This window comes from Desmodus rotundus, chromosome 6, assembly GCF_022682495.2.
Source record: "Desmodus rotundus isolate HL8 chromosome 6, HLdesRot8A.1, whole genome shotgun sequence".
Lineage (NCBI taxonomy): Eukaryota > Metazoa > Chordata > Mammalia > Chiroptera > Phyllostomidae > Desmodus > Desmodus rotundus.
Window position 1 is genome coordinate 82,277,783 of NC_071392.1, and position 72,089 is coordinate 82,349,871.

Sequence of the window (72,089 nt, forward strand, 5' to 3'; positions counted from 1 at the left end):
AGAAGTTTTATTGTCCTTATCATTAATCTTCAGAAAAATGTAGAGCAAAGAAATTCTAAAACCAAAAATAATCAAAGTTCTCAGAGACTAGAATTTCCACATCCCAAGCTGTTCCCATTCACTCTAATATCAGCTCTCCCTTTTATCAGCCACTAACAGACCACCCTGTGCATTTAGCAATTTCCCCCCTAGTCCTAGTCTTTGCATCTCTGCAAGCTGATGGGACAAAATGCGAGTCATCTTGCAATACACAGGTACAAGCGTGGTTTTCAACTTAATGATATGTGCAGTTTTTTTAATGACCTGGAATCTAGAGGTCAGATTCTAAATACAATTCAAAAAAATTGAACATTATCAAAATTAATTTTTTTGCTCCATAGAAGATACAGTTAAGGGAGTGAAAAAGCAAGCTACAGACAGAAAAAACATTGCAAATCAAATATCCAGTACAGAACATGTATAAAAAAATTTACCAAGAAATCTCAAAACTCAACACTAAGACAAACAACTGAATTAAAAAATAGGTAAACTACAAGAACAGGCTCTTCACCAGGAAAAGATATAGATGTCACTTAAATACATGAAAAAAATGTTTAGCGTCATTATTCACATGGGAAATGCAAAGAAAAATAACCATGGGATACCATGACAAGTCTGTAAGAATGACTAAAGTAAAAACATATAGACAATATGCCCTGGCTGGTGTGGCTCAGTGGATTGAGCATGGGCCTGTGAATCAAAGGGTCGCCGTTTGGATTCCTAGTCAGGGCACATGCCTGGGTTGTGGGCCAGGTCCCCAGTGAGGGGCACGTGAGAGGCAACCACACATTGATGTTTCTCCCTCTTTCTTTCTCCTTCCCTTCCTCTCTCTCAAAGAGTAAATGGATAAAATCTTAAAAAAACAGGCAGTGACTTCCAGTGGGTAGGGGTGGTGGAGAGTGTGATTACAAAGAAATGGCATGAAGGCATTCTGTGGGTAACAGAACATTTCAGTATCCCTAGTGTGATGATAGGCACACACATTTGTACACGTGCTAAAGTTCATAGAGCTAAAAAGTCAGTAATAAAGAAACATATTCTAGCCAACATCTTAGCAGACGAAGGTGGACAGGGTGGTTGTGGGATAGATTTACAAATGATGTTGAGGGCTGTTACTGCCGGTGTTCCACACTGCCCCAGCCTAGTGGAAATCACTGTGTCCACTGGCTGACTGTGTACAGGTAAGCAAGCATGAATTTCCTAGAGATAGGGCAAGTCAATTACAGACAAGCCTCAGGACATTTTCATCATCAGGGAGTGCTGTTATCTCTATACACAACACAGTGGTTCAGAGAAGGAATTTTTTACTGGTGTGTTGCAAGCATTTTTTTTTAATTTAGTCATTTTTTAATTATTCACATACAGTTGACATGCATTATTATATTAGTTTCAGGTGTATATCCCAGTGATTACACATTATATAGCTCAGTAAGTGATCATTCTGATGAATCTTGCATACATCTGACACCATATAGAGTTATTAAACTACTATCGACTATGTTCCCTATGCTGTACTTTACATCCCCGTGACTATTCTGTAACCACCAATTCGTACTTCTTAATCCCTTTATCATTCTCACACACCCTCCCAACCCCCCTACCTATCTGGCAACTGTCAAAATGTTCTCTGTGTCTACAAGTCTGTTTTTGTTTTGTTTGTTCATTTATTTTGTTTTTTAGTTTCAATCATTAATAGATTTGTATTTATTGCCATTTTATTGGTCATTATTTATCTTTCTCCTCCTCCCCTTCGTCCCCCTCCTCCTCCACCTCCTTCTCCTCCTCTTCCTCCTCCTCTCCTCCTCCTCCTTCTTCTTCTTTTTCAGGAAGGCCCTTTAACCTGTCATATAATACTGGTTTGGTGGTGATGAACTCCTTTAGCTTTTTTTTTTTTTTTTTTTTTTTACTGTGAAACCTTTTACATGTCCTTGGATGCTAAATGATAGCTTTTCTGGATAGAGTAATCTTGGTTGTAGGTCATTGCATTTCATCACTTTGAATATTTTTTGCCAGTCCCTTCTGGCCTGCAAGGTTTCTGTTGAGAAATCAGCTGAGAGTCTTATGGGGGCTCCCTTGTAGGAAACAAACTGCTTTTCTCTTGCTGCTGTTAAGATTCTCTTTCTGTCCTTAACATTTTGGGGTTTTGAGGCTGTTGTTATCGGTTGCTTTAATTACTCTTAATCTTTCTTGCATTTTTTAACCCTACCTTTCAGTCCCCTTATATTCCCTTCCCCTAGCAATCACCACACACATTTTGCATTTTAATTATGATGTGTCTTGGTGTGGGCCTCTTTGGGTTCATCTTGTTTGGGACTCTCTGTGCTTCCTGGATTTGTGTGTCTATTTCCTTCACCAGGTTGCTGTCATTATTTTTTTTTCAAATAGGTTTCCAATTTCTTGCTCTCTCTCTTCTTCTGGCACCATGATCTAAATATTTGCATGTTCGAAGTTGTCCCGGAGGCTGCTTATAATATCCTCATTTTTTTGGATTCTTTTCTTCTTGCTGTTTTGATTGGATGTTTTTTGCTTTATCTTCCAAATCTCTGACTGGATCCTCTGCTTCATCTATTACACTGTTTATGCCCTATAATAGATTCTCATTTCAGTTAGAGTATTCTTTATTTCTGACCGGTTCTTTTTATGTTTTCTATCTCTGTTTTTATGTTTCCTATCTCCTTGTTGATGTTCTCACTAGTTCATATACTCTTCCCCTAAGTTCATTGAGCATCCTTATAACCAGTATTTTCAACTTTGCATCTAGTCAATTTCTTGTCTCCATTTCGTTTAGGGTTTCTTTTGGGGTTTTTTTTTTGTTGTTGTTGTTCTTTCATTTGGGATATGTTTCTTTGCCTCTTAATTTGGCAGCCTTCCTGTGTTTGTTTCTATACATTAGCTAGAGCTGCTACATCTTTCAGACTTAGTAAGTGGTCTAATATAGTTGGTATTCTGTAGGTCTAGTGCCACAGCCTCCCCTATCACCCACGCTGGCTACTTGAGGTACACCCCCACTGTGGGTTGTGTACACCCTCCTCTTGTAGTTGAGTCTTGATTGCCGTTGGCACATCAATGGGAGGGATTTACCCCCAGGTTGATCATCTGCAAGGACTGGCCATGACTGCCAACTTTTGACCACCATGGAGGGTCAGCTGTGGAGGGCCTCGCCACGGAGCAGGACTTCCTTCAGTGTGGCTCTGGTGGCCACTGAGTCTGCCCCTTGAAACTGCTGCTTGTGGAGGTGGTTGGGTAGTAGTGTTTCAACGCGGTCTGAACCTGTCCACTAGATGTGCTGGATCTGGGGCCTCTTGTAAGGTGCATGCCAAGGTCACCCACTGCCTGTGTTCTTCCAGGGACCACCCAGCTTGAGCTATAATGCTATCTGCAGATGGCTGCTATTTGTACTGGGCTTGGAGGTGCCCAGGAGAGGCCAAAATGTGAATCAAGGACGGTTGCTACTAGTGCCAGGCCTGGGGCCACTTAGCAAGAGGTACAGAGCACACGAAGGCCAGAGGCTACTTGTCTGAGAGATTTTAGGAAAATCTGAATCATGAGCCAAGACAGGATGGAGTCTCAGATATGGCACCTGCCTGCCAGCTCTGTGGATGGAGGGCCCATCAAAGAAACAATAGCCTCTTCCAGCACTTCCATCTGAGAGAAAGCTACCCCCTCATCCTCGTTCTCACCCTGATGCTGGACAATTCAATTCCTTCCTGTATGCCTGTGGTGCCTTTCAAGCTGCTGCCCAGAACTGGAGCTCAGAGGGAGTGAGTCCGAGTAAGTCTATGTGCAGACCCTTGAAGAGGAACTGCATGGGACTCCAGCCAACCTCCATCTCCCTCAGCCTCAATCCCCACTGTTCTTTCATTTTTTAATCCTCACTCAAGGACAATTTTTCATTGCTTTTTAGAGAAAGAGGAAGGGAAAGAGAAATATTGATGGGGGAGAAAAGCTTCCATCGGTTGCCTCCCATACACACCTGGACTGGGGACCAAGCCTACAACCTAGGCATGTGCGCTGACAGGGAATCGCACCTGCAACCTTTTGTTTGGGGGCAACGCTTCAATCAACTGGTCAAGGCACACTGGTCAAGGCCCCACTGGTTTTTACAGCCAGAAGTTATGGGGACTTTTCTTCCTGGCACTGGAACCCTGGGCAGCAGAGTCTGGTGTGGGGCTGGAGCCCCTCGCTCCCTGGGGGGAGACCTGTGCAGCTGATATATCCTTCCGAATTTTTGCCCACCATACCTGTGGGTGTGGGACAAGCCCATTCCATGTCTCTGCCCCTCCTACCTATCTCAATGTGGCTTCTTCTTTAATTCCCTGGTTGTAGGACTTCCATTCAGCCAGATTTCAGGCAGTTCTGAGTGATGGTTGTTCTGTAGTGTAGATGTAATTTTGATGTGGTTGGGGGAGGAGGTGAGTACCATGTTTACATAGGCTGCCATCTTGACCAGAACTCTGAAAGAATTTTTTAAAAACCATTAATGCCTGACTTTTAGTCAGGGACACTGACTTAGGTTGTGAAGTTAAAAAAAAAAAAAAATGACAACAGCCAACATAGCAATAACTGTCTGGTGTGAATGAATCAAAATTATTCCTATTTTTTTGTCAGATCAGCCAAAAATATATTTTTGGTGTGCCACAGAATTTTAGTAATTAGTTTATGTGTTCCATGAGATAAAAAGGTTGAAAATTGCTGCTTTAGAGGAAGACTATAGGAAACAATTGTTAATTGTTTCCCTAATTACTACTTCTTTTCATTTTCTTATAACGATATCCGGAATCTTCCCAGGAGGGATTAACTCGGACTCCATATGTAGAAATGGCTTCTAATTCTCTGAAGTCAGTCAAATCAGTCTTTTATTTCTTTTGACCACTATGAGTGATTTAAGCAATAACCATTCAACCAAGAAAGTCAATTCAGGCAAAAAAAGAAAAAGAAAAAGACTCCCTTCCTGGATATTGTTGAGCTACAGAGGAAACTCTCCTTTTTGTTGGGCTTGAACCTAGAACAGAGCCACCTCAGGGACTGATTACTATCTTTTGATGAGAAGGAGGGAGTTATCTGAGAGAGCCAGGAGACAAGAACTGGAGAGTGAGGAACTGATTCCTGGCCATATTGTTTTTCCTCTAGTCCAGTGTTTCCCCAGTTTAATTAGGTGATAAAAACCCCAGGCTTCACCCTGGCTCATGTGGCTCAGTGGATTGAGTGCCGGCCTAAGAACAACAGGGTTGCCTGTTTGATTCCCAGTCAGGCAGGGCACATGCCTGGGTTGCAGGCCAGGTCCCCAGAAGGGGGTGTGCAAGCAGCGGTCACACACTGATGTTTCTTTCTCTTCCTCTCTCCCTTCCCCTCTGTCTAAAAATAAATAAATAAATAAAATATTTTTAAAAAAGCAAAACAACAACGCCCCCCCCCCAAGGCTTCTTCCCTGTCCTCTGCATCAGAATCTCCAGGGAAGTTCTGGATAACTACCCCAGTCTCACCTCAAGCTGACCCTAATGTTGACATTTTCAGTCTCACCTCAAGCTGACCCTAATGTTGACGTTTTCAGGAATATGAACCAATAAATTTCCTTTATAGTTTAAGAGTACTTGGGGTAGACTTGTTACTTGGCAACAAGAGCATCGCAACTGACAGAACCCAGCTGATTTGTTTCCTTTTGTTTTTCCCACCTTTTCTCTGAAGAAGAGTAAGCATAAACTCTCAATGATTTATTTATACATCTCTGATAAAGTTCAAAGGACAATCTCAGTTAGGATTTCCAGGACAACATGGAAGAAAACAGGTTGAGAAATAGATCTGTCAATCTGTCTTCCCTCCCACTGCTCCTCCCTCTGACCCCTGTTTCTTTGATTAAACAGGCCCTAGGACACTTGTTCCAAAAGGGTTTAGAATCACTCCTAGAAATCTGAAGTCCTAGGCTGTCTGCCAGATGTACCTCAGTGCGGCCGATCACCGCATACCTCTAAGTGATGGAAACAGCATTCCTATCATCGGGCTTGGTACCTACTCCAATCCTAAGCTGGTAAGTGTATCTGTCTTTCTATTAGCTTTTTCTTATAAGAAACTTTCCTAAAGCATAATCTGCAATTCATTTTGAGTGGATCTCATTGATTTCCTTTTTTGTAACAATGAAAGCAACCTCCAAGGGCTAATGTTTGGCTGAATGAGCATTGAGGCGAATATTAAACTAAATCAGTTTGTGATTTAAAATGATTTTGGATTAGAGGAGGGGACCTTTCTGCTTCCTTTACTAAAATTCAGCTGGATGCTTATTATTTGATTGATCTCCAGCACATGAAATTACAGAGTTTATGGCCTGTGATTTTTTTAAGCTCATAGTTGAGGATTTTTAGTTCAGTCTAACAAGCATAGTGAAAACCTACCATCCATGAAGCACTAAGATCCAGAAGCTTCAAATATGAAGAGAATAGTCTCTGCTACCTAGGGATTAAAAATTGAATAGAAGAGACACACCTTCTAATAACTAACTACTGAAAAAATGAAGATGAGAGTAAATGCCGTCCTGGATATACAAACAGCATCTCTTGGAAAACACCAATTTGTATTTCATAATCCCTTCATTTTTTCTCACCCAGCAGCCCACCCCCTTCCCAGCTGTCGACCCTCCGTTTGTTCTCTGTGTCTAGGAGCCTCCTTCTGTTTCGTTTGCGTGTTTATTTTGTTCTTTAGAGTTTATATATAAGTGAAATCGTATGGTATTGGCCTTTCTCTGTCTGACTTAGTTCACTTAGCATAAATACCCTCTAGAGAAGCAATTTTCAACCTTTTTCATCTCATGGGACATATAAACTAATTACTAAAATTCTGCACACACCCAAAAATATATTTTTTGCCAATCTAAGAAAAAAATAGGTATAATTTCGATTCATTCACATTGGACAGCTATCGTTGTGTTGGCTCTGGTCATTATTTTTATTTGACAGTCTAAGGGAAAAGAAGTCAGTGCCCCTGACAAAATAGGTGTTGCATGTTTTAAAAATTCTTGTGACACACCAGTTGAAAACTGCTGCTCTAGGTCCATGCTGCAGCAAATGGTAAGATTTTATTCTTTTTGATGGCGCAGTGATAGTCCGTTGTGGAAATGTACCACAGCTTTTTTACCCACTCCTATTGAGGAGCACTTGGGTTGCTTCCATATCTTGGCTGTTGTAAATAATGCTACAATGAACAGAGGGGTGCATATATCCTTTTGAACTAGTGTTTTGGGTTTCTGCATATATATTCCCAAATGTGGAATCGCTGGGTCAGGGAATAGTTACATTTGACCACGGAGAGTGAAGTGGGTTTCCATTAAAACATGATAAAGTTTCTACTTAACTCTTTCTGCTGTTCTTATCGTAATTCAACACTTGATGCTGATTACCAAAATAAACAGTGGTATGTGTAGAGATGCTACTAAAATTTGAATGATCATGAATGAATGAACTCTGTACAGCTATGGACGAGTTTGTCAGGCGGAGACGCAGAGCTGAGGCCGGGCATTTTAGGCAGAAGGGGAAGTATAGAGGCATGAGATATATGATATGCCCGGGAAAGGCCAAGTCCACAGTGGCTGACACATGGAATTAGTGGTGGAGGTAATGGCAGCTGGATCTGGAAATGCAAGTTGAGACTGGATTCTAGAAAAGGAGGAATTATTTAAAGTTTAGGAACAGAGGGATGGCATCAGCAGATCAGTGTTTTTGAAAGATAATTCTGGGGCAGAATGGAGAATGGAGGAGAGAGGAAAGAAACTGAACTACAGATACCGAGAACATATAACACTTGTACCGCAATCCCACATTCCATGTCAATCGCCATTGTTTTGGTAACGCCAAGGAAAGTCACTGTTGGAACAATTCTAAGAGTCCGGTCACCGGCCCCTCCCTTTTCTTACTTTGCCCATCAACTCTGTATGCCCTCACTCATAATCTCGGCTGCAAGCACATAAATGCGGAGACTCCTAAATCTGTATTTCCTATTCTGTTGTTATATCTCCCTGTACAACTGTGCACTGGCTACAACAGAACCACCTGGGACATTTTTGAAAAATACAGATCCTCAGGCCTCACCTCAGGTCTACAGAATCTGATCTCTAGGGGTAGAGCCTAAGAATCTGCATTTAACATGTTCCTTGGATAATTCTGCTGTACAATCAAATAGGCACTCTCCATCCTCCACAGGCCCCTCTAAGTCAACATGGCAAAATATACTCATCATCTCTCCATCCCCCCAAAATACTCCTCCTCCTAGCAAATAGCACCACTGCCAGCTATGCAAGCTAGAAATCTAAATGTATTTCCTCATTCTGCCCTCTTCCTCACTCCTCTGCATTACATGCTAATGGTTGCTAATCACTGTTGAATTTATTTCATAAACATCTCCTCATTTCACAGCCTGCTCTTTATCCATTGTCGCTGCCTCAGTTTAGGCTCTTAATTTATCTTTGGGCTATCCTTCCAATTTTGTTCCCTTCCAGTGAATTATCCAAAGTGGGGCTCTCAGGAGCTTCCTCAGGCCCCAATCTGATCACGGCACCCTGCTGTTTTATCATTTCAATGGCTCCCTACCAGTTACAGTGTAGAGTCCACACCCCTTAGCTTGCACGTTGGGCCTTTATGGCTCAGTCAAGACCCACCTGTTGGCAGTACCTACCACCAGTCTTCCAACCTCTCCCTATGTGGAAAACATAACAACCAAAGTTCTCCGAACATCATCCCCATCTCCATGCCTTTGAACATGCTGCCTTCTGCCTGAAACCCCCTTTCTCCTCATTTGTTCACTTGACTAACTTCTACTAAACCTTCAAGACACAGCTCAAGGATCTCTCTCCCTAGAAGACCATGTCCCAGCCACAACTTGCCCCTCCTGCGTGTTCACATAGCTTCTTGTGCTCGACTCTATTGTAGCACTTATCATGCTGTATTGTAATCATTGTTTCTCTGCAATCTTCCCCACAAGACTGTGAAACTCATTAGGAAAGAGACTTTGTCTTGTTTAGCTCTCTATTCCCAGCATAGTGTCTAGTAGGTAATAGGTGTTCAGCTAATGCTTGTCCACTTAGCGAATGAGTTTCTGAAAGTGGATGTGTGCATCTGTGAGCATCAGAGGGCACAGAGATGCAAATGGATACAATAATAATAGCTAAATTGGGGGGGACTCTTAACCATGTGCCAGGAACCCTTCACATTACATGCATTTTCTAATTTAATTCTCACAATATTTGGAAAGAAATGCCATTGAACAAAATTTTATAGATGAAAAAGCAGAGGTTAAATAAATTGCCCCAAACTTATAATGTTAAGGAACAGAGCAGGGATTTTAACCAATGTAGTTTGGGTTGAGATCTTATGCTGGAATCCCTGTGCTATACTGCCTGTTATGAATATATCTTATATTAATGGAGCTGCATATTTCTCACTGTTACTTTCTGTGTGCATTTCTGTATGAGGATGTATGTAGGAACATAGGCCCTGGAATATGTATCCTAGGGTATAAAATGCTTTGGGTTGGAGACATTCCAAAGCAGTCATGTGCCATTTCCCAAAAAGAGCTGTAACTGACTTCACAAGATACGCCATACACCAATCAAAGAATTCGACGTGAGAGGAACTCTGCTGGGAGTGATCATGTGTGCCCAAACCACGTTTGTGATCAGAAACATTATCAGTTGTAAAATAATGTATGGAATTAACGGTATTTCTCACAAAATCAGAAACTCTAATGTGAAGAAAAATACACAATTTGCATCCAGTAGTTCTGGGGTAGAGGAAGAGGCAGAGCTGGGATACAGGGGACTGATGGAGTAGAGAGAATGGAGCATCTCAGATAGAGCAGACTCGTGGCTTTCTGCTCCCAGCCAAACAACTGAAAACTGCTTTATCATCTACCCAGGGCTGATGAGGCAGAGGCTTAGGACCACCTGTCCCCAAGTTGGTCACCCTGAAATAAAAGTACTGATTAGATTCAACCTCAGAATCAGTCTTATTCCTGGAGGTGGAGGCTGATGCCCAGATTTAGTCTTCTCCACTTCACATGCCCGAGAGTCTCTTCAAAACCTTTCACCCCACAAGAGATACAAGGTGAATGCCAAGTTCAGGTAACTCTTTAACCAGAACTCATTCGTGTTTTGTGTGCATAGTGAATCCAGCCAATATTTTTCCTGGAACCCTTTTCAGTTGTGATACAGGAGTTAGCAGTAGGGCACTGGGTGAAGATTTTAGGCTTGTCTTCAGTGGGGGATGGGGTTGGAGCGGAGATGGGAGGCTAAAATAAGGAAGACTAACACCGTCTCCTCCAACTTCTGCCTGGTCAAGGTTCCACGGGAACATATGGAGATAGGAACTCTGGAGAAGCAGCTCAAAAAAGTTTTATGGAGCCATGTGAGGCTGACCAACCCAGGTTTTCCTGACTTGCAAAGCCTATTTTTTCCTCTCTCAATATGCCCAACTTTCTCAGAAAGGTGCTTCATGCCTGTGAATTCAGGGAATGTGAGATGAACCAACATTAGTAGCACTAAGCACTCTGTGTATTACCTCACCTGATGACCACTAATGAAAACGTCAAGTGCGCCAATGATCTACGTAGCCTTTCTCTATGAAAGCTTCCCAGAGTGCTGTCATGCAGGATGAAACAGTCTAGAGTAGCCTCCCAACACATCTCCCTTACTTCTCGCTCTCTCCCTGTAGCTCCATCTGGGTAAGTCCCATCGGTGAGAGTCTTAAGTCTTGTTCCTTTTTGCTTGTTTGCTTTTGCTTTGATAGAAATTAATTCACTTTGTACGAATATCAGCTCATAGAGTTAGCAGCTAATATTAATCAAAAACTTCAGGTGAAACTCAAGAACATTACTGGGTGTGCAAATGACACAATCCAGGATCAGTGGCAACCATTTAGCAAAATGGCCAATAATTCAGTTCAAAAAATACTGCGTGCCTACTACACGTGAGGCACTTTTGTACATGATACAGGAATCAAAACAATGGGCTAGAAACAAGGCATTTAAGACCTGTAAGTGGATGACTGTGGCAGCAAAAACAAACACACTTACAGCCACAGAACAAGGCAAAGCTGAAGCTCTCTGAGAGAGAGAACACTTGTTAGAAGATGAAAGCAACAATGAAAACAATCTAGTCATCAAGTGTGGAGAGGAAGTGGCCTAGGAAGGTGGATTGGGGTCATAATTGATCCAGTATTTCTTCCTGGATGACCCTGGTTGAGATTTCTGTAATTGTAAATAGTTTTTACAACCTGGAGAGTGAGCCAACGGCTTTGCATATGGGGCAAAGGTGAGGTGAAGTCCAAGCCCATAATGAACACCAAAGGAGCCCGTTTCGTCCAGTGCATTCTGCTCCTGGGCTGGAGGAGGCAGAGGGCACAAGGCTCAGAACCCCTTCTCGGAACTATGCCATCCTTTAAGATTTTATTTATTTATTTTTAGAGAAAGGGGAAGGGAGGGAGAAAGAGAGGGATAGAAACATTGATGGATTGCCTCTCACACACCCCCAAATGGGAACCTGGCCTGCAACCCAGGCATGTGCCTTGACTAGAAATCGAACTAGTGACCTTTTGGTTCGCAGGCTGGCACTCAATCCACTGAGCCACACCAACCAGGGCAGAACAATGCCATCCTTTAAAAATTCCTCCTTTCTCCTCAGTGTCTATTTAATCTCTCTCTTCCTCTCAATCCAGGGGACATTGTTTCACTTGGAGAAGGCAAAGTCTTGTTTTTATGTCAAGTGTTTTTTTTTTTGTACTGGGGACAGGGTGCTAAAGAAAAAATTATTCAGTGACACCTGTTAAAGAATGGCAAGGAAGACTTTATTCAAGGAGAGGGACTGCTTCGATGGACATAGGGACTATTGTGACGGAATTTTGCAGTAGCAGAGATGGGGCTCAACTCTGAACACAGCAAAGGCAAGTGGGATCTACAGCCAAGGAGCAGAATGGGGGTCAGTGGATAGAAAATTACTAAGAGCAAACATCAGGGGTAAGGGAGGATTCCAACCTAACAGGAAACCAACCTAACAGGATTCTTGCTGAAGACAGAACTGGATAACCAGACATCGCCGGGGCTGGTGGAGGATGAGGAAGCAACCTGGTTGGATATCGAAGGTCATCAGACATGGAGGATGGGGCAGTGGGTGTTGCTAAACTGACTTAGCAGGATTCTGCTCAAAGTGGCTAATGCAGAGATGAGCAAGGAAGTCCGTGTTGGAAAAGGGTTCCACAGGGGCATGAGTAGGGTCGGATCAGTGAAAGAATTTCTGTTGCAGAAGAGGGTAGTCTCACAATCTCTTCCTAAAGGGACCAGAGACTAAGCATAACACTCCCTTGGTCTATCCATACTGTCACAAGTTGTAAGATTTCATTCTTTTTTTATTGCTCAGTAATACTCCATTGTATATATGTCACACATCCTCTTTATCCAGTTGTCTTTGGATGGATACATGTTGATTCTATGTTGTGACTATTGTAAACAATGCTGCAATGAACATAGGAATACATTTATCTTTTTGAATTAATGCTTTGGGTTTCTTCAGCCCAATACTCAGAAATGAAATTGCTGGGTCATAGGTAATTCTATTTTCAATATTTCTAGGAGCCTCCGTACTTTCCCCTCCATACTTAGGAGGGTGCACAACTTGCATTCCCACCAACACTCACAAGGGTTCCCTTTTCTCCATGTCTTTACCAACACTTGTTGTTTGTTGTTTGATTGATGATAGCCATTCTGGCCGGTGCAGGGTTATATCTTACGGTGGTTTTAATTGCATTTCCCTAATGACTAGTGACGTTGAGCATCCTTTCATGTGCCTATTAGCCACCTGTATGTTGAGACATACTCTTACATATTTAAAATGCCACCAGAGAGCATGATGACAGAGGGTATAGACCCCTGTGTATCTCCCCTTAAATCTATGCCTAATCAGACATCTATAATGCAACAAAGGATCCTCTGTTCAACACACTAGCAAGCTTGAGAGATCCACACACTGGTACATCTGAAGGAGGTTGTATCAGAACATGTAGGGGAGGCAGATGAGGGAGAACACAGGGTTGGTGCCTGAAGATGTAGTTCCATAGCCGCCATGGCTGGCCTATGGCTCCAGTTCCTGGGGTTGTGGTGCAGGAGTCAGGGTGCAGGCCCACACTATGGCCCAGTAGAAGGCCAGAGAGAGAGAGAAACAGCATTGGCACCTGAGGACCTGCTCCCTCCTCCCTACTGCAGTGCAGCCTGAAAGCAGAAGCAAAGACCGGTCTCTGGCCTCCCAACTATTGTGCAATGGCACCAGCGGGGAAGGGAACCAGGTAGCAGCACAGTGGGCTCACAAACCCAGCTCTCCCCTCACCCACCCCATCCTCACACCACTGAGACCCAGTGACCCAAAATCAGTGGGAACCATCACCACCTTGTCACACAAGAGGCAACTCCCATGACCACAGTAACAACCCCTACCCAGAGAGGCAAGTAGCATAGGTAAGAGAAGACGAAAGTTTGTACTAGAGTACCATCTACTGAAAAACAAAGCAAAGACCTCTAATGACCACCCTGCTGAACTATTAAAATCAAAATGGTGCCCAACAGAGCAGACCATATGGAAGGGAGGGTTAGTGAGGTTGAAGATAGAAATCCAGAAATGATTCATATGGAAGAAGAGAGAAAATCTAGATTTTTTTTAAAGTGTAGAACTCTACAAGAACTATCTGACTCTATTAGAAAGGGCTACATAAGGATAATGGGTATCCCAGAAGGAGAAGAAAGGGAGAGGGGAACAGAGAGGGTATTCCAAGGAATAATTGATGAGAGCTTCCAAAACCTAAGGCAGGCACTGGACATTCAAGTATAAGAAGCTAACAGAGCACCTAATTATCTCAAGTCAAAAGACCTTTTCCAAGACACATTATGTTACAACTGTCAGAAGTCAATAGGTAGTCAGAAAATAAAGACAGCAACCTACCAAAGAAACCCCATCAGAATATCATTAGATTTCTCAGCAGGAACCCCACAGCCCAGGAGAGAATGGAATGCTAGATTCAAAATATTGAGAGATAGAAATCACTATCCAAGAGTAATATATACAACAAAGTCATCTTTTAGATATGAAGGAGAAATAAAGGATTTCCCAGACAAACAAAAGCTGAGGGAATTTACTACAAGGTCTGTATTATACGAAATGTTGAAAAGAATACTTCTACCTGAAACAAAAAGACAAAAATACACAACACTGTGAGTAAGGTGACAAGGAGAAGAAAATTGTGACTCTGTTTAAGAATAGGGTGTTAAACAATTATAGCATAAAGGTTAAAGGGGAAAAAACATTAAAAATATAACAACCACAATCTGATAATGAACACACATTACAAAAGGGATGATTTGTGGAAACAAACACATAAAAGGGGAGGAGTAAAAGGATGTAACTTGTGTATGTAAGTAAAGATGGCAGGTTATCAGAAGAAAAAAGACTGTTTTATCTATGAGACAATATATACAAACTTCACAGTAACTACAAAAACAAAAATCCAGAGCTGAGATACAAAACATAAAATGAGAGGAAACAGAGATAAACATCGTAGAAAACCACCAAACTAAAACAGCAGACAGAAGAACAAGGGAAAGAAACAATGGAGATACAGAGCAATCAGAAAACAAAACACACAGTGGCCGTTACCAGTCAGTCCTCATATATCAGTAATCACCCTACATGGAGATAGACTGAATTTACTAATCAAAAGGCACAGCGCAGGTGAACAGATCAGAAAACAAGACCATAGAGACAAATCTTAGCTCCAAAGACAAACATAGGCTCAAAGGGAGAAGCGAAAGCTAATTCACTAAGCAAATAGGATCCGGAAAAAACTGGGCACAGCCATACTGATATCAGACAAAATAGATTTCATGACAAAAAAATAACAAGAGACAAAAATGGATATTTTGTAATAATAAAGGGGCAATCCATCAAGAATACATACATTTATTAACATGCATGCACCCAACCTAGGAGCACCAAAATATATAAAGCACTTACGAACGGACCCAAAAGGAGAAATGAATAATAACACAATAAATAATAGTAGGAGACTGTAGCACCCCAGTTACACCAATGGATTCATCATCTAGACAGAGAGTAAACCAAAAAAAAAAAATCAGCCTTAAATCAGCATTAGGTCAGATGGACTTACAATTTGCAGAGATTTTTAGCCCATTTACCCCATTAAACAGACATTTACAGAGCTTTCTACCCCAAAGTGACAGAATACACACTCTCTTCCATTGCACAAGGAACATTCTCAAGGGTAGACAATATATTGGGCCACAAAAAAAGTCTCAATAAATTTAAGAAAATTTAAATGATATCAGCGTTTTCTTCCAACCACACTAATATAAACTGCAAGTCAACTACAAGAAGAAAGCTGGATAATTACAAATATGTGGAGATCAAACAATGGGCCATCAACAACTAGTGGGTCAATGAAGAACTCAAAGAAAAAAAAATCAAATGATGCATAGAGACAAACGGAAATAAAAATAAAGCATACCAAAATCTTTGGGCTGCAGCAAAAGTGATGCTGAAAGAGAACGTCACAACACAGGCCCTACCTCAAGAAACAAGAGAAACCTGAAATAAACAATCAACACTGCACCTTAAGGAACTAGGCAAAGAACTAATGCAGCCCAAAGTTATTAGAAGGATGAAAATAATAAAAATACAAGCAGAAATAAAAAGAAATAGAGAATAAAAAGACAACAGAAAATAAGTTTCCTACTGGTTCTTTGAAAAGATTTAAAAAATGATAAAACTTTAGCTAGAGTCACTGAGGAAAAAAAGAGATGAGTCAAATAAAATCAGAGATGAATGAGAAAAAGTTATTACAGATACCACAGAAATACAAATGATTATAGAATACTATTGGAGATCCAAGATGGCAGCAGAGTAGGTGGAAATCACACTCACCTCTTCCCAGAACCAAACTGGAATTACAACTAAATTGTAGTACCATCAGTCTGAATAACCAACGGAAGACTAGCCGAATAGAACTCCGATAACTAAGGACGCACAGAAGCACCACGTGGAGACCAGCAGGAAGGATGCAGATGTGAAAATGGCTAGCCCTGCGCTGGCATGTGGTGTGGTTGGGAATGCAGAGGGATATCTCAGCTGCAAAGGACCCCCCTGAGGAGGTAAGGACTCAACTCCACTCCAGGCTCCAAGCCAGGAACACCAGCCGGGAAGAGAAGCCCATATACCATCTGTCTATAAAAATCAGTGGGGAATCCATCTGCCAGGATAGCCCTGAGGCTGCTAGAAACCCAAGCACCCTCCCAAAGCACCCACACACAATACTGCATTCACAAGTATTCTCCCTGGGCTCCAAGGGAGGGAGGGCAACAGAGCAAACTGGAGTCATACTGGGAGAGATTGGGTTGTGTGGCTTCAGGCAGAGGGCTAGAGGGACAGCCATATTCTCTGCACTCCCCTCCATAAGGCATCAGCCTGAAGAGCTACACTAGCCCCATCCTCTTGACTCCCTGTGGCCCAGCCCTGCCAAGCTCCTGCCTTGTGAAAAAATTAGCTAGCTGCAGGCAGCCTGGGCCTGCCGCAGGTTTTCTTATAAGGCTCTCTAGGAGGTTTGTTTAGACTCAGGGGCTGTCAGAGACGCACTGGAAGAGACTGAGCTGGGTGCCTCTGGGGCGAGGGCCTTTTTACCCACTATCCCGACTGGCAATTCTTCCCCAGCACACACACAGCATCAGCCTGCGGGCTGACATCCACTTTCCCACCCTTCTTGATTCCCTGTGGATCCTGCCTGCCAAGCTGTCATTATTTGCAGATGACATGATACTGAATATAAAGAACCCTAAAGAATCCACCCAAAACTGCTACCGGTGATAAATGAACTCACCAAAGTAGCAGAATACAAAATAAATAATCCAAAATTTCAGTGGCATTTTCATACACTAATAATGAACTATCAGAAAGGGAAACAAAAAAAGAATCCCATTTCCAATTGCCTCAGAAAAATAAAAATAAAATGCCTAGGAATAAATTTAACCAAGTAGGTAGAAAACCTGTACTTGGAAAATTATAAGGCACTGAAGAAAATACAAATAAATAGAAGCATATACTGTGCTCATGGATAGGAAGAATTAACAGCATTAAAATGCCCAAGTCACTCAAAGCCATCTAGTGATTCAATGCAATCCCTATCAAAATACTAATGGTGTTTTTCACAGAAATATAACAGAAAATCCTAAAATTTGTATGGAACAACAAAAGACCCTGTATAGCCAACGCAATTCTGAGGAAAAAAAGAACAAAGCCAGCGGTATCACACTTACTGATTTTAAACTATCCTACAAAGCTATAGTGAACAAAACAGTATGGTATTGGCAGAAAAACATATGAATAGAACAAAGGATCAGAACTGAGAGCTGAGAAATAAACCCACCCATACATGGGTAACTAATGTACAACAAAAGAGCCAAGAACATACAATGGAGAAAGAAAAGCCTCTTCAATAAATGGTGTTGGGAAAACTGGGGAGCTATAAGCAAAAGAGTGAAACTAGACCACTATCTTACACCATAAGCAAAAATTAACTCAAAGTGGACTAAAGAGTTGAGGGTAAGACCTGAAACAATGAAATACATAAAAGAAAACATAGACACTATGCTTCTGAACATTGGTCTTGGTGGTATTTTTGTGAATTTGACTCCAAAGGCAAGGAAACAAAAGCAAAAATAAACAAAACAGACTAATTTAAAGAGCTTCTGCACAGCAAAGGAAACCATCAATAACAAAAAGACAACCAAGTAAATGGGAGAAGATATTTGCAAATGACATGTTCAATAAAGGGTTAATATTCATATATGTAACTCACCCAACTCTACCAAAAAGAGAAACCAAAAATCCTGATTAAAAATTGGCAGATACCTGAACAGACATTTTCCCAAGGAAAATATAAAGATGGCCAGTAGGCATACGAAACAACGTCTCTCATCACTAATTATTAGGGAAAGGCAAACCCGAATCACCATGCGATACCGCCTCATGACTGTTAGAATGGCTTTTACCCAAAAGACAGTATTGAAGAGAATGGATGAAGAGGGAATGCTTGTACACTCGCTGTTCGAGGGATTGTAAATTGGTGCAACCGCTATGAAAACAGTAGGGAGGTTCCTGAAAAAATTAAGAATACAACTACCATATGATCCAGCAACTCCTCTTTTGGATATTTATCAAAAAAATATGAAAACACTCATTTGAAAAGATATACGCACCATTATGTTAATTGCAGCATCATTTACAATAGCCACGATATGGGAAAAAACCTAAGTGTCTTATCAACAGATAAATGGATAAAGATGCTTATATATATATATCCATCACCGCCACACTTCCTCGTGCTCCTTTGTGATCCCACGTCCACAACCCCCACCCCAGGCAATCACTGATCTGTGTCTGTTGCTATAGTTTTCATTCTCTAGCATTTTATATAAATGGAATCATAAAGCATCTATTCCTTTTGGTCTGCCTTCTTTCCTTCAATATGATTATTTGATATTCATCCATGTTTCTGTGCGTATCAATAGTTCATTCCTTTTTCATTACTGGGTAGTATTCCATTCTGTGGATATATATATCTCAGTTTATTCAGCCAAGCCTTTGGTTTTTAACTGAGCAATCGTCCATGAACGTGTGCCCTCCTACAGCCCGGATACCATGAAATCTGCTGTCCCTGGTGAAAAACATTGGGGGCAGTCCTGGGATGGACGGAGTCTCCCACCGAGGGTAGTATGCTCCCCGGGAGGCCAGTTTCTCCAGCCTCCGGGCTCCATTTCCAATCACAACAGCATGGGATTGGTAATTTGTCATGTTCACTCTGGAACCGCGTACAGCAAAGGGTCCTGGTTAATAACGATTAAACTGAAGGAAAGACCCATCTCTTTTCTCCTAAACCCCAACCCCCTTGTCATTTCAGACCCCTAAGGGGCTCTGTGTGACATCGGTGAAGACAGCCATCGACGTGGGGTACCGGCACATCGACGGGGCCTATGTCTACCAGAACGAGCGCGAGGTAGGGGAGGCCATCAGAGAGAAGATAGCAGAAGGAAAGGTGCAGAGAGAGGACCTTTTCTACTGCGGAAAGGTGAGAGCTTCCCTCCTCCCTCCATCACCTGGTATTAATGGTGAGCCTGACGTCCCTTCTCTCTGCCACAGAATGTTGGACTCCGCAAGAGGAGTGAATTTGCAACTGCCTTCTTCCTTACTCATGCCAGGAACTTAGGGACTCATAAGCCCCTTGAAGCGGGCTTAAGGCAAAGCTCCTTCTTCATACATTGCCAAGGATTTAAAACCTATGCAAAGAACCAAATCCACAAATCAGAAACGTGGGGAGTGGAGGGGAAGGAAGAGAAGGTTCATATTACAGAAGCATTTGCCAAGGCTTTCCTTAAAGGGGAAGCTTTTTCTTTCATGTTTACCTATTTGTTCACAGATCACTAATTTCTTTATTGAGCTATAACTCCCATACCATAAAGTGTACCATTTTAAGTCAGTGGTTTTTAGTAAATTCACAGAAGTTGCAAGACCATAACCACTACCTAATTTCAGAATATTTTCATCGCTCCAAAAGTAAAAACCAAACCCCATGCCCGCTAGCAGTCACTTCCCATTGATCTCTCTCCACCCCGCCCCCAACACTGGCAACCACAGACCTACTTTCTCTCTCCATGGCTTTCCTATTTTGAACATTTCATACAGACGGAGTCATACAATATGTGGCCTTTTGTGTCTAGCTTCTTTCACGCCATATAATGTTTCTAGGTCCATCTAAGTTATAACATCTATCAGGATATCATTTCTTTTAGTGGCCAGATAATAATCTCTTGTATGGACATACCACATTTTTTAGACCACTACCTTGTGAGCAATTTAAGCCTCCAGTGTTAGAAATCCCTATACATTGAAGAGCAGTCAGAAAGATGAAGCATCGTGGCTAAAATGAAAGCCAGTGGGAAGATGGGGTGTATATTTACAGGCAGCTTTGCAGGAATATAACACAATTCTCCTGAGGCTTCTAAAGAGGAAAAGACATGGCTTCTGATTTTGCCCACCTCCCAGACCTCCCCTCCTTCCAGCTCCCCACTCGGGCTCCTTCCAAGTTCTCCCGGGGTTTGCGATTCCCCAAATCACCAGCCACATTTGGGTTATGGTCCAAGGACCACGCAGAGCCACTGTCCCAAAATATCAGCCTGGAGCTTTTCACTTTATCAAAGCTTTACAATTCTGGTTCCTAAAGATCTTATTATTACACAGTCTCTCATTAAAGTAAAACATTAAACCTTAAATAGGTGCTCATTCCCCGTTTCTGTACATGAGTAAACTTGACTTCAAAGCCTGAGGACCTACACCAAAGCAGCCTGCCCACAGCCGGAGAAATTTTTGAAAACTTTGACTTATCTTAAAAATTTTTTTAACGTTTGCATTGTCTCCACGATTTATTCTTGATTGTTTCATGTAAGAATGAGGTTTTAAATAACCAGAAAAACAGACCCTGAAAGTTTCCTTCTTATCTCTTTGGAGAACAGTAAAGCCGTTGCATCATCTATCATGTTGAAAAAATTAAACCGAATTAAATCAACTATTTCATAAAGTCACTATGAGTTAATGTTTACAAAATACTTACACAGTACCTGTTACAAAGCTGGAACTATATGGGTTTGTTGAATAAAAATAATTAAAATACATGAAACAGAATTTTCACCGCAATGGGTTGGCAGCAATAACACCTCGGGCCCACAGTAACAGCCAAACCCATTTTCCCACTACTCTCTCCACCTGAAGCTTCCTCTTCAGCGAATCTGATGCTTCAGGAAGATGTGCTAATTTATCCCGAGACTCTGGGTTCCCCTCAGCAACCCAGGTTTTCCTGACTTCAAGGGTACACAGTCTCCACTTGACAATCCAAACCTTAATCTTTCATCACCCAACACTTTAAGATTGAGAGATTTTTTTTCCTTTTTTTGTCAAGCTAAGTTTATTTTGTTGACTTTATTTTTTCCACACTCATTGAAGTATAATTGACATGTGACATTATGCAAATTTAAGGTGTTCAACATGTTGACCTGACAGTTACATATCGCAAAATGATCACCACCACAGTGTCAGCTAACACCGCTACCCCTCACACAATTACCATTCCTTGTTCGTAGTGAGAACGCTGGAGACCCACTCTCTCAGCAACTTTAAAGTAGATAATCCAGCATTGTTGATACAATCATTATGCTGCCATTAGAGCCCCCGGATTTGCTTCTCTCGTAGCTGGAGTCTGTGCCCTGTGACCGACATCTCCCCGTTTTCATTCATGCAGGGCTCTTGAATTACTGGCCTTCTGGTGGCGTAAGGCTGGGGTCCCCTCGCCCGCCATTTGGTGACATTATCAGTTCAGCCAGACATCCAGTAAGTTCTCAGCAGGGACTGGCAGGATTTCCCTGGGGTCCGAGTAGGAAATGAGAACAAAGGAGCAGTGAGCGAGAATCTAAATCTCGGCCATAATATAAAATTTCAGCAGCTTCTGTACTGCCTGTCACGTGGAAGCATCCAGTGAAGTGACTCACACAACTCTATTTCTTGCTCAAACACAGCACATCTTTTACCAGAGGGACGTGCAAAGGAAGCACCCGCCCAGGTCAGCACCCCGGTTCAGATACACGCTCCCTCGTTACACAGTGAGGAGAAGTTCAAGGGCTGAGAGTCGGGTAGGAAATTAGCACTGAGCAGAGGAAGACTTTGTCTCCAAATTAGACCCTCTGTGGTTCTGGGGGAACTTTAAGTCTCTGGTCCTATATTCTTTTTTCTAAATAATTTTTATCTTTCAAGTGTAGTTGATGTGCCACATTACACTGGTTTTAGGTGTACAACCCAGTGATGAAACATTTATGAAATTTATGAAGTGATTAAATCTAGTAACCGTCTGACACCACACGTAGTTATTACAATATTACTGACTATATTTCCTACGAGGTACTTTACACCCCCATGACTATTCTGTAACTACCAATTTGTACATTTTTCAAAATATATTTTACTGATTATGCTATTACAGTTGTCCCATTTCCCCCCCTTTATTCCCCTCCATCCTGCACAGCCCCTCCCACCCCCATCCCCCCCACACCTAGTTCCTGTCCATGGGTCGTACATGTAAGTTCTTTGGTTTCCCTATTTCCTATTCTATTCTTAACCTCCCCCTGTCTATTTTGTACCTACCATTTATGACACTTATTCCCTGTACCCTTTCCCTTATCCCCCTTCTGCTTCCCCACTGATAAACTCTTCACCTTTTTCACCCCCCCCCCCCAATCTGGCAACAGTCAAAATGTTCTCTGCATCTATGACTTTATTTTATTTTGTTTTCTATATTCCACATATAAGTGGAATCACATGGCATTTGTCTTTCTCCAGTCTGCTTTATGTCACTCAGCACAATGCCCTGCAGGCCCATTCATGCTGCTGCAGATGGCAAGATTGCATTTTTTTAAGGCTGAGTCATATTTCATTGTACATATACACCACTTCTTTATCCACTCACTTATTTTTTTTAAGATTTTATTTATTGATTTTTAGAGAGAGGGGAAAGAAGAAAGAGAGGGAGAGAAACAACAATATGTGGTTGCTTCTCACGCATCCCCTACTGGGGACCTGGCCCACAACCCATGCGTGTGCCCTGACTGGGAAACCAACCGGCGACCCTTTGGTTTGTAGGTCAGCACTCACCCCACTTGAGCCACACCAGCTAGGGCAGCAGTTCCACTTTTAATTTTTTGAGGTATCTCCATACTGCTTTCCACAGTGGTTGTACCAGCCTGCATTCCCACCAACAGTGCACAAGGGCTCCCTTTTCTCCACATCCTCCCGGCACTTGTTTGTTGATTTACTGATGACGGCCACTCTGACAGGTGTGAGGTGATACCTCATTGTGGTTTTAATTTGCATTTCTCTGATCTTAGTGAGGTTGAGCATCTTTTCATCTGTCTATTGGCCATCTGTATGTCCTCTTGGGAGAAATGTCTATTCAGATCTTCTGCCCATTTTTGAATTGGATCATTTGGTTTTTTGTTGTCGAATTCTATAAATTCTTTATAAATTCTGGGTATTAACCCGTTATCAGATGGATCAGTGAATGCTATATCCATTCACTGATGGGCACTTAGGTTGTTTCCATATCTTGGCCATTATAAATAATGCTGCAATGAACATATGGATATATATTCTGGCACCATATTCTGATAAAGTTATAATATGGGCCTCAAGAGTAATATCAGTTTATCTCATAGTCAGACAAAACTTCAGCATAAAATGAATGAATGAAATGTGTAGGGAGGTTTTGTAAGGAGTAATGGGCTGAATTATTATTTTTTTTAAATACAGCATGCATATTAGTTAACTAACCCTTTTGACCCTTTCAGCTTTGGTGTACGGCTCATGACCCGGAGAACGTGCGCCCCTACCTGGAGAGGACACTCCAGTTCCTCCAGCTGGACTATGTCGATCTTTACATCATTGAATTACCCATGGCTTTTCAGGTGAGTTCAGACAGCTAGAGCTTTGCCCTCTGCTCTTTGGCGACCATGAGCTAGTTTGTTCGCTAGCTCCATAGAATGTCCATTGTTTTGTTACCTTAGATCAGACAGCACTGACCTGGCCCAACAAGTGGCCAAAAGGATCACGTGTGACAGACTCAGGCTTGGATCCCATGTTTCTTCATTCATAATGCAGTCATGTCTTTACACCTGTAGTTTAAACGCTCCACAGAAAACCATCACATATGCCCCAAAGAGCAGTCCACGTTTTAGTTGTCCGGCATCCAGACACACCCTTCTTGCCACTCACATAGTCATGAAAATGTCGCTGCATGACATAATGCAGAATAACACGGTATGTACAGCTGAAAACGTGTTCACTCTCCAAAGGGAAATAACCCAAAGAGGGGTCAGGTTTTTGGAGTTAGCGACAAGATCAGGGTGCTAGCTATTGTTCTCATTCAGTTGCACTTCTTCCTTGAACTTCCTCAATCTGTGGACTCAGTGTTCACTTAACCACCAACCGCACGTCCCATATACACTGCCGAAGAGAAGTAACTGCCTTAAATTTTCACCGAGGGAAGGAGAGATTGAACACGAAACTCGTCACTTGTGCACGAGGCAAACCAGACCCTGCTGGTCAGGAAGAACAAGGCCTCTCTCCCATTGCAGCAGCCAGGATTCCTTTATGCAACCAACCTGGCTGCCCCTGCTCTGCCCTCTGGGAGCACTTTCCTTGGTGACTGTCCTCTGTGGTCCTGGGCAAGATGAACTCTGGGAAAGAGTCTCCTTTCGCGTTCTCCTTCATGGAGATACATACGGGTTTTCAGGCTTCACAATGGCCTTGGTAATCCAAGGCTTTCATTGGTCGGGTTGGGATTTCACGGACAAGACAATATCCCTTAAAATTCTGTTAGGCTTTCAGTAAATTCACATTCAGTCAGCTCCATAAAAGAGTAATTAAAACTAGAAACTTACAGGGTCAATTTCTTGTATCTAATCCTCAGCCCATGGTTTCTGCGTCTTAGTAAAGAACATGCTTGTTCTGCTCATCTGCTCAGTCTTCAGCTTCCTAGCGCCCATCTGGCTTGAAATAATACAAAACAGGGAGGCACCGCTGACGTGTTCCTTGCACCCAGTCTGCTCCTCATTGGACGGTGCTCCTTTGTCAGTTAGGGCATCCGTGGGCCGAGATCCTGCTTTCACAGATATATGGATGGAATTCTCCCAAAATCCAATTTTATTTCCCTCTAGGATTCCCCCCTTCCTGTCTTGGCTGACACTGACCTTGGACTTTAGAGCTCAACTTCTGACATTTTGATGGCACCCAGAAGCAGAAAGTAGCTGTTTTAGCAAAATACAATCTTACCTCTTGTCTTACAAGCCAAGGAGCAATAAACACACACATCTTTCTCTAGGACCTTACTGAAGACTGCAAAAATGGCCAACAAACTTTAACACCCAAGGTTTTTCTACTAAGTCCCCTAAAGCTTCAATCTTAGTAGGCCTGTTGTCAGACTCTCAAGACACAACAAAACAACAGTGTAACAAGGTGATAGGCTATTGCATAGAAAGAATAGCCAATTCTCAGCTGGACGTGGGAAAATCCTCACATCCCCATTCCCATATGGACCTAGCTAATTCCACATTTTTGGTCCATTACTTGCCATTCCCCAACACCTTTGAGTAAGTCAGGACTCTTGTTATAAATGGCAGAAGTCCAACTTAAACTGGCGTTAGCAAAAAGGGGAACTAAGAAGCCCAAGGGATATCTAGTTCAGGCACAACTGGATCCAGAAGTTTAAACGATGTATCTACACTCTGGGTCTTTCTCTACCCCTGTGTTCTGGTTGGCTTCATTCTCAAAAATCCCTTTCCACGTGATGGTAAAATGCCCAGTGACATGGCAAGCCTACGTTTTCAATACAACTTAAGAATTCAGGAAATGGAAGACTACACATTAAACCTCACAGAGAAATACTGGTTGGCCTTGCTTGGGTCATGTGTTTATTGTACCTATCGCTCACTGATCTTTGTGTGAGGGCATAGGTGACTGATTGACGTGTATGGCCGAGAGTGGAGCTGGGTCAGCCCACACAAACAGTGTGGAATGAGCTCCTCTGTAGAAGATGGCATAAGGATGGTAGAAAACAAAATAACAGATTCCCACCGCACTCATTGGAGGTTGCTTAGCAAGCGCAGAGGTATGAAGCAGAGCTCTCAAGCCAGGCTGTCTGGTTTGACTCCCAGCTCTGTCGCATGTGAGCCAGATGACTTGGTCAAGGTATAACCTGATTTTGTAACACATCCCCTAAGCACAGTGCATTAGAAAGAGTATGGGCTTTGGAGTCACACAGAAGAGGGACTGACTTTCAGCTTTATTGCTTACCAGCACGGTCACTTCGACATTTCTGAACTTCAGGTTCATTGTCAGTAAATTGGAGACAATAATAACCTACTTGCTGAGTGTTGTGAAGAGTCATTAAAATTATACATGTGAAATTACTGACACAGTGCCTGACATTTCATAGATAATAAAAGATATTATGAAATGTTCATGTAGATATATATATATATATATATCCCAATATATAGAATATCTTCATTTCACACAAGAGAAAGTTGAGGCACCAGGCAATGAAGTAGCTAACTCAGGTTTAAAATCCGTCAGAATGGGGGCTCTGGCTGGTGTGGCTCAGTGGATTAAGTGCCTACCTGTGAACCAAAGGGTTGCCAGTTCAGGGCACGTGCCTGGGTTGGGGGCCAGGTCCCCAACAGGGGGTGCTCAAGAGGCAACCACACATTAATGTTTCTCTCCCTCTCTTTCTCTCTCCCCCTTTCTAAGAATAAATAAATAAATCTTTTTTTAAAAAAAGACTTCCATTCTGCCAACCATATACAATAGACACATTATCCTCATATTATTTGACCTCTTTCAACACAATCGACCACTGTCCCCTGTACACATGTTCTTTTTGTGGCTTCTAGAATATTACCCTATCATGATTCTTTGACAGCTTCTTCCCTGCCAACCTCCAAACGTTGTAAGGCCAGGACCTCTATTCTCAATATTCTTGTCTTACTGAGCCACACTCTCTCTATAAGTGATCTCACATAGTTGCGTAGACTGAATATGGTTTTACATGCCGAGGGTGAGCAAATTTCGTCTGCAGCCATGACCTCTTTCTGGGCCTCTTTCTGAGACTTCTCTGTTTAATGGCCTCCTCAAATAACCACTTGAACTAGGTGCGGTCATTTCAAACTGAAAATATCCAAAACAAAACTCTTGATTCCTAAGCTAACTTGGGGAAATGATTACCACCATCCTCCCCAGGAGCCTAGGAATCATCTTTGATTTTTCTCTATTCCTTTTCCAAGCCCATAAAGAATGTGTCCCATTTTTAGAAACAGCCAAGAAAGAACTCTGAGAGACCACGTTCCACACCAGAGTTAGTCTTATTTGGGGAAGGATCACCCAAAAACCAGAGAAGGAAATTTGACCCTCAGATAATGTGTGAGGTAGGAAAAAGAGACACCGAACCCCTGGAGGGCCCGAAAGTGGAAGGAAAAGGGCCAGTGAGCAAGTTACCCGGAACCGGAAAGTCACGCACCATGCTGTGTCCGCGCCTGTGTCAGGGCTGGATGGGCTGTGACCACACTGAGTCTGAAAGTCCTCATTCTCACCCTCTGCTCTTTTCTTATGAGTGATTTTGCCACTGGGAGAGAAGTTTGTGACTTAAGAACAATACTCTGTCAATAAGTAAAGGGAAAATTAATGCCAGGGTAGGATAAGGAGATTACTGTGTCACATATTTTGGAAAAATAAAAGAATCTCTGGACCATCCCACAAAGGTAAGAAAATATATATAATTTATTATATAATTATATAAACATATAAATAATTAAACTTGAATTGCTTTCCCAGGGCTGAAGTATATTTGCATAATGACCATTCAGATTCCATGATTTCAATTCCCAGATATAAATACAATGAATTACACTTGTTTTTGTTGTTGTTGTTTTAAGCCTGGAGATAAAATCTATCCTAGAGATGAGAATGGCAAATGGTTATACCACAAGACAAATCTGTGTGCCACTTGGGAGGTAAGTTCAAGTGGGCCTTTGATTTTAAAAGACTCTATTTTTCAATTGTGATCTGATTATTCCTGTTTGATGTATGTGGAAGTGCAACCTTTGTGCTCCCATTCCAAACTCCAAAGGCTGGGAATAGCCTCTGATGAGTACAGTGCCTCTTTCCAATGGCTGTCCCCACCCAGGTGACAGCTGAAGATCTGAAGAGTGGAGCTGTGTTGAAGGGCGAGCAGGCAGTTAGGTTTTCTGGTGCCTGGGGCTCTCTACCTGAGAGTCCACATACTCACTCCTGACCTCGCTGGAGCTGACTAGATTTGGAGTCTGGTATTTCACTCTAGGTCTGCCAGACAGGAAAGCCAGTATCCCCAGGAGAAAATGAGCGCACAGCTCAAAATAACAAGGTATTTACCTCTCATGGAGATATCTTATGGGATATCTCCACTAGAGATCCCAAAGTAAACAGAACAGAGGACCAAGAACTTTCAAATTAGCTAATTAATATTCCAAAGGATATAAGAAAAGATAGTAGCAATGAAAAACAAGAACAAGAGAATTTTTTTTAAAAAAGCATTGAATAATAATTAGGAAAAATAAGAAACAATACAATATATGAGATAAAACTGAAATGGATATAAATAAGGAAAAAAATATCAGATTAAAAGATCAGGATAAGAAAATCTCCAATGTAAAGAAGGACAAGAAAAAATTAAATATGAAAAAAAGCTAAGAGATGTACAGGATACAATTAGAATTTACAATACTAACATAATAAAAAGAAAGAAGAAAAAAGGAAAAGAGGTAATATTTGAAGGGGGAAAAACAGAGATACTGAAAGGGCATAGATTGCCCATACCTAGGAAACCTGTACCTAGATACATTATAGAGAAATTTCAGAATATCAAATATGGAGAGAAAATGTTAATGCTTCCAGAGTATAGCATTACAAGCCAAAAAATGAGACAAAATGAAATAATAAGAGACAATCAATCCAAGAGAAGGCAGGAAAAGAAAAGCAGAAGGAAAATGAATAAGTGGGGCAATAGAGACACACTGTGCCTCCTAGCACAACCAAAAGGACAACAACAAACTTAAAAACAAAAACAACCAGAACTGACAGAAAATCGAACTGTATGGAAGTCAGACAACCAAGGAGTTAAAGAAGAAACATTCATCCAGACCAGTAGGAGGGGCAGAGACCAGCAGCTGGGCAGAGAGGACTCGTAACAAGACGGCGGCTGGAGGGCTGGGTCCCACATTCACATGCAGATAAACCAGTAGGAACAACTGGGGAGCAAGACAGACCATGCAACCCAGGGTTCCAGCATGGGGAAATAAAGCATCAAAGCCTCTGACTGAAAACCCCTGTGGGGGTTGAGGCGGCAGCGGGAGAAACTTCCAGTCTTCCAGGAGAGTTCATTGGAGAGACCCACAGGGTCCTAGAATGTGCACAAGCCCACCCACCTGGGAATCAGCACCAGAAGGACCCACTTCGCTTGTAGGTAGCAGAGGGAGTGACTGAAAACTGTCTAAGAGCTGAGCAAGTGGAAGTGTCCTCTCTCTGACCCCTCCCCCACAGACAGTGTCACAACGTAGCCACATGGGTTGCCCTGCCCTGGTGAACACCTAAGGCTCTGCCCATTACTACATAACAGGGGCACCTATTCCAAAAAAAAAAAAAAAAAAAAAAAGGCCCAAATGAAAGAACAGATCAAAGCTCCAGAAAAAATACAACTAAGCGACAAAGAGGTAGCTAACCTATCAGATGCACGGTTCAAAACACTGATAATCTGGATGCTCACAGAAATGGTTGAGTATGGTTGCAAAATAGAGGACGAAGTGAAGGCTGTGCAAAGTGAAATAAAGGAAAATGTACAGGGAACCAACAGTGATGGGAAGGAAACTGGGACTCAAATCAACAATTTGGACCAGAAGGAAGAAATAAACATTCAACCAGAACAGAATGAGGAAACGAGAATTCAGAAAAATGAGGAGAGGCTTAGGAACCTCCAGGACATCTTTAAACATTCCAACATCCAAATCATAGGGGTTCCAGAAGGAGAAGAGGAAGACCAAGAAATTGAAAACTTATTTGAAAACATAATGAAGGAGAACTTTCCCAGTCTGTCAAGGGAAATAGACTTCCATGAAGACCAGGAAGCTCAGAGAGTCCCAAAAAAGTTGGACCCAAGGAGGAACACACCAAGGCACATCACAATTACATTACCCAAGATTAAAGATAAGGAGAGAATCTTAAAAGCAGCAAGAGAAAAGGAGTGCCCATAAGACTGTCAGCTGATTTCTCAAAAGAGACCTTGCAGGCAAGAAGGGGCTGGAAAGAAGTATTCAAAGTCATGAAAGGCAAGGACCTATATCCAAGATTATTCTATCCAGCAAAACTATCATGTAGAATGGAAGGGCAGATTAAGATAAAAATTATGAACAGTAAAATGACAACAAACTCACAGTTATTAACAACCTAACCTAAAACAAAAACAAAAACAACAAATGAACTAAGCAAACAACTAGAACAGCAACATAATCACAGAAATGGAGATCACATGGAGGGTTATCAGCGGGGGAATGGGAGGGGGAGGGAGGGGGAAAATGTACAGAGAATAAGTAGCATAAATGGTAGGTGGAAAATAGACAGGGGGAGGGTAAGAATAACATAGGAAAAGTAGAAGCCAGAGCACTTATATGTATGAACCATGGACATGAACTGAAGTGGGGGGTGGGGGAGAAGTGCAGGTGGGAGGGGGTGTGCAGGGTGGAGGGGAATAAAGGGGGGAAAATGAAACAACTGTAATAGCATAATCAATAAAATATATTTTTTTAAAAGGAAGAAAATGAGTAAGTGAGGAAATAGGAAACAAATACCAAGATGGGAGATTTAAACTCAGTAATATCAACAATCACAGTCTATGTAGTCGAAACAATCCAATGAAAAGGCAGAGGATGTCAGAATGTACAAAAAGCAAAACCCCACTATATATTATATAAGAAGCCCATTTTAAATAAACACACACGCATGTTTAAAGTCAAAGATTAAAAAAATTAAGCGGCTAGAAAAAGATATACTAGGCTCATGGTAATCAGAAGAAAGCTGGAGTAATTATTTTAATATCAACGAAGGTTTCAGCACAAAAAGCATCACCGGGGATAAAGAAGTATGTTTTATAATAAAAAAGGAATGAATTCTAAACATCTACGTACTTAACAACAGAACCCTAAAGATACACAAAGCATAAACCAAGTTCAATTCACTTGGGAAAGGGAAAGACAATCATCCACAATTATAGTCAAAGGTTTTTAAACTTCCATCTCAATAACTGAGATAAAAAGTAAACAGAAAATCTATAGATCATAGGAGATTTAAACAATACCATTCATTTTGACCTAGTTGACAGTTATAGAACACTTGGCCAAAATAGAACACTATTTTTCAAGTGTACATTAAATGTTTAATAAGCCGTTTTATAAGACATAAAGTAAATCTCAATTCATTCAAAATATTCTAATTATGCAAAGTAGGCTGATTAAAACTGGAATTAAATTGATATTAATAGCAAAAATAAATCTGATAAAATTATCAAATACTTTGAAACTAAGAAGCATATGTGTAAATAACTCATAGGGCAAAGAAGAAATAACCAACTCTATACTTAATCTACATGCTAGCAACATACAGTTAGAATTGAATCCTTTAAAGCAATATTGAAAAGTAGAAATAAAAAACAATATTAAATATTTAGATATAAATTTAACAAAATATGTACAAGAGATATACCATGTGCTTTGACCAGGGACTCAATATAGATGTTATTAATTCTCTATAGATTCAAATGCAATCCCAATGAAAATTTCAATAGAAATTGAAAAGCTGATTTCAAAATGTACAGGAAAGTGCAAATGACCCAAAATAACTAAAACAACTTTGAAAAAGGAGGATAAATTTTTGAGCACTTACAGTAACTAATCTCAAGAAATATTATACAACTACAGTGATCGAGACCCTGCTGTGTTGGCATAAAGATAGTCACACAGATCAATGGAACCAAACAGAGAGCCAAAATAGACAAGCACACACACACATACACATACAGGGGCCGGCACAAATAACAGCCCCTTTTAGTACAAAATCTTTTATTACAAAATCATAAGCAGGGAATTCTGTAACATAACAATATCACACTCAAGCACACCATGTGACATTTTAGGTGAAATGTTCAAATTAAAACTATAAATTATTACAACCGACCACACTCAAGCAAGCCTTACTTCTGCTGGACCCTGTATATGGTCAGTTGATTTTCAGCGGAGGTGTTGAGCAACTCAGCGGGGAAAGATCATGTTTCCAGGGGTGTACTGGAGCTGGCACATGCCAGCCTGCAAGAACTGACTGTGCATCCCTCCTCACCCCACCCTGGGTGACATGAGGTCACCCGGCGAGAGCAGTTACACTGCAGAAATTGACAAACACCACACACCGGGGCACCTTTATTTCCCCTGGACAACTGGTTGTTAAACATTTATCCATATTTCCATTGCTTATGTTCATGGTCTTGACAGTGGTGATTTTACTGGTGCATGAATGTGCCAAAGTTTGTCAAAACATACACTTCAAACATTTAGTTATTGCATATCAATAATACCTCAATGAATCTGTAAGGAAGAAAGAATCAGTCATATATAATGAGATTGGTATCAGTTTAATTTGGATAGGTCCTGTTTTATTATCAGCAGCACAGGGTGCAAAAGAGACAACAGAATAGTATTTTTGAAGTATTGAAAGATAAAGAACATTGACCTTGAAGCTTATGTCCAGTCAAACTGTAAGGGAAACGATGCATAAACAAACAAGTGCTGGCAAGGATGTGGAGGAAAGGGAACCCTTTTGCATGGCTGATGGGCACACAGACTGGTGCAGCCACTGTGGAAAGCAGTATGGAGATACCTCAGAAAATTAAAAATGAATCTGCCTTTTGACCCAGCTATCCCACTTCTGGGAATATATCTGAAGGAACCCAAGACATTAATTTAAAAGAACATAAGCACCCCGATGTTCATTGCAGCATTATTTACAATCGCCAAGTTATGGAAACAGCCCAAGTGTCCATCAGTAGATGAGTGGATAAAACAACTATGGGACATTTACACAATGTTATTCTGCACAACTGTAAAAAAAAAGAACATTTTACCCTTTGCAATAGTATGGATGGACTTGGAGAACACTATGCTAAGTGAAATAAGCCAGTCAGAGAAAGACAAACACTATTTGATTTCATTCATTCGTGGAATCTAATGAACAAACTGAACTAAAAACAAAGCAGAGACAGACTCATAGATGGAGAACGGATGACAGCTAGTGAGGGGGTGGGGTTGGGGGGTGGAGGGATTGAGCTAAAAGGAAAAAGGACGCATGGACAACAGTGTGGTGATTGTGGGGGTGGAGGGTATAAGGGGACTAAATGGTGATGGGAAATACAATAAAGATCAAACTTAAAAAAAGATACATTGATAAAAACATTTTCTGATCTACATACTGATCAGAAGTTTCGCACATAAAGACCAACATTGAAAACCATCGCTAAATAAGAGAAGCAAAAATCTAAAAGATGCCCCGAGAAATGTATAAAGTCAAACTTTATGTAGTTTTTATTATCTATCAAACTTTCTAAGATCAAATAAAAAGAGAAAAATATAACTGTAATAATTGGAAATTAAATTGTACATAGACTATTAACCTCATAGATGTTGGGGAGGGGGGTAAATCAAGAAATGTATGAGCATGTTAAGTTCTTGTCTTTATTTAAAAAACATATAAGCTTTTTAAAAGAAAGTACTAAAAAGAAACAGAAAAATTAGGATGAACTGAAATAAGAAATTAAGATGGTGGAAACAGTCTAAATATTTTTAAAGTTGCAATAAATATAAACTAAACTCACCTACTAAAAGACAAAGATTGATGAGAACTAGGCACATCAAGCACAAAGACATGTAAAAGTTAAAATTTATTTTTTATTTTTTTAATTTTATTTATTTATTTTTAGAGAGACGGGGAGGGAAGGAGAAAGAGAAGGGGAGAAAACACCGATCCGTTGCCTCTCCCATGCTCCCAACCAGGGACCTACCCAGCAACCCAGGCATGTGCCCTGACCCGGACTCAAACTAGCAAACTTTCACTTTGCAGGACGATGTCCAACCAACTGAGCCACAGTGGTCAGGGCTGAAAGTTAAACCTTAAAGGTTGGGGGAAAATCTTATCAGTCAAATATTTATCAGAAAAAGTTATATAGTTATATTAGTATCTGACAATATAACCTTAAAATTCAAAAGCATTATTAGGGATGGAAAGGGTCCCACATCATGATAAAAGATTAATTTACCAAGAAGTTGTATCAATTTGAACCCAATAAAATATCTTCAAAATACATAAAGCAAAAATGATAGGAAAACATATTTAAAAATGGAATACATGGAGTCATTGATAAATCCAGTATTATAATGGGAGATTTCTGACATATTCCTTTAAATTACTGAGAAGCCAATTATTGAGAAGATGAAAGTTTATACTTGGAAAAGCTAGCCCTAATTTTACATATGTGTGTATGTATGTGTATATATGTATATATATGTATGAGAGTGAAAAACAGAGAGGGGAGGCAGATTTGCACCCAAAAACAGGAAAATATATATTTTTACACATATCAAACTTATAAATATTGATTAGGTACCATGCCATAAAAAAGCCTCAACAAATTTCAAGAAATAGGATCATTGTATACGTTACAAGGGGAAGATATGGTGTACAATACACCTCAAACTCAATCACATAATTCCTGCTTGTCTCCACCACTTATGTGCTTCACAGAATGACAATTGACATACCCAGGGACTTTCATTTTTAAAGAATTTATATTAAGTGCCGGCTGGTATGACTCGGTTGGGTGTCATCCCATAAACAGAAAGGTCACCAGTTTGATTCCTGGTCAGGTCACATGCCTGGGTTGCAGGTTTGGTCCCAGTCAAGGTGGGTAGAGAAGACGATCAATCAATGTTTCTCTCCCTCTCTTTCTCCCTCCCTTCCCCTCTAAAAATATTTTTTAATAAAAAAAGAATTTATATTAACCCTTATAAACATTCATTCTTGCTTGTTTCAAGGCTTCTTTCTTAATTCATTTATATTGTATATCAAATTAGCAAAGCTTTTATTTTTTCTTGTTTGATTCATTGGCATTTACTCCACAGGCTTTGGAAGCTTGCAAAGATGCTGGCTTGGTGAAATCTCTTGGTGTATCCAATTTTAACCGAAGGCAGCTGGAGCTAATTCTGAACAAACCAGGACTCAAATATAAACCAGTCAGCAACCAGGTACAGTTTGGCAGGCAGGTGGGGTGTGACCAGGGATTCCAATCATTACCGAATAGAAAGAACCCTGGACTAGGAGTCAGAAAGTTCTGCAGCTTCTCTACATAAGATCCTGGGCAAGTCTTTTAACTTCTCCCAATTTATGTTTCTTTAAAAAAAAGGCTTGAAAGTTTAAATCCAGACAAAAGTAACTAACCTACCCCCAAAATTTGGAAGAAAAATAATGAGGGGGAGTAAGACCTGCCAGACATTAAGACATATAGAATATTTATAATAATGTAAGATTAGTGCAAGAAGCAAGAATACAGATAAGTAGAAAATAAGAAATATTGTACAAACAGGCCCCAGTACAAGAACTTGATGTAAAATAAAGTAGCACAAACTAGGCACAAAAGGATGGATTTTTCACTAAATGGTGTAGGGAAAATGCCCAGTTATATGGAAACAATTTAGATCTTTGCCTTATATCATATTCCAAAGCAAATGTCCCCATGATCGAGAGTTAAAGAGAAAGAGCAAGTCATTTGTAAATACTACACAAGAATTTCAGTTTTCCAGAGCTATAAGTAGAAAAGGAAGCCATGGGAAGATGATAAAGAAAAGGTTAGATTTAGTAGCATAAAAATGATAAATCTAAAAATAGTATCAGAAACAGAAAGCAAGCAAAAATAATTAGATTTTAAAAAATGTAACAGAAAAAGAGGGTCATATCCTTGTGAATTAAAAGACTAATTAAAAATCAATGAAAAAAATAGTGAGAAAAAATATTAAGGCTCAACAGAAAAATGGGCTAAAGCAATTCACAGAAGACAAATTGCAAGACTGGTTAAACATATGAAAATGTTTAATTGTACCAGTAACGACCGAAATTTAAATTTAAGTGTGATCTTTATATTGTCTACCTAATTAGCGAAGCTTTTGTTTTATTTTTTAATACAAAGCTCTCACTAACCTTGTTGTAATTAATCTCACCTGTATATGAACAGTGTCAGTTTCCTTGTTAGGAAAAATGCTTAGGAGGCATCTCATTATCCTTAATACTTTTAAATGAATTTTATTCAAGGATTTTTTTAAAACTCTGTACCATTGCATTCATCTCCAAGGCCTTGATTTTGCGCCCTGTTCTTTAATGCATCCCACAGGTTGAGTGCCATCCGTATTTCACCCAGACAAAACTCCTGAAATTTTGCCAACAACACGACATTGTCATCATCGCGTATAGCCCTCTGGGGACCAGTAGGGATCCCACATGGTAAGTCACACTGCATGTCTCTTCAGGAATTTTTTCCTTTGAGGTGGAGTATGAGGCTCCTGTGAATTATTTGATTGAAATGACTCTACTTGACTGTGTGAACTTAAGTTACTTACTCTCTTCAAATCATTCTGCATATTTAAATTGAGCTAATAAAATCTTCCTCACTTAGATGTTGTAAGAATTGATTATGCTAAATGTATGAAATTACCTCACAGTGCCTGCAATAGAAAAGCTCCATAAATGTTAGTTGAGGTATTATTCGACTGAGTCTTTATGGCCATATTCTGACATTTTAGAAGTTTTTGATCTCTGTATTCAATGGCAACACGTCTACTGTGATGTGTTCCACAGGCCAAAGGAGAAATTTTTCTGCCTTAATTGATTCCAAGAGTTGTGCCTCTATTTCTTCTCACCTATGCCTACTTTTAACCCAGTTCTCTCTGTTAAGACACATCAAAAAAATATATATCATTTATTTTGTGAAAAAGGCGGCTCTATAAATTTGCCTCTTTTGATCTTCCCACACCAAGAGCCACTCTTCCCTGAGGACTCTGCAGTCAGAGAAACTGGTTACAGATCATCTGAATTGGCCTGGTAGGTTCCCAGGTGAATGGGAAGCCAGAGGAGGAGGAGGCTCGATGGACCCTTGGTCCTCACTGATCAAGCTAAACGCAGTGCATGTTTCCATTTTTTTTTAAGGGTGAATACATCTTCCCCACCTTTGTTAATGGACCCACTTCTAAACTCATTGGGGAAAAAGTACAATAAGACAGCAGCTCAAGTTGCTTTGCGATTCAACGTCCAGCGAGGGGTGGTTGTCATTCCGAAAAGCTTCAACCCTGAAAGGATCAAAGACAACTTTCAGGTAAGAAAACGGCTTCTGAAAATATAAAAAAGTAGGGTTTTTTTTTAATTTAGAGAATTTTCTGCTTAGATTAATAAGAAATTTGCAATGCCTTCCTATTTTATTTTATACCAGCTCCCTGGCTCACTCTGCCCTTTTCCGGGTTTAATTTTAGCTGAATTGGAGACAATTCCTAGTATTTTGGGCATTGCTTTGCTACTTGCACATTACAGGCATACTCTGGAAATAGTGCGGGCACAGTTCCAGACCACCGCAAAGAAGTGTGTATCACAATAAAGCAAGTCAATAGCATATGTCAAAAAATGTACATACCTTAATTTAAAAATACTTTATTCCTAAGAAATGCTAAATACCATTCGAGCTTTCAGCAAGTCACAGTCTTTTTGCTGGTGGAGGGTCTTGCCTCAATGTTGAGGGGCTGCTGGTGGCTGCTGAATGTTGGGGATGGCTGTGGCGATTTCTTCAAACAAGAAAACAATGATGTTTGCCATATTGGTTGACTCCTTCTTTCATAGACCATTTCTCTGTTGATGCTGCTTCATAGCACTTTACCCACAGACCTTCTTTCAAAATTGGAGTTAGTCCTCTCAAACCCTGCTTCATCTACTAAGTTATGTCATATTCTAAATCCTTTGTTGTCGTTTCAACTGTATGGATTGGATCTTCACCAGAAGTGGTTTCCATTTCAAAAAACCCCTTTCTTTGCTCACCCATAAGAAGCAACTCCTCATCCACTAGAGTTTTATCGTAAGATTACAGCAATTCGGTCACATATTCAGGCTCCACTTCTGGGTTTTGTTCTCATGCTATTGCCACATTTGTGACCACTTCCTCCACTGAAGTCTTGAACCCCTCGAAGTCACCCATGAGGGTTGGAATCAATGTCTTTCAAATTCCTGTTAATGTTGCTATTTTGACCTCTTCCCAAGAATCAAGAATGTTCTTAAAGCCATCTAGAATGGTGAATCCTTTCCAGAAGGTTTTCAATTTACATCAAAACTAGTCCTGGGTCTATACGCTGCAGAAGGGATATTGTGTTAGCAGGAATAAAACATTCATCTCGTTGTACATCTCCATCAGAGCTCTTAAGTGAGCAGGTGCATTGTCAATGAAAAGTAATATTTTGAAAGAAATCTTTTTTTTTCCCTGACCAGTAGGTCTCATCAGTGGACTCAAAACATTTAGCAAATTGCCCTGGCCACTGTGGCTTGGTTGGGTGGGCGTTGTCTTGCAAACCGGAAGGTCACAGGTTCAATTCCTGGTCAGGGCACATGCCTGGGTTGCAGTTCAGTCCCCAGTTGGGGGTGTGCAAGAGGCAACCGATCGAAGTTTCTCTCACACATTGATGCTCTCTCCCCCTCTTTCTTCCTCCCTTCCCCTCTCTCTAAAACACAAACAGAAAAAATAAAAACACTTGGCAAATCATGTTGTAAACAAATGTGTTGTCATCCCACCTTTGTTGTTCTAGAGTAGATTTAGCATAATTCTTAAAATTCTAGTTTTCAGAATGGTAGATGAACATTGGCTTCAACTTGAAGTCACCAGCTGCATTGGCCCCGAAGAGAGTCAGCCTGTTCTTCGAGGTTTTGAAGCCAGGCGCTGACTTCTCTCTAGCTATGAAGGTCCTAGACGGCATCTTCTTCCAACAGGAGGTTGTCTTGTCTACATTGAAAATGTGTTATTTAGTGTGGCCACCTTCAATAATGACCCGAGCTAGAGATTCTGGGTAACTTGCTGCTTCACCTGGCACTTCTACGTGTCACATTTTGGCAATGCTTGCAATACTTCACCCATTTTTATCATAATGGAGGAGACAGCTTCTTTGCTTAAACTTCATGAACCAACCTCTCTAGCTGCAAATGTTTCTTCCACAGCTTCCTCACCTCCCTCAGCCTTTCAGGACTGAAGAGAGTTAGGGCCTTGCTCTGGATTAGGCTTTGGTTTGAGGAAATGTTGTGGCTGGTTTGATCTTCTATCCAGACCAATAAAACTTTTGCCACATTAGCAATAAGGCTGTTTCGCTCTCTTATGATTCCTGTGTTCACTGGAGTAGCACTTTTAATTTCCTTCAAGAACTTTTCCTTGGCCTTCATAGTTTGGCATTTTGTCACAACAGGCCTGGCTTTCAACCTATCCGTTTTCGACACACCCTCCTCACCACCCCAAGTTGTTTCTAGCTTTTGATTTAAAGTGAGAGACTCAGATCTCTTCATTCCAGTTAAGCACTTACAGGCCACAGCCAGGTTGTTAACTGGGGAGCAGCTGGTCGAAGGAGCCGTGAGAACGTGCCTGTAGTAAGTTCACTGTCTTATACGGGTTCTGTGCACAGCACCCCAAACAAATTACAACAATAACATTAAAGATTACGGATCAGAGATCACTATAACAAATGTAATAATAATGAAAAATATTGTGAAATATTTGTGAAATAATGTGAAATATTGCAAGAATTACCAAAATGTGACAATGAGACAAGAAGCAAGCTAATGCTGTTGGGAAAAGGGCACCAGGAGACTTGCTTGACACAAGGTTTCACAAACCTTTCATTTGTAAACACACGCACGCACAATTATCTGTGAAGTGCAATAAAAGCAAAGCGCAATGACACTGTATTGTGTGTTCACCACCCCAAGCCAGGTCTCCTTCCATCACCGTTCATCCCACCTTTCCCTCTGGTAATCACCACGCTGCTGTCTATGAGTTTTGTTGCCTGGCGTTTTTATGGGAGGGGCTTAATCCCGTCACCTGTTTCCCCCTCTTCTCTGACAGCTGTCAGTCTGTCCTCTGCATCCATGAATCTGTTTCTATATGGTTAGTTAGTTTATTTTGTTCATTAGATTTCACATATAAGTGAGATCATATGGTACTTGTCTTTCTCTGACTGGCTTATTTCACTCGGCGTAAGATTCTCCAAGTCCATCTATGCTGTTGCAAAGGGTAAGATTTCCTTCTTTTTGTGACTGAGTAGTGTTCCACTGTGTAAATGTACCACAGCTTTTTGTACCTACTATTGATGGACACTTGGGCTGCTTGCAAATCTTGGCTATTGTAAATAACATAGGGGTGCCTATATTCTTTCCAATTAGTGTTTTGGGTTTTTCAGATAAATTCCCAGAAGGGGAATCACTGGGCCATAAGGCACTTTCCTTTTTAATTTTTGAGGAAACCCCTTACTGCTTTCCACAGGGGCTGCACCAGTCTGCATTCCACCCACACTGCATGAGGGTTCCCTTTTCTCCACATCCTCGCCAACATTTGTTGATTTATTGACAATAGCCGTTCTGACAGGTGTGAGGTGATATCTCACGGTGGTTTTAATTTGCATGTCTCTGATGATTAGGGACGCTGAGCGTCTTTTCTTATGTCTGTTGACCATCTATCTACATGTCCTCTTTGGAGAAGTTGTCTATTCAGGCCCTTTGTCCATTTTTTTAATTGGATTGTTTTGGGGCGGGGGTGTTGGTGTTGAGTTTTGTAAGTTCTTTATAAATTTTGGTGAAAGAATTCTAAAAAGAGTTTTCAAATCTAATTGCAACATAGCAGACCCATTTTGTAAAGTAATCTCACTAAACAAAAGCTTAAATCTGGAACACAAGTATAAAGACACCACAAGCACAAGAGAGGCCATTACTTTCATGAAAGGCAAATAAAGATGAGATTTCCACCTCACTGTAGGTCCCCAGAGGACACGCACCTGCCCCATACCTGCTGTCTTTGCCTGACCCCAGGAGCAAACCCTGCATCCACCCATGCTGTCTCCAGTTCTGACTGCTATTTTGTCCTTCCCACCATTTGTCTCAAATTCCTGTTCCCCTCTCTGGTCAAATCAGTCAAGCTCTGTTCCTGGGACTGTCTATCTTTGCTCTACAGGCCCCCTCTGGGGCCTTAACATCCTCTCAGTGGTCCACCTTTATCAAATCTGTCACCTGGTTTTTCACCTGTAAACTTCTCAGGTGTAAAGTCCACCTGCCTCTCAGTCTTACAAGGTTGACATTTCCAGAGAAAGACTTTTGTCAGGGCTTCTGTCAATCCCTGATTGTTCCTTGGCAGGCCATGGGCCACCCCCTAGATAATTCAACTGGTCCTCTGGGCTACATCCCCATTCCTGGACGGGAGTTGAGGGCGTGACAAACAACCGTACTAGGTGGTGGAAAGGAAGTTCATAAAAGGAAAGAAAGGACTCTGTGATTAGCAAAGAGAGGAAAAGATGCTAGACATTTACATCAACTACTGACAGTATATTAACACCAAAATGGCGCACAGTAAAAAGTCATTGACACTGTTTTCAGCCAACTTAAAAGAAAAAGAGAGCCATGGCGTGGCTAATGTGTAGGGTCATCAAAATTTTTAAAAAAACAAATTCTGATGCATGCCCCTGAAACAAATGTTTTCATGGATTCAAGGTTTTACTGTTCAGAAATTGAAAGTGGTTACGCGCGGTCTGTGCAATGGAAGGTTAAAGTCTTTGAACTTGACGTCACTTAGCAAATCACACTTTTGCACTGAAGAGTCTGTCATTCTCTTTAAAATTTTCATTGCAACTAATGATGTTATATTTCATAGATTTCCAATCGCCTAAGAATAAGGGAGGGATGGAGTTCTGAGATTCGCACACCATGAGAAAATATGAAAGGGGGGGCAGATTTACAAAAAAAATGAGGGTGGAAATCACAGCCAATTTTCACTCTTTAAGTTCTAGGCTCACCTGATAACAATGAACTTTGCTGGGTGTTAAACCCCAAAATCAACACAATGCCCTTTTAGAACTGAGGTAAAAATAAACCCTTAAAATATTTTAAAAGAATAGTAAAAATCCACAAAACAGAAAGGGCAAAGGAAACAATTCATGTGTTTACTGTAAAAGAAGAGAAAGTCAGAGAAATAAAAATTATGTAGTGAAAAATTAAACTATAAGTCAGCAACAGTTAAAAACTAAATGGAATTAAAGGTAAAATGAAGAAAACTAATACAGAAGCAGCACATTTTTAATGTTAAAACAACAATAAAAAATATCAAATTACACCACCCCCTATGCAGCCTCCACTGGCCCCACTCCTTGAAGGTTCTGTCTCCTGTCTCACTTTGACTCTCCCCAGCCTTCCCCCGTCACAGTGCTTAGTGAATGCAAAGGTGGTCCTTTCAATAGCCTGGGGGGACAGTTTTCGACCTCCTCTCCCACAGTGATCTTGTTTTATATATTTCAGCCACTGATACCCACAGTATTCCTTGGAAACTATGATTACTCATATGTAATAACTTCTCCATAATCTCAGACGTTCCCCTCTCTCTCTTGCATCATCAGTGGTCTTTCTCTGCTGCTTCACTGCCATCAACCTACACGTGCTATAACCTCCAATCTCAACAAATCCAATCCAATCTACATTCACGTTCCTCTCCAGCTATTATCCATTTCTCCCTGTGGACAGTCAACCCCTCAAAGCAGAATTCTGTTCTCATGGCCTCCAAGTCCCTTTCCCCCATTGAAACCCATTGAAACCTCACTTTATCCCTGAGCATCCCACTGAAACGCTGTCAAGGTTTTAGACTGAAAACCTTGACTGACGCTCTCGTCAAGGTTTCCAGGGACCCCCACATTCCCAGACCCAATAATTAGTTCCTGGTTCTGACCTACAGGACCCTTCAGCAGCAGTTCAATCGGTTAATACTCTCTCCTTCTTGAAACATTTACTGTAAGAGAAGCAAGTTTGGGGAGAAACATCAGGAGCTCAGTTTTCTCATATGAGATCCTCATTCGCATAGGATAATGTGGGCCATAAAAAAAAGGATTGCTGAAATCAATCCACATGATAAGGAAACACATTGCATAGAAATAATGGAGGGATAGAGAATTTGGAAATTTATCTTAAAATGGAAACTGAAATTTATGAAAGTAATTTTACTCGCTTTATATTTTTTAATTTTTTTAATCCTCACCCAAGGACATTTTTTCATACTTTTTAGGGACAGAGGGAAACATTGATGTGAGAGAGAAACATCGATTGGTTGCCTTCCGTAGGTGCTCTGACTGGGGATTAAACCCACAACCTAGGCGGGTGCCCTGACCCGGAAGTGAACCTGCAACCTTTCCATTACAGGACGATGCTCCAACCTAATGAGCCACACCGGCCAGGGCTACTCATTTTATATTAAACAAAACTTAGGTTAAACCCACAAATGTGCAGTAAATCTTAGAAGAAACGGAGTGAATCCGTGTTGATTTTTAGTATACACTTCAGAAAATGACATGATAACATCACACGACATCCTCTACTTCACAGAGGTTTTTGTAAAGTGATCACAAAAACAGTAATTTTGGTAAAATTTCAGAGGGCTTCACCTGAAGGAGATTCTTAATCCCCCCTTTCTCCAAATCATACTCTGTGATATATCTACCAAAGTAAAATTTAACTGTGTCCGATTCTCATCTGAAAGAGAGTGTGCCTATAATAGAGCAAATCTCCAAGATCCCTCTCACCGCCTTCGGAGGGTCTGCAACTTCACAGGGCCGTTAGGGTGCATTGTGTACTCCCTGGAGTCCGAGGCTGACTCACCAACACTCAAAGAATGCGCAAAAAAGCAAAACGGATGCTTGAGTAAAGATTCACTTTACACGTGATTGGTTCAATCAGGACTGTTTGTAAGTTATGCAAACTTTTCATTTCTTACACAGTCTCATAAACTCTAATACTTGGATAATAAATAAGCAAAGAAAGGTTTGCCTGGGGGGGGGGGGCGTGGAAAGCAATTGGAAGCAATCTGTGGTAGAATGATTAAGTAAATTGTGTTACATCTATACTATGGATACAGTAGTAAACAATGAATAAAGTCAGGCTGTATATTTTGACAGAAAAAGTCACCAAGACATAGTCTGTAAATGGAAGAAAGTTGCAGAATAATAAAGATATAATACAATTATTGCATGATACTTTTACTGTGTGTTGAATGTTTGGAAAGAATATCTAGGATGGGGAATAGGGCTGGGGTGGTGGGTAACAACTTTCACTATTTATTCCATGAATAATACATATTACTTATATGTATTACTTATATAAAAGTATTAGGCATACTTGAATTAGGCATAATTGAATAACAATAAAAAAAGTTTTTGAAATTATTACTTATGTATTACTTATATAAAAGATTGAAATGGTTAAATATACTAATATAAATGATTGAAATGGTTAAATATACTAAAATAAAATTTAAATGATAGAAAGATAAAGAGAAGATAAATTATAAACAGATAAACCAAGTGTTAAAAAATATAAATAAGCTAAAATAAAATATTAAAATGTTAATAAAAGACTATTATAAAACCAGAGTATAAAGTGTATCAGCTCAGAAAAAAATAAAACAATGAAAATGTAGTAAGAATTGAAAGCTGGAAAAAGAGGCATTAAAAATGATGAGAGAAATGGTCAGGAAGACAAAATAAAGCAAGTTAAAAGTTTTTTCAAAGTACCGAAGCAAATTTAGAGACAAAGGAATATTTTTTAAGTATTCAAAGGCTCTAGTCCAGAATCAAAAGTTCAGCATCTTATCCAGAAATAATAAGAATTCTTTATTCCTGGAATTTCAGATGTCCTCAGCTAACGTTTCCTGGCATTTGGAATTTTTTGCGAGGTGTCCCCAGCAGACCTGTCTTAAAGACAAAGTGCAGGAGAAAATTCCTGCTCCACCTTGGTGGGGCGGCCCCCAGCACTCGTCCACCTCTTCTTAGAATTTGCAGAGACGCTCCTAAATCTCTGACGGTTTCCGACTGCTGGCTCCCCTCCCTCCCTGATCCAGAGCTTGACCCATTTTCCATTATGACCAAGTCTGTCTTTTACTACCGTTATTTCAGATCTTTGACTTTTCTCTCACTGAAGAAGAAATGAAGAGCGTGGCAGCCTTGAACAAAAATGTCCGCTTCGTGGAACTGCTCATGTGAGTTCTGGGGGAGTCAGGTGCCACGCGGTGGTGACGCTTGTCCAGCGTCAGCCAAGAGGGCTCTGTGAACTGGACCTACGTCCACAGGAGCCCAAGGCTAAAGGCCGCTGGCGGCATATTCTGAGTACTAAATAGATCTGGGTAAATTATGTTCATTCTAGAAACTTACTGCAAATCTACATTTTTATTTAAAAGATTTCTGGCATTCATAGGACATGTCATGGCAGGCAAAGACTTTGAGGAGAATTTAGTCATCGCAAGCATACGACACAACCAAATTCATACAACGGCAGCACAATTACTCAAACGCCGTATCTATTTCTTCCTAAAAATCAAAGCGATGCACAAATTAGAACAAAGTTAGCAACAAACAGCAGTTCCTGGGACAGAGACGTGAGAGTCGGTAGAAACAGCACCAGGGTGGGAGCCCAGAAGCTGGTTTTAGATGAACGCTTGCTGTAAGATTCGAAGGCGTCAGCTCCCCCTGTTGGGAGACTTTGCGGCGGCAGCATTCCTCACACTCCTTCAGATGCTGCCAGAGTCAGCCACAGGTCCTTTAAAAGAAAAAGCGACTGTATATACAGGGTCTGGCACAGTAAGTTACGTGGAATTCTGTAACATAACGATATCACACTCAAGCCCACCCTATGACATTTTAAGTGAAATGTTCAAATTTAAACTACAAATTATTACTCCTATATTATCACCTTACCAACCACACTCAAGTAGGCGTTACCTCTGCTAGACCCAGTATATATATATACACCCTCTCTACACACACACATATCTTGCACATATACACACACATATTTTTTCTTCTTAGTCATTCTTTATTACTATTTCCTGTTCTTCAGGTCACCTGGATAGTCACCTTCTTTTTTTCGATCTTTTCTTTAAGGGAACATTGAGAAATGCTCATTAAAATGGTTCATATAATTTGGATACTTTGGGCCTCACTTTTTTTTCAAGAGTCAGAAACTGCTCTATGTTAACATCAAATTTCTGAATCAATCAAACAGCTTCCTAATGTGAATTTTCCAGGGGGAAAACTTATCGACATCAAAAGGTACCATCTAGTCTTGAGAATGAAAGGGTGAACACAAACTTGGAGCTAAGAAACACGTACAGGTTAATTATTAACTCTTGAAGATAAGTGATTTCTACTGAATAAATATCATTCAATTAATAAGAGTTAGTAAGATAGAGCCAATCCACCAATGTACTGATATTTTTTACACAGTTAATTGATGACATCATTTGGTTTGACAGTCGACATATTTAATACCTAATTCTAGAAACACTGAGAAAAATAACTAATTGTCCCAGGAAATAGATAGAAAGTCAGCAAGGAGGAACGGAAATTAGGCCCCAGGGGTGGAAAACATGTGTTATTTAGGTATGCTGGGCAATGCATGATGCTTTTCTTTCATCCAGTTAATCCTTGAGTGAACTTCAGAGCCTTTTTTTTTTCTCTTAATTGAATTTATATTTTATTTCAATTTACATTTTAATTTACAGCTCAGAGTACTTGTAAAGAACTGAGTCTTAGACGCACATGCGCATGCACGCATACACACACCAGTCCTTTCAAAGGCTATCCCACCAACACTGTTTAAGAGATAGGTTCATCATCGTCACAGCCATCCTTATAGCAGAAACTTACTTTGCTGGTCATCATTCCAGATCTCAAATGATCAACTCTCAGGAGGCCTAGTGAGAAAGGCAAGGAAGGACTATGAAGAGAAGAGGGGACCCCAACTGGTGGCAGCGTGGTGAAGAGGGGTGTTCCGTGGGCCCTTGGCCTGTGGGGGGCAGCCTGTATCAGGGCAGCAGAAGGGAGGGAGGGGTTGGAGCCTGGAGGGCATCACTCATAGCCTGTGGTTTTGTTCTGAGCAAACTGTGGGTGTAGCAGCAGCCAGCCCCGCCCCACCACGCCCCAAACACACACACTGAAACCCAGGGGCTGTCTAGGGCTTCCACGGACAAGCTGGCTGGATGAAAACTGGGAGGAGGGTGCGTCAGAAACAGAGGGAACGATTAAGAGAACGAGGGAGTGGTGGGTGAAATGGTCCAAGGATGCTAGTAATGTATCCAGCTGTGCGACTTTGGAGTGAAATTTTTCCCTTTGGGGTCTTGACTTGGCAGGTGGAGTGACCATCCCGAATACCCGTTTCATGAAGAATACTGACTTCCACGGGCTCCTGAATGATTGTTCCCTCCCGTGTGTGCCAGGACCTTTGGCCGGTGCTTCCCCGCAGATGAAGTGGGGATGGGTCTAACTTCTGTGGAATATATGACTTTGACTTAGCTATGTTGAAAAAGTTTAAATCTGTGGAAACAATGGTTTGGAAGCAATTAGAGGGTCGGCAAAGCCATACTGATTTGGTGGCTGTTTCCATCCAATGTTTGGTTAGTTTTTACCCAGCTTAAAGGATGGATAACTGCTAGTTCTCTCCTCTAGGCTTTAAAGGGCCTGAGCTTCACACACCTGGTGACCCCTACTTTCCCTCTCTGTTACTCTTTCCCCCACACATCATGCGACCACCATTGTGCGAAATGCCTTGAGGCTGTCCACATATGTAAATCAAACCCTGTATTGTGAGATGGTCCAAATGACTATTTTGAAAGAAGGCATTTAAAAAGGGGACTTTGGGGGGGGGGGACTGAAAAAAGAAACTTTATAAAATTATTATACTAAAGACTTTTTTAAGTGTTTTTGAGATAATTATGTGAATTTCAAGATAGCAAGTTCAAAAGGACACTGGTAATTTTCCTGTATGTAATTTTTGTAAGAAGATTATTAGAATTTTGCAACAGAGATATGCCTATTTTCAATTCAACTCAAGCTATATGTTTTATTCACTCACATTCGGTCACCTTCACAGGGCATAATTTCAAAAGTTATGTTTGTCCAAACAGATAATCTTCAATGACCTGAAAGTATACACTTCTGAGAAGTTATCACTTAAAAAAATTGATCTCTACTAATTATTTCCACTGATTCCAATATTAATACTTAAAATGTTGTCCTCTGAAAAATGTCCTGTTCAAAACAATTACTAATAAACTGTGAGGATTTGCTTCACCATGTGAATGGTTTTGTTGCTGGGGGGGGGGGAGGGGGCGGAGCTGGGGGTCTGAAGTCATTCCATGAAAGGCCTCTGATCGGGTTCCTATCGCACCCTGAGCTCTGGGAAGAGAGGGAAGGAAAAGGAGAGCAGAAATGAAAGTGAAGAGCAGAAACTTGACGCCTGATCTTTGCCGTCAAACCCCTTCAAAGTATTTTGAGGGGGCTAGGGTGGAGGAGGGGCCACACCTATCCCACCATTTTTAAAAGACAAGCAGTGGAAAAAGAGTCCCACCATTTGTCAGAGGGAAAAATGCCTATATTTCTAAAGATTGGAAGGGGGGAATCCTCCCTTAGTCACCGCAGAGATGCTGGGGACAGAAAGCAGGAAGGTCAGGGAAGAATGACAGTCTGATATGAGCTTCTCATGTCAATTCCCCCTCCCCTCTCAATCCTTTCAAGCTTCCCTTCTATTTTGGGGTGAATTGTATCCCCAAAATGTATACGTTGAAGTCCTAGCCCCCAGTACCTCAGAAGCTGACCTTATTTGGAAATAAGGTTATTACAGATGTCATTAGTTAAGGTGAGGCCATTAGGGTGGACCCTAGTCCCGTATGACTGGTATCCTCGTAAGAAGAGGACATTTGAATGCTGAAACTCACACAGGAAGGATGCCATGTGAGGACAGAGGCAGAGATCAGGGTGATGCTTTTACAAGGAAAGGAACCTCCAAGATTTACAGTGAACCACCAGAAGCTTGGAAGGAGGCGTAGACCAAATTCTCCCTCACAGCCCTCAGGAGGAGCCAACCCAGATCTGCACCTGGCCTCCAGAACTGTGAGGCCATAAATGTGTTGTGTGAGTCGCCAGGTTCGTGGCACTTTGTTACAGCGGCCTTAGCAAACTAACACACCATTCCTCTGCCAAGGTATCCAGCCTCTCCAATTGACATCAGCGATAAAAATGGCCTTACTCCGTCAGAGCTTTGCTGAGCTCAGGCATTGATGACCAATCATGTTGACCCTCCTGGGGGCTTACATGATCCCAGAGATGTTTATTAACCTAAATCAATCTCCTGCCTAATCAGGTGCTTCTGACCTGCTAGGGGGTAAGACACATCAATAGGAACATAACCTGCCAGGAAAAGGAGAGGAGGCCAAAAGCATACCATGCTCACTGGTCCCTAAAAACACAGGGACAGGAGCAACCAGGACTTCCTGCCCCTGGCTGCAGAAGGTTTCTTGATCTGCCTACCCTGACTGTTCTCCTAGAGGACCTCCCATGGGCTCCGTCTTCCATAGGTAATGACACTGAGGGCAACGAGAGGCCAAGAGAGGGACATAAAAAATGATCCCGTGTCTGCAGCCTCCAACTCTTTGAGATGCGCACACTCTGACCACAGCTATGGGAATTAGGGAAGGTTGAGCAAAATCCAATTCCCCACACTTGGTATTTCTCTGGAACTCCCTAACAGTTTCAGGAGTCTGTTGGTGACTTTCATCTCTGACCACTGTAGACTGGTTAACTAAATCTGGATGTTCTGTGGAGCGCTGGCCCTTGAATGTGAACTCTCCCTGAATCTGAACTACAGACTTCACGTTTCTACCTCCAGATACCCAATCCCCACGTCCTCACTTCTCTTGGGTAGGGCTAGGGGTGGGGAAGAATAGATCATCACTTTTCATCCTCATCTCCTCTGGGCACTGGTGTTTTAGCCAGTTTGAGAGTGAGATGCAGAGTATGCTGGCAGGGAGGAGCAACTACATGGACTTATGTAGGGTCCCCCTTAGATTTGGCTATTGGTAAATTTCCTTCAAAGGCCGTGTAGAGCTATGTGGAATCTCTAGGAGCATGTGGGGGTTGTCAGGAAGGGGAAAAGTTGTCAGAAGACTAGGGGCTGTGTAGACCTCACGTTAAGTCCTGCTGAGGGCCACACGGAGGTCAGGGAGGGGCAGCCTCACCAGGAGCACACAGAAATAACTGCTCAGGTTTTTTTTTTTAGACTGTGCTACAATTTGCTAATGCTCCACTGAGCATTTTTGTATTGACATTTATATACAAGACTACTCTGTAGTTTTCTTTATGCGTACTCTTTAATTAGTTTCTATTACCAAGTTGTGCTCACTCCATTGTTGAAAAGAGAAAGCAAGATTTCTTCACTCTCTCTGCTCTAGAACACATTCAATTAAATGTAAATTATTTATCCCTCAAAGCGTTGGTGGAATTTACTGGAGAATTTCATCTCTGTCGATAGGGAGACTCTGTACTTTCTATCTCATCTAGGATCAATTTTTCAAATTTTTCTTACTCTTGAAATTTTTCAATGTTGTCTAGTTTATCAAATGCAAATGTATTTGTTCATTTAGTCAACCGACTTTTTTTGTGTGCCACTCCTCTATCTGAGGCAGCTGGGACAGATCAGTAAACAAAATAAAAATCCCTAAGCTCTCTTACACACTAGAACTCTTTTGATTCCTTTAATTTTCCCAAACCTGCGGTTGTTTCTCCCTTTTCATTCTTATTTTGTATGTCTCTCTGTTGTTTTTCCTGTTAATTAATTAGTAGCTCATCAAGTCATTTTTGCTTGTTTCTGGATTTCACTTAGAACAAATTTCCCAAAGGAAAAGGAAATTCATTAATTGGTTCTGCTGTTTCTCTGTTTCCTAATTCATTAATATCTCATTTTCTTTTACTGATTTCTTGTCTATTTTTCTGAGTTTTTCAATAGACCTCTAACTTTTTAGGTCGAATGCCTTCACTGATTTTGTTTGGTTGTTTTTCCTTTTCTGGTTTTACAATATAAACATTGACTACATGAATTTTTCTTCTGAGCACTGTTTTAGTTAAGATTTTATAAATCAATTTTGTTATTTTCTAGACATCCTCAATCTGGATTTTGCTTTATTCTTCAGTTAGTAGTTGTTTACAAGGGTTCCTGTCTTATTTTAATTTCTAGTGTTAGAGCTTTTTTCCTAGCTTTTACATTCTACTTTCAACCATGCTGAACTCAGCATCAATGTCTTCAATATTTCATGGGACTGTAAAGTATGATTTGGGTATAATGGACATATAATTCCATGTTATACAGTTCATCATCTAATATTCGAAAAGCTACTTTGGGTGAGTGGTTCTTTCATTCAACAGTGGGTTTTTTAAATTATATTTTATTGTTTATGCTATGACAATTATCCCAAATTTTTCCCCTTTGCCCCCCTAACAGTTGAGTGGTTCCCAGTTGAATGGTTCTCAACTTGGGTAACTTAGTCCCACACTCCTCCAGGGTACATTTGGCAGCATCTGGACACATTTTTGGTTATCGAAACCAGTGGGAGGTGGGGGAAGGTGATACTGACATTCAGCAGTTGGAGGCCAAGGATGCTGCTAAACATCCTCCACAGGATAGCACCCCCGCCCCCCACAAAGACTCATCTGGGCCAAAGTGTCAATAGGACCAAGGATGGGAACCCTGCTAACACGAGAGTCTTAAAAAAGTGAAAACGTGCTCATCCCTAATGCCATAATTTCAGTTTATTACATATTACTGAGAACTAACTCATTTAGGCTCATGTTTAGTGTTTAGAGTAAGCCACCCATTCTTTATAATTTATCTGTTTTTATCTTATGCATTTTATCTTTTCTCAGATCATTAAACTAATAACAGGTTTCATGCTGTCCATATTTGAGTTTAAAGCATATGGGCAAGAGTCCTGATGAAAATGAGTTAATGCTGAAAACAGAAATGATATATTATTCCTTCAGTAAAGTCAAGAAAAAATTGCTCTCATAAATAAAATGTATTTATTTTATCAGTTTACTTTCTTTATCAGTTCTGATAAAGAAAATTGCTCTGACTCCTATAGAAAGATAGAAACAATTGGAGAGATTAGATTAAGATGGTAATCTACTTTCCTTCTTGCCCCAAGTTTCTTGAATAGACCAAACCCATAGCACCTCTAGAAAACCCTGGTAAAGAAAGGGTACATCAGTGAGCCAAAAATCCCTAAGGATAGAAAGCAGAAGTAATTGGATTGACAAAGAAATAAAGAGCAAAAAACTGTAGCCCAAAGTACTTGCAGGAAACAACTGCTGCAAAGATAATAGCAACTTTAGACATGCTTCAAACTTAGAGTCAAAAAAATTGGAAAAAAAAAAAGTAGAAGTTTCCATGACCCCACACTGCACCAGGGCTATTTCCTCCTACACACACACAGTCCTGAGAGGCTGCCAAGACCCATGTTTGTTCTTCTGGTTGAAACCACTTCTTTCTTTAAAAAAATAATACTAATTTTTCAATTACAGTTGACCTTCAGCATTATTTTGTACTGGTTTCAGTTGTTAGACGTAGCGGTTAGACACATGTAATTTACAAAGTAATTTCCCCCAAAGTCTAGTGCCCGCCTGGCACCATACATAGTTACTGCAATATCATTGACTATACATGTATTCCCTATGCTGTACTTTACTTCCCTGTGACTATTCTGTAATTACCAATTTGAGAAACCACTTCTTTCAAATCGAAGTGAGTACTATTCTGGAAGAGGGCCGGAACCACAATATTAAAACTGGATTGAGAAACAGATCACAGCTTGCAATAACTTCAAAGAACCACACACAAAAAAAGATTCAAACAAGAAAATCAAAGCGATTCTGACTCTTAATTCCAGGATAAACCTATGGTATGGGGGAAGGGGAGAAGAAGTGACAATAGAAGGAGGAAACAGCACTTCCTGCTAAGATGGAGGCATAGGTAGACACACTGTGCCTCCTCACACAACCAGAAGAAAGACAACAACAAATTAAAAAGCAAAAAATAACCAGAACTGCCAGAAAATTGAACTGTATGGAAGTCTGACAACCAAGAAGTTAAAGAAGAAATATTCATCCAGACTAGTCAGAGGAGTGGAGACAGTCAGCTTGGCAGAGAGGACTTGTAGTAAGGCAGTGGCTAGTGGACCAGGTGGTCCCACATTTGTGTGCAGATAAACCAGGAGGAACAAGTGGGGAGTGAGACAGACCATACAACCCAGGGTTCCAGTGCAGGGGAAATAAAGCTTCAAAGCCTCTGACTGAAACCCCTGTGGGGTGAGGCGGCAGCAGGAGAAACTCCCAGCCTCACAGGAGAGTTCGTTGGAGAGACCCACAGGGTCCTAGAACATATACAAACCCACTTACCAGGAATCAGCATCAGAAGGGCCCAATTTGCTTCTGGGTTGCAGGGGAAGTGACTGAAAGCCAGCAGAGAGCCTACTAAACAGCTTTGTTCCATCTCGGATCCCTCCCACACACACAGCACCACAACGCAGGGATGAGGGTTGCCCTGCCCTGGCAAATACCTAAAGCTCCACCCCTTAAAATGTAACAGGCTCACCCAGACAAAAAATATGGCCCAAATGAAGAGATCAAAGATCCAAAAATAGAACTAAGCAACGAAGAGATAGTCAACCTATCAAACGCAGAGTTCAAAACACTGGTAATCAGGATGCTCACAGAAATGGTTGACCATGGTCACAAAATAGAGGAAGAAGTGAAGGCTATGAAAAGTGAAATAAAGGAAAATGTACAAGGACCCAACAGTGATGGGAAGGAAACCAGAACTCAAACCAACGATTTGGACCAGAAGGAAGAAATAAACATTCAACCAGAACAGAACGAAGAAACGAGAATTCAAAAAAAAATGAGAAGAGGCTTAGGAACCTCTGGGACAACTTTAAGTGTTTCAACATCCAAGTCATAGGGTGCCAAGTCAAACATCCAAGTCAAAAGGAGAAGAGGAACAGCAAGAAACTGAAAACTTATCTGAAAAAATAATTAAGGGGGACTCCCCCAATCTGGCAAAGGAAATAGACTTCCAGAAAGTCCAGGAAGCTCAGAGTCCCAAAGAAGTTGGATCCAAGGAAACACTCACCAAGGCACATCATAATTACATTACCCAAGATTCAAGATAAGGAGAGAATCTTAAAAGCAACAGGAGGACAGGAGAGAGTTACCTACAAAGGAAGGCCCATAAGTCCATCAGCTGATTTCTCCAAAGAAACCTTACAGGCAAGAAGAGGCTAGAAATAAGTATTCCAAGTCATGAAAGGCAAGGACGTACATACAACATAACTCTATCCAGCAAAGCTATCATTTAGAATGGAAGGGCAGATAAAGTTCTTCCCCCATAAGGTAAAGTTAAAGGAGTTCATCATCACCAAGTCCTTACTATATGAAATGTTAAAGGGACTTATCTGAGAAAAAGAAGACGATCAAAAATATGAACAGTAAAATGACAAGAAACTCACAACTATCAACAACTTAACCTAAAAACAAAAACAAAAACAAACTAAGCAAACAACTAGACCAGGAACAGAACCACAGAAATGGAGATCACATGGAGGGTTATCAGCAGGGAGGGGGAGAGGGAGAGAGGGGGAAAAGGTACAAGGAATAAGAAGCATAAAGAGTAGATACAAAATAGATGGGGGATTGATGACTATTCCTCCTATTGCCTTCAGGACTGGCACTAGGATTTTAGGTCATCATAAATTAAAATTTGATTTTCTTCACTCTGAAAATATTAGGATAATTGGATTATCTGTTTATTTGCTGAAATTTGCAGAATCAAACACTTAGTTAAAAAATTAAAAATTAATAAAATAAATAAATAATTTTAAAAATTAAAATAAATTTTTAAAAGTTTTTTAAATTTTTTAAAAATAGATGGGGAAGGGTAAGAATAGTATGGGAAATGGAGAAGCCAAAGAACTTATATGTATGACCCATGGACATGAACAGAGGGTGAGGGATGCTGGTGGGAGGTGGGGTGTAGGACGGAGGGGAATAAAGGGAAGAAAAAGAAAATGAGACAACTGTAATAGCGTAATCAATAATATATATTAAAAGAAGGAGGAAACAGAAGAACATGGTATTAAGGGAGACCCTTGGCTACGTAAGGACTAGAGCATTATGACTGAAGGAAGCAGAATTTGCCACCTCTAAACATGCCACTTCGGTATAAGGATTATTTTCAGTGGGAGGCAACTGAGAAGACATAAGTACGAGAAAAGCTCTATTTGCCTCAGAGGAGGACATAAATTTACAAAGAGTTCATTATTCCCTCTCTACCGGGGAAGATACAAATTAATCACTGGAGACAACTTTAGGTGTTTATCAGTGGGAGGTGGCATGGGAGGAATTTACATAACAAATTACATATGACTGTATAACTGTCCTGTGGGAAATGGAAGTACATTGTAATAAGGCTTTTCTAGTGAACATGAAGTCATTAGATAATATCCTGTTTTAAGGTAAACATGCATCAGGGAATCTCTAGTTAGAGTAACCTTTTTTTTTTTTTAATTGAGCTAGTAAGGCAATTGTGGAGAAATGTGGAACCTTAAAAATATTTGGTTAATACAAAAGAAGGCAGAAAAGAAAGCAAAAGGATCAAAAAACAGATAGAATAGGTAGTTTAAAACAAGATGGTAGAATCAAACCCAGTCAAACTTATAATTATGACTCATGTAATTTGTTCCAGAATTCAAAATAAAAGGCAGAGATTGTCAGACTTGATACAAATATAAGACCCAACTATATGCTACCTACAGAAAACTCACTTTAAATAGAAATTTTTTTAAAATGGCATCCCTGGCCCGGCTGATGTGGCTCAGTGGATTGAGTGCCGGCCCGCAAACCAGAGGATCACTGGTTCAATTCCCAGTCAGGGCACATGCCTGGGTTGTGGGCCAGATCCCTGGCTGGGAGCATGTGAGAGGCAACCACACATTGATGTTTCTCTCTCCCTCTCTTTTTCCTGCCCTTCCCCTCTCTCTAAAAATAAATAGATAAATAAAAATGGCATCCCTTTACACCTGTTAAATTAGAAAAATTAGGGGATTTTGGCCTTAATGAACAACAGATAGAAATGTATTCTACCAGTACAGTCATTCTGGAGAGCGATCTGGCATTTGTCCAGATTAAATCTGTGCAGCCCTCTGGTCCGGCTAGTCCGTATCTGAGGATTTATCCCAAAGAAAGACCCACTTATGTCCATGAGATTGCATGCACAAGGCTATTCATAGAAGCACTGCTTGTTGTAGCTCAGCGTCAGAAGCACTCTGGGTAGCCATCGCAGTGAAGAGGATGAGTAAAACACAGTAAATGCCCACGATGGAGCACTGTGCAGCCAGAAGCAGCAACAGGCTGACTGTAAACATAGCAATATGGATCTTTAAATCATGGCGAGGGAAAAAATAAGATAAGGAACGGAATGAAAACCAATATAATAATGTATGCCAACTATACCTTAAAAATAGTTTTGAAAAAGTTTGAAGTCATAAAAATATATAGCAACTCTAAAATTTAAAAAAAGAAATGGAATGAGCTCTATAACATGATACACTTTACATAATTAGAGACATGCCTTCTGAACAACATTACCCATTTTAGAGCAACACAGACAAGAGTATGTATTTAAAATAATCAAACAGACCCTGGCTGGTGTGGCTTAGTGGACTGAGCTCTGGCCTGCACACCAAAAGGTCGCCCGTTCAATTCCCAGTCAGGGCACATACCTGGGTCCCCAGTAGGGGGCGTGTGAGAAGCAACTGATCACATATCTCTCACCCACTGAGGTTTCTCTCCCTCTCATTCTCCCTCCCTTCTTCTCTCTCTAAAGTAAATAAATAAAATCTTTACAAATAAATAAATAAATAAAATATTAGAACAGTTACATATGCAGGGGAGTGAAAAGATAAAAGGGATAAGTGACAATGCATAAATACATATGTGCATGTATAAAAATGAAAGAAAAGCCTCGCACGAGCTATAAATGTTAGTGCCATAGACTGAGTTAAGGCTAACTCAGCCCCTGTACATGAAGTCCAACTAAGAAAAACAGATGTAGAACAAAATGCCCTAGAGTTGGACATGTCAGCATTTTCATTTAGACATTCTGACTTTTTTCACCCAATTCTAAAATTATATAAATTATCTTTATTTTTCTAATCAGTTCTGGTTGTTTTGTTTTTACATCTTTAATTCACATGGAAACACTTTTTCATTTGCTATGCAATACGGTCGGTCATAGCTTTGTATTTTTAATGGAAATCATGTTGTCCCGATGCACTTTATTCAAGGGGCCATCTTTTCCTCGCTGATTAAATGCCCACTTATCGGATGTTTCACTCCCATGTGTCCATGCGTCTATTTCTGGGTTCTTCTCTATTCCTCTGATCTTTCTGTTTATTCCTCTACCCAAACCATTAATTAGTCTTGCTCTATAACACATTTTAGTATCTGTTAGGTCCTCCCTCACTATTATTCGTTTTCAACAATTTCTTGGTAATGACCACATTTTTTTTTCCTTCAGATAAAAATAGAAACTTTTCAAGATCTCCCCAACTGCTGCATTGGGATTTTGTTTGGAATTACATAAAATGTGTGTATTATTTTGGGAAACATTAACAACTTTATTATGTTAAATTTTCCCACACAGAAACATGGTGTGTCTCTCTGTTCACATTTTATTTTATGTCTTCCAGTAAAATTGTATACTGTTCCTCAGATAAGTGTTCCGCAATTCTTGTTTAATTGGTTCTTGAGTAATTTATAATTTGTTGCTACTATAAATGTTCTTTTTTTAATTTTCATTTCTAACTGAGATGCTATTATAAAAAGCCTATTTTTATGCTGGTATTGTAACAGGGTACAGGGCGAGGGTCCCCTGAAAATAGCAGAGCTTATCCCCCACAACCCATGATTGGGAAAGGGGGAAGTGGAGGATATGGCATTTCAGATAATTTGCATAACAATGGCAAGTTAATAGTTGTGCCTTTCTTGAAGGGAAGAGGTCTGCCACCCAACTCAAAAGGTGTAGTGACTTTAAGAGCATATAGTGACTCACGACATAGCCAGGGGATCCAGATGCCTACCCCGGTTACCCCTGTGTCACAGGAAACTTTTGCCCTGACTAAAGATGGCAGCTGGAAAAAGGTAAAAAATACAGTAGAACTGGCAAAAGTGACACATCATAGGAGGGGCCGGATATGAGATCACACAGGAAATTCCAGGCCCAGCATTTAAATGAGCATGGGCTGAAAGAGAGAGGGCCTGCCACAAGACAAGGTCTGGTGCATGGGAGGAGAGTCCACCATGAAGAGAACAGGTCCAGAGAGGTCTGGGGTGAGAAAGAGGAGGCCAGCCTGGAGAAGATGGCGGCAGAGCTGAGGGAGCTGTGTACGGGCCCGCCAAGCCAAGCATGGATCCGTGAGAGATGCTTGGAGACGAACTGTGACCGGGAGTGCTGAGTTGCAGACTTCTGCTTCTCTGAAGAACGTATGGAGAAGTCACTCTTGGGACGTGTACCTCCCTGGACTCCACCATGACCCGGCGTAAAACGGTACACATTTCCCTGAACCAATACGTGGAGGCTGAGAACAGTGCACCCCAGATCCTGAAGGAGAGAGCTGCTGGGAGAGGATGGTGACCCTGAAACCCACAAGTGCGCCTTCTACAGGAGATGGAGACCTGTTTGCACAGCCAGCTTAAGAACAGATAACAAAATGGGGAACTTCTGGACATGGCTTTGGTTTATAGCTTTTTGGGGAGCAAGGGAAATGCTGGGTTTTCCAGGAGAGGAAGACTGAGCAGCAGTGCTCTCAGCCACCCCTCCCCCCCAGGTTGGAACCCTGTTAATAAAAACCTGTTCCCTTCAACACTAATTGTTGGGTCATGTGTCAAGGTGCGACATGGCCAAGCCCCGATTTGCTCGGTTACAGTTTTTTTAAATTTGAATATCTTGAATGTTCAGTTTTCAGAAGGTGATAGATGACTAGTAATTGTTTTCCTTTTAGAGTAAGCAAGAAAAAAAGGGAATTTAGATTCAAACTATTTCGATTTTACATATAAACAAGCAGAATTTTTCCAATGTTTAAAAATTGGAAAATTTTAAAGCATTTAGTTCACCAATATATAAGGTAAAAATTATATTCAGAAGTAAATATAAATATAATGAGGTACTCAGAAAAATAATTTATTCACACATGAAATAAATCAGCTACATATACTAGGCAACTTCCATGGACCAGTCACAAGGCCAGACACAACACAAAAGCTTAAAGTTCAATGTAAAAAAGCACTAATAATATTAAATTATTTTAAATAAGACAAATGTGCATAAATTTATACCAGTAAGCAATATTGATCAACTAAGTTATCCTCCCTTTGCTTGTTAGCATGGAATTTAAAAAAGGACCACGCAAGTTAAAACTGTGCAGAGCAATCTTAGTAATTAAGAGAAAAAGTTAGAATTGCCTGTAACATTTAAAATTTTTGTCAAAACAAAAAATTTTCACCCTGACTGGTGTGGCTCAGTGGATTGAGAGCCAACCTGTAAACCGAAAGGTTGCCAGTTCAATTCCCAGTCAGGGCACATGCCTAAGTTGAGGCCCAGGTCCCCAGTTGCGCACACTGATATTTCTCTCCCTCTCTTTCTCCCTCCCTTCCCCACTCTCTAAAAACAAATAGAGAAAAAAAATTTCTTACTCTGGTTTGTAAATGTGTAGTAAAATTAAAAATAGAATTAATATTTATCTGCTATGCTTTAATTTTCAACTTTAGAAACTTTGAGGACTAAAGTGTTTTATTTCTTTGGAGAAAACCTATCAAGAGTAGTTTGAATAGCTTTTGTTTTTTCTTTTACCAAAAGACTTTTCTGTACTTTGGAGAATTGCCATATTGCTTTCTAAGTTTGGATCAGATCGCAGCATTTCATCCTTTATGCCTTCAATGTCATGAAATATCTGAGAGTTCCTTTCATGTTGGGTTTTTTTTTGTCACTTCCTCTAGGACATCATCCTTGTCCTCACAACCACTGTCCTTGTTTATGCTGATAAATTCACCTCTGTGCTGCATATCTGGAGGCTCTCAAATGGTGTCCACATTCCCATGGTGGGGATCTCTTTAATAACTCCACGTTTGACTCAAATTCCATTTCTAGCATTATGTTGGGAACCGCCCTACCTTGTTTCAGAAGCTGTAATCCTCCCCCTCCCCACTGCCATGGCTAAGGCTGAGTAAAAGACCTTGGGACCCTAAGCCACTAAGGAGACAAAGCTTATCTTCCTGGCAGGGGGGCCACTTCTGCCCCCTTTTACTTTACCCTGCTTGGCCTTGGGCAGATGACTGGTTAGTCAATGATAAGTAAGATTCCTCAGGGGAGAGACCACCTAAGATAGGCATGGTCTCAAGGGGCCCACAGGGAAGGACTTGGGGGGCTATAGAAAAAGGGAGTGATGGACCCTCGCCCCTCGGCTTTGACATAGCCTGAGTCCTCATTCTGTCTACAAGAAATTTCCTAATCTCTTGGCTGCCTTACTTCCCCTGCCTGACTTAAGCCCAAAACAATGCCAGAGGGTGGTGCAGCCCTGAGCAGGAACAGGTAGTTCCTCAGGGGCCTAAGAAAGAATGCATAAAATCCTGTGAAACCTGTTTGCTAAGAATGCCCTCAATTTTCTGATAAGGGTCCAAACATAAAACAGTTTGTTTCCCAAAGTTTTACGGCCCTTTAGCTAACTGATCCTGACTTCAAATAAGCTCTCAGAGTTCTTTGAATGTTATCTATTGTTTGATCCTTACTGCCTGACAATGACTGATGAGCTTTACCTGTATTCCTGTGCAAATTGAACCCAATAAAAGCCCACTGAAGAAAGGCTCAAGGCCCTTCTCCTCTGAGAGATCAGCCACCCTTCCTCCCCAAGCAGATCATGTCTTGGTAGACTTATTCTCATCCATGGTGGACGGTGGGGGTGGGGGTGGGGTGGGGGGGTTGGAGAACGCTAACAAAATGATAGCATTATCATTTTGTTGTGTTGTTCTCCATTCATCTCTGTTGGCCAATACCCTATTTTAATTAAAACTCAAGCTGTTTTTTAGCCACCACCTGAGGCCTAAGCCTGATATGTCTATCACTTTTTCCTAGCCTCTATCCTGAGCAGAGCAGGGGGTGGGGGTGCAGCCCACTCTAAGGGCAGGACAGCCTGCTTCCCACCTCACAACCCCCCTGGTATTTTACAGAGATAGGCTTGCCTGTCCTCCTTAGACACCTTCTGTATTTTAATCCAATAGGTCCCCAAAACCAGAGTGAACCAGGGCCACATAGGTAGCAAATATTTTGCCACAGTAGGGACCTCTCTTACTGTGTTGAACAATATTATATTGGCCTTCAGTCCTTGCAAGAAATACACCAAATGATCAGGGCTATCCCCTCTCTCTGACTGCTCACGGGTGAGGAGACAAACTTACAAAAGCCTTGAGATCTGCAAAAACGGTCCAGTTTAATAAAAGCTGACGACTTTACCAGCAGCAAAAGGGATACAAGCAGTTCACGGTAAGCATAGCTCTTAGTCTTTCACTGGTAAGCACATCCAAGCTTTGTGTTGCCAGAGACGTGTGGTGGCTTTCGGTGGGAAAACAGGGGTTGCCCTACAACCTGCTAGGTGACTCCTGGGGCAAAGGATTCCCATTGGGGTGCATTCTTAGGAACTGGGATAAGTTTGACCCTGAAAGTCTCAAGAAAAGGAGGCTCACTTTTTTGTGTAATAGAGCCTGGCCTCGGTATAAGCTGGGAAATAGGGAAATATGGCCTGAAAATGAGAGTATCAATTACAACACTCTACTCCAATTACATCTATTCTGTCGTATAGACTAGGCCAGTGGTTGGACCTTCCCTACCTGCAAGCTCCATCTCTTTGTTCTGGATCGAAGAAAACATCTATTTCTAGATGACACCTTCTACATTCCCCACAACTGGGAGAGGGAGGCCAGAGCTCAGGAGAAGGGGGAACGGAAGGAGACTAGGCATCCCCATCCTACGCGCCCTGCACTGCCTGCTTCAAATGACATTAAGTGTCTCATGTGCTGAGAGAAGGGGCATTGGGCAAAGGAGTGTCCTAATTGAAATAAGCCTCCTCAGACACCCTGCTACAAATGCAAGCCTGCAGGCCATTGGGCAGCCCTCTGTCCCTGGGGCTTCTGGGCCCCTGGCCTGAGGCTACAGCACCCTTGCAAATGGAAACTCCAGACTGAAGCTGCCCACCCCAGCTGGCCCCACCTCAAAAGGTCACCAGTACTGGATTAGAGCGTGGAGTATGCATGGATATGGCAGGTAGGACAATAACCTTTTTACTGGACACAGGGGCCACCTATTGTGTCCTTACTTCCTTCTCTGGGCCCTTTTCCTCCCAAACTTGCACTGGGTGTAGCAGGAAAGCCCACCAATAGAAACCTCACCCTTTCCTTTTTTTTAAAGAATTTTTTAAAGATCTTATTTATTTATTTATTTATTTTTAGAGAGAGGGGGAGGGAGGGAGAAAGAGAAGGAGAGAAACATCAGTGTGTGGTTGCCTTGCATGCCCCCTACTTGGGGACCTGGCACGCAGCCCAGGAATATACCCAGACTGAGAATCAAAGTGGTGACTTTTTGGTTAGCAGGCCCATGCTCAATCCACTGAGCTACACCAGCCAGGTCTAAACTTCACCCTTTTTTTAACTTGCCTCTAGGTCAGGTATTAACTTCACTCATTTTTTTTTTTTTTAGATTTTACTTATTTATTTTAGACAGAGGGGGAGGGAAGGAGAAAGAGAGGGAGAAAAACATAAATGTGTGGCTGCCTCTCACACAACCCCCACAGGAGACATGACCTGCCAGCAATCCAGGCATGTGCCTCCACCAGGAACTGAACCAGTGACTCTTTGGTTTGCAGGTCAGTACTCAATCCATTGAGCCACACCTGCCAGGGATTATTTCACTCATTCTTTTCTCATAACTCCCAGGGTGCCTGACTCCCTCAACTTAGAAGAGTCCTCCTTCAATTAAAGTGAAAGTATGTCACATTTGCCAGGAGAGCAACCTATGTTTCAAAAGGTCACAAAATGCATTCACAAAAGTCAACCTAAGGGATGCCAGTTGCTTACATTCTATCATTGGAAATAAAGGTTTCTAAGAATTAACGGTTCAATTTAAATTGGCAGAAGTGTATGGTTTTAATAATAGAAGGCATAAGGCATGGAAATGCAATTTTGAAGGATTGTCTATATTGCAGAGGGTCTATGGGCAACAAATTAATTGATTTAAAATGTTACAAAAAGCAAATTCCTTTGTTAATTGCATTATGTTCTAATCTACAGCCATATCATTTTCAGTATTTCTTCATTTAAGGACATTGTTTTACTAATGCATTTGTAAGATATTACATCCTCAGAGTTATTCCAAAAGTAAATTTTCAAATCATACCTTTAAACAGGACAAGAATCTATAGGACTCTAAGGGATAACTAGCTGAATTGGTGCTCCATCCAGTGCCCCACATCCTGGCACTGGACGCCTCATAACGGGTCATCAGCTGTGCTGACAGGAACCACAACCTGAGACCTATGCTTGTGAACCCATCAGGACCCCACACTCCTCTTCAAGAAACAAAAACCTGTTACAGATAAGTCACCTAAAAACTGAACCCTAATATAATTGTCTTTCCCATATTTCTAACACTCTTTCTGTCAATATGCACAGCATCCTCCCCAGAGAGGAATTTCTCTGTCCCTGTTGGCTTTAACCCTTATCAGGCAACATCCCAAGTCCTCCACTAATCTTATTGTCAAATTTGTCATCTGTAGGCAATTACTATCTACGCCTAGGACCTCAGGCTCCCGACACCTGCCATGGGTGGAAGGACACTTCCCTCCACCTCCTTTTATCCTCATGTAGTGTCCCTGACAGTCTCAGGAGTTCTTCACCAATGCTTAGTTAGAATAGGGCGAGAGTTTCATGGTTCGCAATAGGCAGGGTCTATTGTCCCATCCAAGCCTAAAGTAGCTACAGAAGATGGACCCTCAGCAACCCAAAAAAGAATTTTTGAGAACCATGTCTCTCAGGGGGGAGTTGAGGCAGGAGAAAGCACAAGGAGAACTCTGAGACTGCACTGCTGTTGCTGGCCAGCAGCTAGTGTCCTGGTTGCCAGGCAACACCTTTTAGCACTTAAGTAGGATGGACCATAAACCAAGGCAGGGAGGAGAAGGGAGACGTGTCTCACATGCTAACTCAGCAGTCCTGAGCCTGGTCTGATAATATTGCCAGGTGTTCTAACATCACACAAGAAACACCATGCTGACACAGGAGGAGGGAAGTCCTTAAAATTCTATGTATCATTTCCACTATCTGGGAAAGAAGGCCTCTGAAATGGTGCTTTCATCCCAAGGCCTGAAAGGCAGGAAAGAGTCCACAGTGCCCAAAGTAGAAGCAAATAAAACAACTTTGGTTAATTGGCTACCTCTGGTCACTATCTGTTTTACGAGGGAGTCTCTTATTTATGGAAAGAGCCCATAAATAACTTTGGGTAACTAACTGACCCAACTTTAATTAACTGCCTCCTGTCATGTATCTGTTTTACAACGAGATGAACAAATGGAGTCTGGAGCAAGATAAGGATTCAGGCTAGCAGACTCCTTGCACATACCTAAGTTTTGGTAGTCACACCCTGCCCCAGGATCGCTGGCACCATCTTTACTCGTCAATCAATATGTAACTTCTTCTCCCCGACCCCTCTAACTATATAAGTTCTTAGAACAAAGGAGCTGATGCTCTTGCCTTTCACTCCCACCTCAGCAAGGCTCATTCTCTTCTATGAAAATGCATCACTAATAAACCCTGCTTACATACGAATGGACTTGCCCATCTGTAATTCTTTACTGTGTCAGCAAGAAGAACCAGGTTTCTCCTGTTATCATAGGGTTGGGAGATTCGAGGAAATAGGGAGTGATTGCTAATGGAGTTTCTTTTGGGGATGTTTAACGTTCCTGGCATTTTTACCTGGATCAGAATGGAGACTAATTTACCTGAAATTCCCTCAGTTAATGTGTCCACTGAGACTAGGTCAATTCCTTTTCCAAAAGGTTTGACTAGGGCCTTGACATGATCAAGTCTAGTGATTCTCAGACTTATTTTTAGCAGCAGAACCTATTATGCAAAAAAATTGCATTTGAGACGCCAATATATGAGAAGTAAAAACTATTTGCAGTAGACATAATGCAGTTTACAAATTCAAATTTGTAATATTTACTTATTACAAAGTCAATTAGGACAATAAAGTTGTTTTCATGAACCCCAAAATTGAAAATACTAAATACAGGGTGGCGTAAAAGTAGGTTTACAGTTGTTCATATGGAAAATAACACAATAATCAACAAATAATAATTCAAGAGAAAACCCTGTGTTTTGTGTACAACTGTAAACCTCCTTTCCCTACCCTGATTTATAGAAATCTCTAGACCAAATTTTTTTTTAATTGCACAGTATTAAAAATCCTGACACATACAGGAATAGTTGTAAAAAGTAACAGTTATTTTTCTTATATTTTAATCATCTTATTTTTCATTGTAATTGTTTCCATAACACTGGTAAAAATGACAGCAAAATAACATATAATTTCGAATACCAAAATCATTAGTATGAAATCAGTCATCACTTTTTTAATATCTCTCAAAACTGGAGAGAAGGGTAAATAATGTGAAGGGTTTATTTCAAAGTTGAATCACTAACAATATCTAAATCTCAGTGGTATCTTTATCATAAATCTAAAAGTGAAATATTATGTCCCCAAAAGTCCCAGTAGAGGCTGAAATTTTTACATGACATTATCACTACATAGTGTGCTGTGTATTTCCTTATTCCTGCATGATGACAACAACCAAATGACTATGAACATTCTCAAGGAATCCCAAGACAAGTGCACAAAATCTCTATCTTCTGTTGTGGAGCAGTGTAAAAATTATTATAGGTTTGTACTATATATTTAACTTTGGACACAATTCAGCCTTAAAATAAAGTCACATGGCTGTTATTTGCCACATAGCACTTTTAGGAGAGAAGGATGCTAAAGATTCAGGATGCCTGAGAATTGGTATAATCTAATCCTGTGCAATCATTGTAGCCAACATTTTTTGAGTTTGTTGCTATTGCAATATTGCATGAACTAACATTTTTGGGTTGCAAATTTGCCCCTGAGAACAAGATAAAGAATGACCTTTGAGAATAAATGCCCATGAAGCAGTGTTTCCTTGAGAGAAAGAGAATGATTTTTAAAAGGGGGAGGGGCATGTCTGTTTCCCCACCCGAATCCCAGCTTTAAGTGATAAGACTTTAAGCTCCATAATCTTCTTTCTATCACCAGATGAAATAGTACAAACACTGCGTCACACCAAAGGCCAGTACTGTTCCCCTGAAGAACTGTGTCCATGACTCTGTCTCCAATCCGGGACACCACAGGCCTGCTTTTTCAGGCTGAGAACACCAGGTGGCATATGGTGGCTGAATCAGAGCCTTGGTAACCATGGCAACCAGCTACCATTCCTCTCTGCAGCTGCCATCTTTTATTCCAAAGCAGTGTTTTGTGCACACTGTGAATTTTGTTCTCAAACAGTGTACTTTTCACTCATCATAGAGTCAAGGTTTCTACTTCTTGGAAGGGAATACCAGTGCCAGAGATAGACAAATACTTTGGGCCAGTTGCATTAATTTTATTTTCTGTGCATTACTGATCACATCTGCATCAAGCAGTCTAGGCACTGATATTTGAGAAGGCCCCACCTTCCACTGCAGGCTCTCTCTAGGGAGGCTGGACTTCACTGAAGGGAAATGCAGGATGGAGTGAGTGCCGCCTCTTTAAGGTTAAGAACAAGTGGAAATGCCCAAGTCAATGCTTGAACCAGCCATAGGTGCAAGGAGCTGCCCAAACCTAGGGGCTGTTTGCTGTAATGACCACTGATCTGTAGAGAGGAGGTATATGTTTACCAACCTACTAGAAGAACGTATTTGACAGGAATAGTATCTCCTCACAAAATCTGTTTTCCATTTGTCATGCAATAACAAGCCAAATATTTATACATTGGGAAATATCCCTTTCCTTTTCTGGGTCCAAAGCAATGAGATTTTTTTTAAGTTGATTGTCAGGCATTGCCTCTGGTGATCAGCAGTATATTACAAACTGAGCTGCCAAAAGTCATCCTCTTTGCCATTGGGAAAAGAGCTGTAATGAGAAATGTTATCCAAATGTCTTCCCTAAATTTGAAGGTTTTGTTCTGAACAAGGACTCACTTATAAACACATCTACTTTAGCACGATATTATTTCTGACTATTTGTTTGAGAGGCCATGCCTTAAATGTGCATTCCTTACACAAAAAATCCTGCTCACAGAATTAAAATTCTGTTAAAATGCATTACTTTATATTACATGAGAAGTGAAGAATTCACACTGTAAATGTAATGTAACAATGATGAAGGATAGACAGGAGGAACCTCTGCTGAGAAAATGACTGAAAAAATATAATAAATATTAACAGTTGTGAGACTTTAATTTATTTTTCTTTCCACACTGCTTTCTAGTTTTTAATCAGAATTATGTCTTAAACTTAGGAAAATGTTGAAATACTGTATTTTAGAATGCATTTTAGTTTTATTAAAGTAACCTCATGGCTTTTCAATTAACATGTTATAAATATAAAAGTTTTACCATTTTATTTAAAAACAAAATTATTTGAAATGGTTACCTTCCCGAACAAAATAATTTTAATTCTTTTTAATTGTTAAATAAATTTTAATATATTTGCTCTACTGAAAAAACAAACTTTTTCAAAATCTGTAAGAAATTACTCTTAAAATGATTTTTATCTGCTGTTCTCTGTGAATTAAAGTATTACTTAAGGGTATCAGAAGAGGGGAGTTATTACATTTAATTATATGTCAAACTCAGTTTCCTATTATTTTATGAAAATATCTACATATATATTTATTGTGAAAGCTGCGTATTTGAGAAAATTAGTCATGGAGTTTTCACACATTTCCTGGTTTCATATTATGGTATGTTTTTCCACCCTCTGCTTAGACAGAAGAAAAAGAAGAAAGGTTTTGATAAAACTGACCCCAGAGAGGTAGTCAGTACTGGCCCAGAAGGCACCAGTACACCACACAGGATAATATTTTGGCTCCACTTCATAAATATTTGTCCAGGGTTGCTTTAAAGGAGCTTCAGCCACAGTCTGGAGGAAGAATGGAGGAGGGTCGCCGAGAAAATGTTCAGCTTCCCTCCTCCAAAGAAAAGCCCACGCAGTAACCACGACTGGCATACCCCACTCAGCCCAAGGGAACTCTGTGGGGCTGTAACAATTACATTCTAGGAGCACACTTAAGAATATGGAAATGTATTCAAATTATGTCATTAAGTGAAGAAAAATTAAGGTATTGAGATAAATGACAGAGAGACACACCCTCTAAGTGATTAAGGACCATCATCTCTGTCATAATTTAATTACAGCAATGGGAAGCAATTATTTTCTGATTTCTTTTTTACATGTTACAAATACTTTCTGCTGGATTGTTGCTTTTTAACAACATTTTTCCTGATATCTTTTGTCATCCCTCAGTGCTTTGCTTTTATCTAATTAAATCTCTCAATCTTTTCTTTTTCTGATTCTGGGTTTCCTGTCATACTTCAGAAGGCTTCTCTGACCCCAAAATCATTAACGTATCAGTTTCTTCTATGATTTTTAAAGTGCTTATATTTCTTTCTTTAATATATGTAAAATGCATTTCCTTATATGCTGAGGGGTAATTTTACAATGAGGAAAAGGCTATTATTACTATTGAAAAGATTCAAAACATGCCACCCCCAAATATGCCACTTTGATATGTTGATTCGTTTTGAGCTGAATGCAATCAAAACCACCAGACTCAGGAAATGCTCTAAGTCCCCCTTAATTCCCTAAAAGAAAGTACAAATTTCCCCATTTTTAGGGGAAATCTGTATTTATAAAAAAAATTTCTATTTGAAAGAGTACTTGTATCAGGAAGAGAGCTACTACCAGAGATAAGTTTGGGGGTTTTTTGCTGTTGTTTTTGTTATTTTTCATTTTAGACAAAGGGGGAGGGAAGGAAAAAGAGAGGGAGAGAAACATCAATGTGTGGTTGCCTCTCACACGCCCCCTACTGGGGACCTGATCTGGCCTGCAACCCAGGCATGTGCCCTGACTGGGAATAGAACTGGAGACTCTGGTTCTCAGGCCCATGTTCCATCCACTGAGCCACATTAGCCAGGGCTGCTGCTTCTTTCTTTTTTTTTTTCACCCTGAGAGACTTACCTGAATGGCAGGGCTACCTTTATTTACCATGTTTCCTCTCTCACCTTTCTGTGAATTGAACCACCCCCAACCCCTAAATACCTGTCCCTTTCCTTAGTTCAGGATGGCATACAGTTGATCCTTAAACAACACAGGGCTTAGAGATGCCGACCCCCATGCAATAAAAAGATCTGCATAAAACTTTAGACACCTGTAGAAATTCAGAACAAGTCACCCCAAAATGTGTCTCTCTGGTATGTGGATTATTTTTTGAGCTAAAGGCAACCAACATCCTGACAGCTCAAGAGAAACCTTTGTCTTCCCTCGCCCCCACCATGAACTATCTGAATTAGGGGCCTTGCCCAAAATATGAGATTACCAAATATCACTTTTTTGACCTATCTATATGGCAGGGCAGACGAAGCTTGGGGAGACCAATTAATACGCCTGCAGAAAGATGGCTGAAAGGAGGATTCTTTGATACTTCTTTTTATAATAAAAAAAAAGGATTTTATTTATGTATTATTCGAGAGAGGAGAAGGGAGGGAGTACAAGAGGAGAAGGGAAGGGAGGGAGAGAAACATCAATATGCAAGAGATACATCGATTGGTTGCCTCTCACATGCCCTCAACTGGGGACCTGGCCCGCAACCCAGGCATGTGCCCTGACCGGGAATTGAACTGGTGACCTTTCAGTTCACAGGCTGGCACTCAATCCACTAAGCCACACCAGCCAGAGCTGGTACTTCTAAATTAAACTTCTGTGTGCACAATTAGTAAAAGCCAACTATAAAATTAAGCAGAATGAATTAAAGCATATTTAATTGGTCTCTCAAAGCTTCAAAAAGAGGATACAGATAAATGGATCAACCTATGATGTTGTTTAGGTGGCAATTCCATTCTTTGAGGTGTTAAAAACAGCTGTCCTTATTATAAAAGGGGAAAGTCATTTGGAACTTGACTTGTCGAGAATATACATTGAAAATGCCTCCAAAAAGAATTTTGGTTCTAATTGTTCTTTTATGAACCACTGAGTTTTCTTATGGCTAAAAGGTCTCTGTTTGTTTCTGTCTGTGTGACTATATATGTATGTTGTAAATGTGAGATAATTTCTGCCTCTGAATGTTAGTGTTAAAATTAATTTAATAAATTAAAATTAATTGATTTGAAGGCAAGTGCTGATAAGGATTAGGTATTCTAAACTTCTCAGAAATATAAAAACTAACCCAATTGCTTTTGAAGTACCCGTGATCTAAGATGAACCTTCAGTAAATAAAAGTTAGTTTAAGTGTGTTGGTTTAAGTAGAATAGACATGGCTTTTGAGTTATTGATAATAAATATAATATTCATATTTTACCTAGGTAACAAAAATAAATCCATGTTAATAATTTATTTTGATATCTATAAGCTGTGCTTCTAGAGTTTATGAAATATCTTCATAAATTTGCCAGGTTCAGCCTTCCTAGTGCTGTGAGACCCCACTGTCCAACTGAAAGGTTGGTCATCAGTGCATCCTTCGGGTTAATTTATGACCCAAGGAAGAAATTATGGATGAAAAGGGAGCACAAGATGATCTAATCAGACATTCCTAACTGGGCAGGACGTGGCAGTCAGTCAAGCCTCAGGCCTCTATCTTCTTTAGTAAAAGGTTTATCTTTGCCTTAAACAAGCCCTGTCTGTTGTTTCTGTGCATCTAGGTTAACACACCTTTGAAACGCCTCCCTTTCAGGCCCCTTGGAAGAGTGACCACCCTCAAGAGAGCACATAATCGTGTTAACTTCCCTGTTATCCAGTCCCTGCCGTGTTCTTCCCACCTTCATATAATATCTTCCTTACATTTCCTTTCTAATTTCAAAGACACAGAAAGAAACTGCAAAACTGTCACGTTGCAGAAGCATTTCAGATCTTGCTTCCTGGCAGTTGCTGTCAGTTTGCCTCAAATACACTGTTGCAAAAATTCTCTGTAGGTTTGGACATTTATTACACTGGCATTACAGATATTCATCTGGTTATTGCGTGCATTTGTGGACGAAGACCATGAATGACATAAGAAAGGAGCTGCAATGCTCTTTCAAATGAACCAAGGCCAATTTGGTCATGCAGTTATTAGTTGCTTTTTGGTGGATATTCATGGTTTCAATAACTAGAGGTAGGTTGAAGCTGACAGCAAATCATAACAGACTAGACATATTAGAATTTAGCTGTTAGTTAAAATGATTAAATTAGCCCTTCTGAAGGGTCATAGCTGCTACTGGAATGTAGTCATGTTCTGGGGCCTGTAAGCCTGCCTACAAAGCAAGTTTCAGAAGGTATACTCTGCTTATGGTGACAGAAGAATGTAGCCTGTTAAGAATGAAATGTATAGCTCTCTTCTTTTCTTTCTGCTCTTAAAATAACATCACTGACTCACAATCCCAAGGTGTCTTACAAACACCTCTTTTTCTGTTTGAGACCACCTGGCCATAGTCATATAGACCCAACAGGGGCTGATCATATCAGATCGTTGAAGCAGGCGTCAGAACTGACCAATCAACACAGCCCACAGCCCTGAACCCCTTACTCATAATTACTCATGATTTTGCTCTATGAAACCCCTTGTCTGTAAACCATAGGCAAGTTAGGATTTTTCCAGCACAAGCTGCCTGTTCTCCACTGTGTAGCCCTATACAATAAATGCCACTTCTTTTCCCTGCACCCCAGTGACAGTGTCACTGGTTAGCTGCAGCACCAGGTGGACGAACTCT

General features: G+C 40.7%; 1 protein-coding gene and 1 non-coding gene across 2 annotated transcripts; both read left to right on the plus strand.

The window, feature by feature from the left end:
* Window positions 1–5,911: 5,911 nt before the first annotated feature.
* Window positions 5,912–48,210, plus strand: AKR1D1 (aldo-keto reductase family 1 member D1). Its single transcript, XM_024555150.3, has 9 exons — window positions 5,912–6,064; window positions 19,026–19,193; window positions 23,512–23,628; window positions 27,652–27,729; window positions 34,966–35,088; window positions 36,228–36,337; window positions 37,040–37,205; window positions 45,049–45,131; window positions 47,280–48,210. Exons 1-9 carry the CDS (start codon window positions 5,972–5,974, stop codon window positions 47,320–47,322), a joined length of 981 nt encoding a protein of 326 aa, XP_024410918.2. The 5' UTR covers window positions 5,912–5,971; the 3' UTR covers window positions 47,323–48,210.
* Window positions 48,211–54,667: 6,457 nt separating this feature from the next.
* On the plus strand, window positions 54,668–54,811 carry LOC112299968 (small nucleolar RNA SNORA79). Its single transcript, XR_002974343.2, has one exon. It is a non-coding gene; the product is annotated as a small nucleolar RNA SNORA79 (small nucleolar RNA).
* The last annotated feature ends 17,278 nt before the right edge of the window (window positions 54,812–72,089 follow it).

Bases quoted from the DNA above. Each gene is read 5' to 3' on its own strand.
- AKR1D1 (XM_024555150.3), top strand. From the start codon at position 5,972: ATGTACCTCAGTGCGGCCGATCACCGCATACCTCTAAGTGATGGAAAC. The intron at 19,194-23,511 runs GTGAGAGCTTCC...TGACCCTTTCAG, and splicing joins ACCTTTTCTACTGCGGAAAG to CTTTGGTGTACGGCTCATGA. The intron at 27,730-34,965 runs GTAAGTTCAAGT...TTTACTCCACAG, and splicing joins ATCTGTGTGCCACTTGGGAG to GCTTTGGAAGCTTGCAAAGA.